General features: G+C 36.7%; 6 protein-coding genes, 1 long non-coding RNA gene, 1 other non-coding gene and 1 pseudogene across 10 annotated transcripts in view; 5 read left to right on the top strand and 4 right to left on the bottom strand.

Annotated features, from left to right (window-relative positions):
- The window catches only part of LOC144558575 (uncharacterized), a 6,231-nt gene extending 1,460 nt beyond the window's left edge, over positions 1-4,771 (bottom strand). Inside the window, exons 1-5 of the mRNA XM_078307416.1 lie at positions 4,410-4,771; positions 2,991-3,136; positions 2,221-2,331; positions 1,730-1,880; positions 674-948 (exon numbers count right to left, since the gene is read on the bottom strand). Coding sequence (XP_078163542.1) covers positions 674-948; positions 1,730-1,880; positions 2,221-2,331; positions 2,991-3,136; positions 4,410-4,679 — 953 coding nt within the window. The 5' untranslated portion in view covers positions 4,680-4,771. The remainder of the gene's footprint in view (positions 1-673; positions 949-1,729; positions 1,881-2,220; positions 2,332-2,990; positions 3,137-4,409) is intronic.
- Positions 4,772-16,097: 11,326 nt separating this feature from the next.
- LOC144558574 (uncharacterized) lies at positions 16,098-17,889 on the top strand. The gene is made up of 3 exons (XM_078307415.1): positions 16,098-16,362; positions 16,476-16,499; positions 17,346-17,889. Exons 1-3 carry the CDS (start codon positions 16,161-16,163, stop codon positions 17,660-17,662), a joined length of 543 nt encoding a protein of 180 aa, XP_078163541.1. The 5' UTR covers positions 16,098-16,160; the 3' UTR covers positions 17,663-17,889.
- Positions 17,890-21,442: 3,553 nt separating this feature from the next.
- On the top strand, positions 21,443-24,485 carry LOC144558268 (uncharacterized). Of its 3 annotated transcripts, none has more exons than XM_078307078.1 (8): positions 21,443-21,752; positions 21,844-21,904; positions 22,020-22,099; positions 22,248-22,305; positions 22,581-22,675; positions 23,265-23,675; positions 24,085-24,158; positions 24,242-24,485. In XM_078307078.1, exons 1-8 carry the CDS (start codon positions 21,660-21,662, stop codon positions 24,309-24,311), a joined length of 942 nt encoding a protein of 313 aa, XP_078163204.1. In that variant the 5' UTR covers positions 21,443-21,659; the 3' UTR covers positions 24,312-24,485. The 3 variants fall into 3 exon arrangements, with proteins under 3 accessions (XP_078163204.1, XP_078163203.1, XP_078163202.1); XM_078307077.1 differs by having other exon boundaries at positions 21,444-21,752; positions 22,023-22,099; positions 24,076-24,158; XM_078307076.1 differs by having other exon boundaries at positions 21,445-21,752; positions 24,076-24,158.
- A 1,883-nt stretch (positions 24,486-26,368) lies between these two features.
- Positions 26,369-26,844, bottom strand: LOC144558410 (uncharacterized). Its single transcript, XR_013512894.1, has 2 exons — positions 26,598-26,844; positions 26,369-26,416 (listed from the first exon to the last, which is right to left on the bottom strand). It is a non-coding gene; the product is annotated as an uncharacterized LOC144558410 (long non-coding RNA).
- A 3,612-nt stretch (positions 26,845-30,456) lies between these two features.
- On the top strand, positions 30,457-31,287 carry LOC144558051 (uncharacterized). Its single transcript, XM_078306757.1, has 3 exons — positions 30,457-30,783; positions 30,982-31,034; positions 31,092-31,287. Exons 1-3 carry the CDS (start codon positions 30,457-30,459, stop codon positions 31,285-31,287), a joined length of 576 nt encoding a protein of 191 aa, XP_078162883.1.
- LOC144558872 (small nucleolar RNA R71) lies at positions 30,945-31,055 on the bottom strand. The gene has a single exon (XR_013513029.1). It is a non-coding gene; the product is annotated as a small nucleolar RNA R71 (small nucleolar RNA).
- Positions 31,288-31,317: 30 nt separating the features above from the next.
- Positions 31,318-36,059, top strand: LOC144558050 (uncharacterized; annotated as a pseudogene).
- An 8,556-nt stretch (positions 36,060-44,615) lies between these two features.
- LOC144558801 (transcription factor JUNGBRUNNEN 1-like) lies at positions 44,616-46,757 on the bottom strand. The gene is made up of 3 exons (XM_078307680.1): positions 46,430-46,757; positions 45,407-45,711; positions 44,616-45,252 (listed from the first exon to the last, which is right to left on the bottom strand). The coding sequence occupies exons 1-3, from the start codon at positions 46,656-46,658 to the stop codon at positions 44,833-44,835; spliced, it is 954 nt and encodes a 317-aa protein (XP_078163806.1). The 5' UTR covers positions 46,659-46,757; the 3' UTR covers positions 44,616-44,832.
- Positions 46,758-51,700: 4,943 nt separating this feature from the next.
- On the top strand, positions 51,701-53,157 carry LOC144558049 (serine/threonine-protein phosphatase 7 long form homolog). The gene is made up of 5 exons (XM_078306756.1): positions 51,701-51,769; positions 51,865-52,262; positions 52,341-52,560; positions 52,644-53,005; positions 53,106-53,157. The coding sequence occupies exons 1-5, from the start codon at positions 51,701-51,703 to the stop codon at positions 53,155-53,157; spliced, it is 1,101 nt and encodes a 366-aa protein (XP_078162882.1).
- Positions 53,158-71,777: the final 18,620 nt, after the last annotated feature.

Below are 71,777 nucleotides of genomic sequence, written 5' to 3'. Positions count from 1 at the left end.
CAAATCTGGACCATAAAAAACAGCGATATTCAATAAATCTAAAAAAATAGTAAAAAATTTCCAAAAAATGTAAAATTTGGTCTCCAAACACATATTAATATGGAGAACAATATGAACGGTTCAGATCGACCGTTAGGATTTTGAAAAGTCTAATATTGAGCCGTAGCACGGGAGGCCTCTTAGCTACCCATAGCATATTAGCCAAATCCTATATATATATATTAAGAAGAATATATAAAGGTAAGTCAAGTCATGTTTTTGTATCTCACATTCCCACGTATGGAAATGGGTGGTATGAGTAAGTGCTAGACAGGTTGGAATCTCTGACAGCAATAGGTTTGGTCAAAATTCAAAATTAAATGTTTAAACTTTAAACTGCCTCTACCAATGAACATTGGCTCGGTACATAACACTACAATACCAGGTCCAGAATTGTACTATTCAGATGCAACAAAGATGGGCATCAGTTTTATATATTTTATAGATTTCCCTCTTCTTTTGGATTTTTAGACATCTACTTGCATTTTGGGGGCTTAAAATCAAGTTGCAGCCAAAGAAACCTGGTTGCAGGTATCCGTGGAAACACTGTAAAGACCTCTCAGGTATTGCATGTACAATATATGTAAGGATGTATGATGCTCCTTTACAGATATAAAATGAAAAAGTTAGCAACCTTGTAGTTTCCAGATCAAGAACTTTAGTCCACCACCAAACAGCTTCAGTGAGAGTATTATCTAATTTCCTTGGATCAACTAATACGACATTAAAATCAGGTGTGCAGGCATCCTTGTCGTACGGTTTTTTGGATACCCAGCTTTTGGCTGCTGTGCGCTGAATTGCATTTACCACCTCAATATTTAGAAATTCACCAAGCCTTATTTTGCAATCTTCAGCTACCCCAATTGAATAAGGTCCAAGATCAATATCATAGAGATCTTCAATTTGCCCCTGTTTATGCCAACTTGTATTTAGAGATTCACTGTACCAATAGGCACTTCAACTACCATCTATCAAAATGACAGCAATTAAGAGAAATAAACCAAGAAACAAGAGTTGGAAAGAAATTTATTGAAACTGAGTCCAATGAGTACCAATCTGTTAATAATGGTACACTCCAACAATGGTACCTGTAAAGATAAACCGAACCTAAATAGCACAGTGTTGAATCTGGTAAGTAGTATGTTATCCTTGCAAGTACTTCGTAAGACAAATGACCCTTATGGTTTTCAGGGACAACAAAAATGTGACCAATGAACATCAACAAAAATGTGCAACTATCAACACAATGAGTAGAACTAGGGTGTTCTTAAGTTTACCAAGCATCTTTGTGACCTCAACTCTAAAATCTATCAGATTGACTCCAAACGACAAATCTGAACCGTTGAAACCCATCTACCTTACGAGTGATGTGTCTACATGCAAAAATTTTAAATTTTCGAATTAATTTTTGTATAGAGTCAAGTGGTAGAAAAACGTTTAAAAAATGAATATATTAAAATTAATTTATGAACCTTCTAATCTTGACCGCTTGACTTTATACTAAATTTATTCAAAAGTTTAAATTTTTTGCATGTAGATGCATCACTCGTAAGGTAGATGAGTTTCAACTGATCGGATTCGTCATTTGAAGTCAATCCGATAGATTTTAGAATTGAGTTCACAAAGAGGCATGGTGAACTTAGGAACACCTTAGTTCTACTCTCAACATAATAATTACTACACGAATTACCTTAATGATGGCATCTGGTGAGATATACACATATTTGCTCAAAGACAAATGGGATTTTGGCACAATAAGAGGAGCAACTTCAATAAGGAAAGTTTGCAGAGAATCTCCTTCAATATTTGGGAGCTCTAATCTTTCTTTGATGTCCTTTTGCCTACAGAGAGGAGAAGGATTAGTACCAAGGATCATGAATGATTGTGCTGGCAGTTTTATAAATAGTCCCAGGAGATATTTTGGTACCAGTTGGTGTGTCAGAGGTGAGATGAGTCTTAATTGAGATACAACAGCAAATTGATGTAAAGGAAGATGATTTGCAGAAATTGGGTATGTAGCGGTAAGTTACTGGTGGATAAAATGGCAATCCTTGAGACAAAAAAATAGATGATATGGCAATCCTTGGCTAAATTTGGGTAACAAAAGTATTTTATTATTTTGGCGACACCAGATCTTACTGTTGTTGAACCAGAGACAGCTTTATTATGATTAATACTCACCCAACTATTTCAAGGTTAGACTTAGGTGATACAACTTTTAGCTTGTAGTAGGACAGCTTATCATCTTCTTCAGGAGGTATAAAGAAATGGAAAAACACATCTTCTGGATACCTGAAATATAAAATTAAATGAACAATACAAATGACATGAATTCTAATTGGGTGTTGTACTATTGATTCCAAGTAACATCAGAATAAGCTGAGTAATTGGAGCTGCAAAAGAAGCACCTAAATTAGGTAGTCCCAAAAAAGAGGAAAGTTCTGCTAGTCATCAGCCCATTGCAACCAAATTATAGGAATACAAAATAATTACTGCAGGACGATTGCCTATTTAGAAAATTATGATTAACAAGATAGACATAAACCCCCACCTAGCTATAAAAAGTTGAAATTAAATCAGGTGGTACTAATCCAATTTTTTTTTGCTGAAATGACATTATCACCAAGATATTTTGATTGTAGACCGCAAAATTGTTTATTGGCTGCTTTGTAGATCATTACCTTTTCTTGGATCACACGAGGAGAAAATGCATGTCTAATTTCCCACAATTTATGTGGTACAATGCCGAGAGTTACTATTTTTTTGCCTTTGCTATAAAAAGCTTGCTGAATTTATATGTCATGAAATAAGGAGTACACAGTGCAAATATAGGCATCATTTTCAATATAACTTTCATGCAAGTTTACCACTTAATTTTGCAACACAAGGAAAATCATCAAAAAACAAAAACAAAACCAAGAAAAAAAGGACACAGAAAAAATAATAATAACCTTGACGTGGACAAGGTAGAATTAGTTAGCACGGCAAGCATGGGTAGGTTCAGGCAGTCAGTCCAAGAGAATATGTGAATACCTGGAACTTCAGCCTCTTGATTTGCTGTGCTGCTTGATTGTTCATGACTTTGAGGATATTTTGACTGTACAAATAGAAGATCAGTCACTCCAAACAAGTGCTAAACAGAACTTGATAATAAGATCAATTCTTCGTCCAATAGAAAAGTTCAATTACGAGAGAGAATCTTTTCATGTATAGTCCAGACAAAAATGTAAGAGTGAGTCTATGGTACTATGCATATCACGGGTTGTTACCGTGCTACGGCTCTATATTCGAGTTTTTAAATTCTAACGGTCGATCCGAACCGTTCATCTTGTTCTCCATATTAATATGTGTTTGGAGACCAAATTTTACATTTTTTGAAAAAATTTTACTATTTTTTTAGATATTTAGAAAATCACTTGATCTGAAAATTCTGGACCATCCAAAAACAGTGATTTTCAATAAATCTAAAAAAATAGTAAAAAAATTTCAAAAAATGTAAAATTTGGTCTCCAAACACATATTAATATGGAGAACAAGATGAATGGTTCGGATCGACCGTTAGGATTTAAAAACTCGAATATAGAGCCGTAGCACGGTAACAAATCGTAATATGAATATTACCATAGACTCACTCAAAATGTAATTGGAGTCATAGCTGCAACTGGCACTTCCAGGAAAAAACTGGCATACTAATTTCCAAAATTCAAACATAAACCATCTCATCGGGGCAAATATATTTAATCAACATTACATGTACAATGTACCCAGCATTGGAGTCGTACCGAATTTTTTTTTGTTTGTTATTAAATGCCCCGGTACACCCTAGCATCTTTTAGATGTTATTATCGAGAATTGAACATGCATCTCTCCGAAGAGAGACGAGGGCTCGTGCCACTACTCTAAGCCCACCATTCTTGGAGTTGTACCATTGTTACCAACTTTCTGTAACAGCAACGGATTATATGCCCAAAGCCTAAAAGTTAGCCTAATTGGTTGTTGAGCTACCAGATCCAGACCAGAAAATCAAAATCAGCCATTTTTAAAGAATAATTTGCTAATTTAACCAACATAGTACTCAAGTGCTAAGCTACTAAAATAACTTCCCAAAGTTCAGGGGTTTAACTTTTAAATCTCAGGGAGTACAATATGATGGAGGATTTGCAACCTTCTCAATCACTAACAACAAAGAATGTTGCTAACTGGCACCAGGGTAGTGTACTAATTACTGAAATCCTGTACTTATATAACTTGACCCTACGCTGAGATAAACGTCATAACTTAACATTTTTTTCCACCTTAATAACTTGCAATAATTTAAAGCATAGGTGTCCTCCGCACGTGCTGCGGTGCCAGGACAGGTGGATGCTTACAATGGGAGTAGAGCTGGTCGGATCAATAGGTATCCAACTCCGATGAGGGTCCTTGGGGTCGCGGAAGTGCGTAGGGGAGAGGAACAACTGGATACAACCCAGGGCCACAATCGCAATTATCGCCAGCTTCTGCATTCCCGGTTTAGGCCGTGGTGGTGGCTCCACGTCGGGCCGGAGCGAGTCAGGCGCCACACGGTTTGCTGAACCGCCTGTTCTACGTGTCAGACCCGAGCCCGACGCGTGGTAACTCGACTCCGATGGTGAAGCCATTCGACCTCACTATCTCCCCTTCTATCGGATCTTCAGCGCCAGCAGAATCTTGTATGAGAGATGAGTTGGGTCAACGGCGGGAAATATATACTGGATGGCCCTGGCGTACTGTAGTTTGTAAGGGTCACGGTTCAGCGTCGCTCCCGTAAACCGTGTTTACTTCATGAGAGTCAACGGGACACGAACACGATAAGCGGGTCTTCGAAATCAGCTCCTCTCAAAATTTTAGGAGATTGTCGGATGGTCCCAGAACATTCTAGTCATTGATTCTATATCGAACCGTCAGAACCATTCTTAAGCTAAACGTTGAGAAATTTGACCAGCTGATCAATCATGAATCATGATCGATATGGCTCGACCAATTCGATTTAAACGTGGTATTCCGATATAGTTTTTCGCCAGTTTGCAAATTTGCAGAGCTGGATAATTCATTTTTAATTACAATGAAACGAGGGTATAACAGGAAATTTAACTAATATTTGTAGAGCATAGATTTTGCATAGATTAATACATGATACAGATCAATACAGAAAGTAAATTACGTAATTGGTCTTTACGCTATGTACGATCTAAAAGTATTGACCCAGTTTAAGTTTTAGTTATTGAACTTTTTTAAAAACAAAAATCAAGTTGGTCTTTAAATTATAAAAAAAAAAAACTAATTTTGTCCTTAAAAAATGATCAAAGTAATTCCCTTGCTTTCCCAAAAAGACTAGTTTAGTCCTTCAAGCATATTTTACTGTTGACCACCTTTCCGGTCTTTCAAGCATATTTTTTTTTGGATCCGGTGACTAAATCACTGAAAAGGTGGTCTTAGTCCGGTTATTTAGTCACTGAAAGAGGCAATTTTCGAATTTCACCGAAAAAGTGGATAGATCCGGTAATTCCATATTATTTTTTAGTGTTGATATTGCTATATCCGACCTATTGTTTTGACCAATTTCAGTACCAAAACACGAATTTTGAGCCATTAAATAACATCTATTATAATGATTATGCGTAGGATTGGTACTGCTGTGCTTTCATTCTTATCTTGCAGGAAAATTGGTGAAATCAAGCGAATTGCTGAAGTTAAGAGACATTGATGCGACCCTCATCAGACTTGACGCGAGGCGCATCAACCACTCAGAGCCGCACCAGCAGGTCGCAGCACCACTGCATGCGAGGCGCATTCATCACACTCCGATGCGGGTCGCTTCAGTGGTGATGCGGGTCGCATCGCGAGCTTCCAGAGCAGACAGCAAAGGCCCAATAAGGGCCCAGAATTGAAGCAACCATTTTGAAAGGTCTATAAATAGACCACCTCTGTCACCAGAGAGGGAGTTCCGAAATTTGAAGATTCAAAGCCTCAAGAATTGGAGTGTTAATCAAGAAAGAGAGGAAGAAGGGAAGATCCTTGCAAGATTGCTTCATTTGGTTCTATCATGATCCTATCTCTTCTCTCTTCTTTTATGATGTTGTTTGAGTAGATCTTTCTTTGTTTCTAGGGTTGATGTAGTCTAAAGCTTTGATTGTGTGTATTTCATTTGGATTTGAGTTGTTCTTGTGATCAATTGATTGTGTATCTTTCTTTTAAAGCTTGATTGAGATTGTGTGATTGCATTTTATTGACTATTGTTGAATGAATCTTTCATCTCTTCTAATATCTTGATCTAGATCTTTCTTGCAATTTAATCAAGCACTTGAGGTAGGTTAGAAATCTGAAAAGATAGATCAATTGAACCGAAAGGTGAGATTTCCATTTATTGAGAGATAGTGGATACCTTTAGCAAACCGATCAATTGACTTAGATTGAACACGAATAAACGAGAGTTGAAAGATGTAGATCTAAGAAGGTGAAATTGCAATTCCCTACTAGGTTACTGATGCTAATAAACGAGAGTTGAGGCTCAGGAATCGTGGGTAGGGTCAGTAGAACCTTGCACAATCGAATAACTCAGAAACAGGTGAAATGCTGCATTCACTCGATGGCCATGCGAGTCGCATGGGAGACCATGCGGGTCGCATCACTAGGGTCGCATCAGAGATGATGCGAGTCGAGTGAGGGTCCAGAGAGGCAAAGCTGAGGATGAAATCTGAAACCCTGGAGACATCCTTTTAAACTTGACTGAAACAAACATTTACTTTCTTTTGCAATCTTTTGTTATTGAATTGAGAAATTGAAACGAATTCAAACCAAACCTTTCACACTTCTAGTACCTAACTCGAATTTGTAGGAATTTAGAATCGAATTAAACCGTCCCTGAGGATCGATACCTTATTATACTATATGGATAGGGTTGTGCACTTGCAACCTTAGACGAGAGTAGATTCAAGGTTTAAACTGGTACAGCTAGCTGTACCTGAGACTTTGTAGCATACCTTTGTAAGTGAACAAGTGTTTATAAAAATTTCGGATTATTATACTGAACACGTCGATCTCTAACATGCCCCTCCTAGATACGCATATTACCATGTTGATATATATTAATTCTAAATTATATTTATACTGAATCTAACCGGCCATTTTTATTAATAACCCAAAAAAAAAAGGTTTTTTACAAAAATAACCTCAAAATCTGAATTTTTCGAAATATGACCAAACCGCCAGGGTTGCTGGCGGTCCACTTCCATAGCAGATCGCCAGGGACCAGACCGCTGGTATCCCTGGCGGTCCACTAGCTGTCCTACAAAACTAGCATTTTCTCTCTCCAGCACACACTGCAGATGAGGAGAAAGAACGAGCTCAGGCGATTGTTTGGGCGATTTCAGACGACTAAAGACGACTAAATCTATATGTAATTTTTTTTTTCATTCCTTTGTAATTATTTTATAATTAGTCTATGTTTACTGTACAATTAGTCTATGTTTGTGGTTCTGTTGAACAGGATGGACAATAGCGAAAGAGATACTCATGCTGCCAAAATGTCACTGTAATGCAATACTTCTTTTGAAAAGAGTTGGTGTCAAATATCCCATTGAAAATCCACCCCTTTCAGACGATGACTTTGTTGAAAATCCATATGGATATGGTTGATAAGCTTAAATTTCATATACATTTTTGGTAGAATTTGGTCTCTAAAACTATCCCCTTTTTATTAGTTTAAAGTCGTTTTGTTTAGATATCGCCCCAAGTTCGAGATACTGCTATATTTTAATATGTTTTCAGGTATTAGAAGCAAAGGGGAACAATTTGGAGCAAGCCCGGACGCGATCGGAACCTAGACGACATGAAGAGGCAAGAATCAGAGGAAAATTGCGACCCGCAATCTCTTAAATTTCGACCTGGAATTCCAGAACTACTTGGAGCAACTCTCTGCCATAATTCTGCACTGAAATTGCGACCCGCAATTTCCAAAATTGCGACCCGCAATTTCTGCACAGTCTCTGATTTTTGAGATGCTATGGGCCCAGAACGATATGTATAGCCCATCTCTCCTTCCCCAAAGGGGGAGGCCACTATTTTTCACACCACACAACAGCTGGGAACGACTCAAGAAGCTAGGTTTTCAGATCTAGGGCGATTTGGAGAGGAAAAGCTTGAGGGAGAAGAGATTTGTGCTTGGATTTGTATTCTCTACTCTATTTTCCTTTCTTTAGGCTTTGGTAACAACTTATTTGTCCCCTTTGTAACTGTTTGTGCCCCTATGAGAGGCTAATCTCCTCTCTAGGGGCGATGGCATGTAAAACTCGAAACTAGGTGCATTCTATTTTACTCGATTTGTGGTTTTTATTGACTATTAGCAATTTACTCTTTTAATGCTTGATTTATACATGGATTGGGTGGTTTAACCTTACTCCTCCGATACATGAATTTAGGGATTTATCCAATGAGTAAAGAATAGGTAATTAGGACGAAGTACTTAACCGAGAAGTCCTAAGTATCCTAAAAGTACGATAATAGCCCGCGAAGTACTTAACCGTGAAGTGTACGCTATTATCAATGACTAAAAATCACTTGTGTTAACTCCCCGATCAAAAAGAGTAAAGAATAGGTTATTAGGACGAAGTACTTAACCGAGAAGTCCGAAGTAACCTAAAGGTAAGATAATAGCCCGCGAAGTACTTAACCGTGAAGTGTACGCTATTATCACCTTAAACAGGATGCCCACGTATGCTTTAGAAACATGAATCGAGTAGATTGAGACCCTAGTGGATAGGAATGCCAAAGCCCCTAGAACTCCTACACTTGAATCAGACCCCAGACATTTATTATTTGCTCCTTTCAATTTAATTAGATTTAAAAACCAACCCAAACTCCGGTAGTCTAGCTTAGTGAATTGGCGAGAACCAGTACTTTACGAGTTGTCCCTGTGGATTCGACACCCGAACTACTACTTGACAAGGTTGTATGCTTGCAACCAAATTAGGTGTATTAGGGTTCATAAATAGCTATAGAAAAACACCATCAATGGTCTGAAAAAAAAAAAAATTCATGAAGACCCTCCAACCCCAGACTTTGTTCCATGTACTTATACTAGTAAGGTGAGCACATCGTCGGGTGTCACCAATCAGAAGCCGGCGGCTAAGAATACTGTTGTTAAGAATCCGGCTGCTAAGAAGTCAGTTGGTAAGAAGCCGACTGCTAAGAAATAGGATTTTAAATTAGTCAATTTAGTTTTTCCGTTGTGAGATGTTTCTTAATGTATTTTATCATCTTGTCAGACAATTTATCATTTATCTCCGAATTAATAAGTTCACCCAAGCAAAATAATAAGTTCATCTTTCACGACGTCGGAATAAACCCAATAGACGAGAAGATTTTATGGTGCCAGCTGCAGGTGTGGCAGTACTTGTAGACCCTTGGCTACTAGATGATTGGGTCGCAAGAGGTGGTTGTGTTCTACCAGTTGCTTCAGCAACAACTCTCGCATTTTCTCTTTCATTGTGTTCGTTTATGGCATCTGAACATAACAACAGAATCTAGTTATTAATATAATAAAATCATAAATTAATTCCGAAAAATGCTACTAAATGCTACTAGTTGCTTAAGTTCAATAAATGTGGTTCTTTCATTAACCTGCAAGCCGAATGATGCATCTTTCGAGTAATACACGCCCTCTACACCCTTAGTTAGCTTACCGTCCACGTACAGTGCAGCCAACATTTTTTCCTTAACAAACTACATTTTAAAAAAAAATTCATAAGAATTACAGTATAATAGATTCATTCTTTTTTGCAATTTAAAAGTTAATTATAATATTAATTAAAGACTAATTTATAGTATTTACAGACTGGTATAATAATTATTAATTAAAAATTAAACTGAAAATAATTAAATAAAAAATAAAATACCTGTAGCAATCGCCTCTAAATCATCTAAAATCGCTTCAAAATCGCCAAAATCGCTCTCTCTTTCTTCTCTGTGGTTTAACAAATGAATACACTGTGTGCTGGAGAGAGAAAGCGTGTGTATAAGACAGCTAGTGAACCGCCAGGGACACCAGCGGTCTGGTCCCTAGTAGACCGCCCAGGTTCCTGGCGGTCTGCTATGGAACAGAACCGCCCGTAATCCTGGCGGTTTGGTTATTTTTCGAAAAATTCTGATTTTGTAGTTATTTTGGTAAATACCTGTTTTTTTGGGTTATTAATAAAAATGGCCGGAATCTAACTCGCTTCAATTTAGATCTTTAATCTAATACGCTAAATTTTTCTTTAAATCGTACTTTATACTTTTTTTATAACTGAATTTACGAAAACAAATTATAATTTGTCCTCTCAAATAGTTCATTTACAATATTAGACATTTTTCTTACACATATTATATTTTTGTTAGTTTTGTCAATAAAGAATAAAATGATAATTTTATAAATTTAAAATAAGTTTTAATAGAAAAACAATAAATTGAATAAATTTATGAGTATTTGAAATTTAGAAGGATAAATATAATATTACAAATTTTAGAAGAAAAAAAACATAATTTCGAAGGTTTTAGAAAAATATACGCAAATATTATATTTATTTTAAAATTAGAATTAAATAAAAAAGTTCAAATGAAAGGAGTACCATCTGAGTGGTTTTTTTACCAAAAAAAAATAGCTTCGCCAAAATATTGGTTTAGTGAATTACTTTTTAGGGGAATTTCATGTACCCCTCAAAAACCTTAAAATTACGTATTTTCCTCTCTAAAATTCATAATATCATATTTATCCTTCTAAAGTTCAAAAACTAACAAATTTACCCAATTTATTAATTTTTCTAATAAAACTCATATCAAATTTATAAATTTCCTATTTTACCCTTTCTCCATCTTTTATTTTTTCTCCTTCTCTTGGTTCCAGGAAAATCTCAAGCTCTCCTTTCTTTTTCTTTTTCTCCTTTCTCTCCATCCACTGTTCCTTGAAATCAAAATCACTATCTCTCATCGTACTAATTATAATCATGGATGAACGCATGACCTCCATGATAGATGTCATTCCAAGCCTAACAGATGTTCTAGAAGCCAAGTGGAAAGAGTGCTACATGGTCGGGGAGAACTACCAACACAAAAGTGAGCATGAGATCCTCATGTCCAATGCCGAAAGTTAACCACTCCTCTTGCCATGTCCCTAGCGCGAAGGAAAGGGTAAACGGGTCTGTCGCAGCCTAGGAGAACTAGAGACGAGGAGCACCGAGCTGACATGGCAACTGAGCTGTCGAGATGAGGTTAGTTAGGAGCCGTTAGTGGGTCATTTTTACCAGTTTCTCTTCTGTTGTAATTGCCTATATAAAGCCAATGTATGCATGAAACCAATTATGGAAACTATTAACAAATTTGAGAGAATTTCTTGAAACCTTTGGGTTACTGTATCGTGTTCTATTTCTTACAATTTACATCAATTTCGCCTCTTTCTTCCATTTCACTGTTTATCTTCGTTTTTTATTCTATTTGAACTCAAGAATGTTGCATATTACATACGATAACCCAATAAGTCCAAAATCAGAGCTTGAGATTTCCCTGGAACCAAGAGAAGGAGAAAAAAGAAAAGATGGAGAAAAGGTAAAATAGGTAATTTATAAATTTGAAATGAGTTTTATTAGAAAAATTAATAAATTAGGTTAATTTGTGAGTTTTTGAACTTTAGAATGGTAAATATGATATTATGAATTTTAGAGGGAGAAATACATAATTTCAAGGTTTTTGAGGGGTATACATGAAATTCCCCCTACTTTTTAAACAAATCACTCCATCCCACAAAGAATCACACCAAGAGGCTTTCATCGTACCAACAGTTTGGTGGACTCTTTATTTCAAAAATTATGAACCGCTGGATTCCATTTTTTTTTCCCTTCCTCACTTTCCTCTTGCTTCCCTTTCTCTCTTCTCCTCTTTTCAAACTAAAAACGACACCTCTTTTAAAAAAAATTTGATCTTCCAAAATACTAAACAATTTTTTTATCCGATTGTGTCGCAATTTGTGAGTCGTTCAAAAGAGTTGGAGATCATTTTGCAGAGAGAATATAATGAAAAAAGTTAGCTGAAAATGAAGTTTGGGAAAAAAAAATTGTAGTTGTGGAAGAAAAGAGAAACAAGAGTATAAAACCCTAAGTCGCTGAAAATATTATTTTACTTTATTGAAGGAAATTAGTCGCGCTGTGATTAGACACGTCACGTCACGTGTGTCGATTACGTGGCATAACTAACGTGTCACGTGACATAATTATTCGGGTGATGTAACCACATTTGAGCAAAAATTACACGTCACGTTATGTCACGTCACGTAGTCATGTTACATAATGTCACATCACGGTATAAAACATATTACGCCACGTCAAGTGGTCTAGTTACAAATTGCTTGCGTGGCTTGCACTGATATAATTTTGGAATTTGAAAATTAGTCACGTTTCTTGCATCTATTTTTTTCTTCTTATTTTATGTGGCTTATATCCTTTCATTTAATATATAAATTAATATGATTTTTCTTGATGAGCGTCATCGCATAAAATCGAAAGATTGGCCGAATGATTGATCAAATAGGAGTGACGAAACGAGACGACGTCTGCACTCTGCACTTTTGCAGTGCATAATGGATTTGACCGTTTGATTTGGATATCTATAGTTCTGCCCTCGCATTTTTAGATCCAGCGATCTACAAGTAACATTATATTTCATCAAACTAATATCTATCTAAAATTATCTCAATCTTCTTATACTCATCAGGTTGAAACGAAATTTTATTTGATTTTGGACAATTTCAAGGTTAGATTATTATGTTTATTTAAGTTTTGTTTGTAAAATACTTTAATGCATTTGTTCTTTATAAATTTCCAATGGAAGTTTATAATGCATTTGTACTTTAATTTAACTTTAGTGCATTTGTTCAAAATAAAACTTGGAATTATATAACTATAGCACATTTGTTACTTGGATTCATTAAAAAAAAAAACATTTGTTTCTTGGAATGATATAACTTTATTGTGTATTTGTTATTTTCAGTGCAGATTCTTTATAAATTTCCATCACTATTTTTTCAACCAATCGTAATTATAGATTCAAATCAGACATGGATAAACATGACAAATACTACATCGCGTGAACTGTGTGATCCCAACCACGTCGGCAACAAAGATATAAATGCAACATACGGTCTTCCACTGCGAGGAGTTTCAAACCTAGGTAATGTTCCATTGGTACTTAGATCAGGATCTTCTTCAACCTTGGTCTCACCAATTGAGATTCAACCTGGGATTGACGAAGAGCCTAATCAGCATGTCAAGAGGCAGAGGGAACACAAAGCAGATTGTTGGTCATTTTTTAAGCAGGTAACAAACCCAAGAATGGGTGTATTAGAAAAGGGCATTTGTTTAATTTGTGGGAAATAATATATGTACAAAGCCCCAAAACTAGTACTGATGGATTTATAAGGCACAATCTCATGAAAAAAGAGGTGAAACGGTGCCTGAAGAACTTAGATCTCAAATGGTGCAAACCTAGTTAGGTGTTGGGGGTGGGTATTTTAAATATGATCCTGACAAGGTTAGAAGTGGTTTAATCAAGTATTGTATTCGATCGGAAAAACTGTTATCAATGGTGATGGACCCTTTTTTTGAAGAATTTGTTAAAGATTCCTTGCACCCACATTACATAAGATTTTATTGTAAAAAAACAACAAATGATTTATTTAGTTTGTTTTGGACTAAACGTTTCGCACAGTACAATGAATTTGAAGGTGCAAAATATAAGGCTATGTTGCATGGATACGGATACGGGTATCGTATCGGATACGATACGGATACGGCGATACGGCAATTTTCAAAAATCTAGGATACGATACGCCTATTATATATTATATTAATTATATTATTGATTCAACATCTGTATTATATAAATTAAGTATCAAATATCTTGAATAAAGTACTTTATATAAGTTATATAAAAAAGTTACTATATTACAACATAAAATGTGAATTGCTGCAGTGGTTGAGGCCTATGTCCGCTTTCCCTCATAACCTTGGTTCGATTCTAGCTAGAGACATAATTTTGCTCCAAATGTGCTGCTGGTTACGCCTGGTTGTTGCTCCAAATTTGCTGGTTGCACTTGGTCTACGCACGGTGTGCACACAAAAGGGGAAATGGCCGGTCCATGCGCGGCTCACAGACTTCTGAAGGCGTATCGGGCGTTCAGTGGGCGTATCCGAGCGTAATGGAGCCGTATCGATCGTTTCAGTGGGGTATCGTTGACCGTATCAAAGTGTTAAGGATACGCCACATCATTCGATACGCCAGCTGGCGTATCGGATACGTATCGTGGCCGTATCTGACGCGTATCGGTATCAGATACGGGTACGGTGCCTAAACAGCCGTATCCGAGTAACATAGATATAAGGTATCCCTAACGTCCGACATATGAACGGCCGGGGCACACGACTTAGCATATTGTTATGTGACAACTCATTGAATTTTCGAAGATACAAATTTTGGAACTTGGATTCTTAACAAAAGAATCCTTGCTCACCGGGTCCTACCATATCCGCATAATGCGCACACAATCTTTGAATACGTCATAGGGTCCTCGAGGAATATAACATACGTGACAAGGTATTCGAAGTGGCATTCGACAATGTAAGCAACAACAACAGAGCAATCCGGTTATTAGCTAATATCATCCACCCCATTTGTGATAGGGCATGTCTAGAGGTGATTAATGAGCGAGCATGAGCGAGTTAGAGTATGCTCATGCTTGCTCATTAAGTAAATGAGCGAGTTATAAATGAGCGAGCTTTTAATGAGCGAGTTATGAGTGGCTCACGAGTTATGACTTATGACTCATAACAAAATTATATAGTGTGCCCACACATAACAAAATTTGTTAAAAGTCATCATAACAAAATCCAACAAATTGTCATAATTCATTTAAATGAGCGAGTTGTTATGACTATTACTTGTTTTTGGCTTTAGGCGGAGGTTTTGGTTCTGCTGATTTACAAAAAAAATGAATATGAAACTATGAATATTAGTATATTACACAGGATTAAATGTTACATTGTGCTCACTATATTACACAGGATTAAATATGAAACTATGCTCACTATCTATCAATCTTAATGAGGCAAGGTTGATGTTACACATAATTACATAGGATTAAATGTAGCAGGAATTATATGTGGTAAATTCTTAATGAGCGAGTTATGAGCGAGTTGGGTCATGCTCATGCTCGCTCATTAAGTAAATGAGCGAGTTTAAATGAGCGGATAAATGAGCGAGTTATGAGCGGCTCACGAGTTATGAGCGATTTACTCACTCCTAGGCATGTCACATCACGTGTGATCACAGCATGACCACACGTGACATGACCGTCTGCTATTATTTTGGTTACGCCACGTCACATCATGTGAAGAAATTGATCACATCACGTCACGTTATCAAATCACAGTATGTTTGTCACACCACACCATGAGGTATCACGTATTTCCTACTCTATTCTACTGCAACAATAGTTCGGTGGGGGTGTGTAGCCAAGTGTGTTGCATTTGTGGCCAAGTAAAAAAAAAAAAAGGTGGTCGATAAAATTATTTTTGGCCCGTAGAGAACACCAAAGCGACGTTCCTTTCATTTGAATTTTTTTTGTGTTGATTCGGTGAATAAAACCATTTTTTTGCCTGTAAAATAATTTCTTTTTTTTTTAAAAACCCTCAAACAGAGCTCCTTTTATTTGAACTTTTTTTTTTGTTTAATTCAAATTTTAAAAAAAAATCAAAATATTCTTCCTGCAAATTATGCAGGATTTATCCCTTATGCCTTACTAAAAGAATTATTAAATAAAGCGTCCTGAACACAAACAAACAAGCTCTTATTATTAGTGCAGAACCCACCCACTCATGACTCATCTATGGTCCTATGGATAATCCGGTCCGATACCAATTACCAAATTACCGACCAGGGTCAACAGAGTCAACCTCCTCACTTGTCTTTCCAGACCCGACTTCCACACTCGCACAGTCCTACTCCTACAGCCCCCACTTAATTGAAACAGCATTTCTTTCTTTCTGCCCTCTTTTCTCCCCAACTAAAGGCGAAGGACAATGGCAGGTGGATCCGGCGGGGTAGCGGGTCTGAATCCGACCCTGATAAGGGCGATGGTGGTAGTGCTAGGGTTGGGATTGGCTGGATACATCGTGGGCCCTCCTCTCTACTGGCACGTGGTAGAGGCTCTCGGTGGCTCCTCCGGTTGCCCCCCTTGCACCTGTGATTGCTCCTCCCAACCCCTTCTTTCTATTCCCCAAGGTACCACCTACCTCCTTTATTGCATTGTATTTTTCTATTTAATGGAGTATTTAGATCGTGGATCTGTTCTTATTTTGTAGAAGTTCTAATTCCTTTCCTATTTTGTTGTGCAGAATTGAGCAATTTTTCCATTGCAGGTTAGTGTCTGATTTCATCTCTTGTTTAGCTCCTTGGGTTCTGATAGAGAATATGCATAAGCTAACAATTTTTGCTGCTCCACCTTTTATGAGATGGTTGTAGCTAAAAGATTAGAGGGTAAAATTGGTAATTACAAGAATGTTCTGTCAGTATTACACCACCCCAACTGAACCATGAGAATAAATGTTCATTCATTGTTCTTGTAAATAACACTTCAAATCACCAGCAAGTTACCTAAACTGCAGTTATCTGTTCTGTATAGATATTTTGTTGAACAGGAGAACTAAGTCAATTTATATCTAAACACAGAATTGAAAAATTAGGTACTCTTAGAAGGTTATAGTAGCGGTACAGAACCAGTGATATTTTCTTTTTTAAATTGTCTTATCTTGTGTTTAATGCACATTTGAGGTTAAATTGGGAATAAATGGGGGTAAATCCATTGATAAATGGCATATTAAATTAATGCTATTCTGGCAATTTTGCTAAACTAAGGATATCAGTTTACTGATAAGTTGGGTTGACATGCTGATAGGTTTTGCTCTTGTCAAGCCAATACCACAATTTGACAAATAAATCTGCTGCTCAGTTTAAATTATTGTTGATTTTAGAGAACTTGTAAAATTAGGGATACCTATACAAAAGATATGGCCAAAAATGGTGAGTTATGGAACAGATACTAGGACTTTGCATGCCTTTCCAGGATTCCAATTTCAAGCAAGACAAAAAAAAATCATGACCCATCAACATGGTATGGAACCAATATGACGACCTTTGGCATCCCTACTGAGCAAAGCTGTTTTAATGATTTTATTTATTCAAACAAAAAACCAAATTAATCTCAGATTGTGCCAAACGGGATTCTGAGGTGAGCGAAGAGATGGACAAAAGCTTCACTGACGTCCTGGCTGAAGAGCTGAAGCTGAGAGAGGAGGAGGCAACGGCAGCTCAACGGAAGGCTGACGTGACCTTACTTGAGGCGAAAAAACTCTCGTCTCAGTACCAGAAAGAGGCTGACAAGTGCAGCTCTGGGATGAACACTTGCGAGGAGGCCAGAGAAAAGGCCGAGGCTGCTCTGACTCAGCAAAGGAGGCTGAGTGCATTGTGGGAGTCACGGGCCCGTCAACAAGGGTGGAAACCCGGGAATGCGAGATCCGCTTAGGTTAAGTTCTGTTTGAGAGTAGGGGATTAATTTGGTTATATAAGCGGTATTTTCTCGTCACCAGAATCATTTTTTATTCCATTCAGATGTGCTTTGAGTATAAAGCTAGGTGTATGTGGGATTATTCTGTTGGTGAGATTTACTTCTCTGAACCAATTATCTGCTTTCTGCATAACAGTTCATTTGTATTGGAATTTAGATTATATATATAGGTTTATTTCCTGATACGATGCTATGTATTCCTGAATCCTGATAAGATGATTTTTCTTTTAAATTTTTTATTCTATATGGTTATAAAAATGTTTCTCATGTGTATGTTATCGTACGTGCTGCTTTTGATGGTGGTAAATTATTTTCTAGCCTGAAATAATTGCAAAAATTTCTTTTTAGTTGGAACATATATATCAACAAAATTATACTGTAACATTACTTGATCGCGATGCTTGTGACCGGTCTAAATCAGAAGGACCAAGGTATACGTACCTTGGGCTTGTGGGGGTTCGATTGAATTTATTTTGTATCAGCACGTGGCATAGGATCTTTGTGATAAAATAATTATCTATCCTGATTAGTGTATTGCTTTGACAGTCTCTGACTCTTGAAGCTCAGAAGGAACGGGGTGTCAATGATACCCTTTTAACCGTTTTAACCGTTTACCCGATCCGTACCGTATTGGATAAATTAGGTTGGATAATTTTTTTCCCCTTAACTTATTGAATATGAATATGAATATGGATAAAGATTATTTTTCGTGAGTTGAACGGGTAAGAATATAGATAAAAGCTATTTTGTATCGTTATCCATTAAATAAAATTATATGATAATTTTGAAGTTTGAACAATAATTAATAATGGTGAAATTTAGTTGTATGATATTTCATATGATAATGTTTAAGCAATAATTAGTGAGTACTTTTGTTATTTAATATATATTTTTTTGGTTATAAAAAAATATTGAACATATTATTTTTATTTGCATGTCTTATTTTTTAGTTAAATTATTGAATTTATCGGAAGATATATTCGTGTTTTTGAATTCTCTCACTTTATAAAAAAACAATTTAGTTGAAATTGACTGCACATTTAATTTTAATTTTATTTTTATTAGTAATGTCATCGCATATGTGCGAAATGAATAAGTTTTAATGTTCTATTTATAAAATATAATAAAGCTAATTACAACATTGGTATCATTCGTTATTCATCCGCTATTATTTCATTACCCGATAATTTTAATATGTAAGAATAGAGTAGGATAAAATCAGCTCTTAATGAGTAAATGTAAAATATAGATAAAATCATTCTCAGTAGATATAGATATGAAAATACTTTCAATCTCTATATGTAGGGCCTGTTCGGCGGGCCTAAGAGAATGGGAATAGAAATGGGCTGCAAAAAACTTTGAACTGATTTTTACTGTTCACGTGGGAAAAAAAAAAAATTCACTCTGAGGGTGTGTTCGGTGAACGGAGGAAAATAAGAATGGGAATGAGATTGCAAAATATTTGAACTAATTTTTAATGTTCATGTGGAAAAAAAAATTCAATCTGAATGATTTTTTTTTTTTTTTACGTAAACGGTAAATTTCAAACACGTCCTAAGTGATTTTTTTTTCCCTCATAAACAGTAACATTTTAACCTCCGCCGAAATACGGGTATTTGTACCCATTGACACCCCTAGGAGATATCAATTGGTCAATGCATTCGCTTAGCATATTACAATAGCGTCAAATAAAATGTGTGAACTGAATTTTATATCCCAGCTGCCAACACAATATGCAATCCACCGGAATGTTAAAGACGAACAATATTTGATTAAATATTGGCCTTATCTTTGGCTTGTTTCGGGAATATTTAATGTGAGCATGCACATGAAAAGCAAAGTGCACTGCTCACTGCTTACACTCAGCAGTCAACAGTCAACACTGCCATTTTGCATTACTGCCCCCCTGATGCTTTATTCTTTCTGAAATTCACAGCTTGACCACCAGTGAAATCATAAATTTCTGCAAGCAGAACATAACAAGAATCTTTAATTTCGGAGTTTGTGTGTGTCTTTGATGTTATTTTGTGGACCATTGGACAGCAACCTATATTAATTACAAGCGACAAAGCAGTTCAAGCAATTATTTAATCGGGATCTTATTGCCAAAAATAGAGGAATATACTCTTCCCCTAATATTTTACACACACAGAAAACTGGACTAATGTTGTCAAATTTAAAATAAGGATAATACGAGGAATTTTGTCTAAGACTTAATAACATCAACCGCTAGCCATGTTTGTGGTTGATCAAAATAAAAACTACCGCTAGCATTGTTACAAGGTGATATTGTGTTGTATTATTTTAGAGTATATTTGGATGCATTAAGAATAGAGATTATTTAAAAATATGATTATTTGGAATAACAATGTACACATAAATAATATTTTTATTGTTTGAAATAATTAGAACAATTGTTATTATTTATTTCTTGTAAATATTAGAACAACTACTATTCGGAAGTGTAAAAAAAAATAAAATTCCTTCTCAGGTTTTCACAAAACAGTTCCGAAATGATAAAATTGATACCACTTTTGTCATCTTCATGTCGTAATAATTCGTTTGAGACCCACTTGCTTATCTTTCATCTGAATTAGCACCCTGTTAATATTATTCTTTCTTAGTTACAACTATTAACTATTACAAATGTACAATTCAAACAATATTTTTCTAATACAAATAACAATATTTTCACACTAATATTAAAATCACTATTTTTTTTTCTCTATTCTAGCTCACATTCAAATAAAAATATTCCCGACAATTGCTAGCATGCTTGTTAAAATAAAATCTAGCAAATGACATTTCCTTTTTTATCAATTTCTTTGGATAAGGAAAACTATTTAATATTTCTATTACAGAAATTGGTGAACGCAAAACTGTTATTCGAAAATCCGACACAGAGAACTTTTGATTTCTGTAAGTTTATGAAAGTACCCTTTTGCTGTGCTGCATATGCTATGGACTATACATATACCTTATCTTTTGAGATTCATTCACTATTCGATCAAAATCGACTATACCAATCACAATCTAGAAGATTTGTAGCAAGTATGCGTCCCATTAGAAGGGACTACTTCCACATTTATTTAATATTAGATTTTAGGTTTATTATCACTATATCTTTGTTTAACTGCGTAAACGTCGTTAGGTATAGGTCCATCGTCCATGTGTATCATTAATGAGAATTTGTCATTTTTATCTTCTTTTTTCAATTTATATTGCTAAGTTTATCTATCACAATGTTTACATTCATTTATTACTTCATAATGCTTCTTATTGTTCTAATGGTTGATGTACATGGCGCTATCAACTATAATCAATCAATATAATGAACCGTGTGCCAATTAAATGCACAATTAACTCCGAAGAAATTATTGGTGAAAATAGTAAATTGGACCACTTAAATGATATAGCATGATTGGAAGGATATTTATGCAAAATCCTCAAATTATATGCCGAGAGTCCGAGACGTACAAGCCCCAGTCATCCGCTGTTCGCTTCTAAAATCTTCTTTCTGACTCCACTGTACAAGTATACTACTTTCTACTTCCCTTCTTAGATGTCACTCTTCTAAAATAGAACCCCCTAATAATATGACATCTCATCTGTAGGAAGCAACTTGCTTTCTGATAGCAGTACGCTTATTTTTAATAATTCGGGGTACATTGACTTGTTCACTCGCTCTGTGGCTCCCAATTTAAATTTCAAATTTCCCCACCTGATATTCTGTAAAAAACGCCTGCTTTTTAATTTTCATTACATTCCAAAAGGAAAGAAAATCAAGAGCTAAATACGCTCCTTACACTTCGCCTTCGTTTTTGCCTCTTTCCGATTATATACTTCTCTTCTACCTCCGAAAATGCGAAGAAATTATGAAAAATGAATAGATAATCGATAGAGGGGGGAAGAGAGAGCTCTACCTCAGTCGATCTTGTTTGTATTTAGTACGAATATGGGGTGGTTCTTTGATTGCTTTCGGGTTCAAAATGAAGGGAAAGGGAGGAGAAGTCATAGCTTCTCCAGCTCAATTTCGTCCAAAAGCAAGGTACAAGTTGAATTTTAGCTGCTAAGTTTTGCTATTGTTTTTGTTCCAAAAAATTTCGAGTTTGACTTACTTTATCATTGGAAAATTGTAGGTTAACGAGAACTTATTATCAAAAAATCAGATCGCGTCTGCTATATTGCAAAAAAAGAAAGGTGCTATTATCAATATTCCCGAATTTCTTCTTTTTGTTGTAATTCTTCAATGCCTTCCTTTCCCTTTTAGTGATAATGGCTTCTTGTTTACCTTTGTTTAAATTTTCTTAAATAGAAGATACAACCCCCTTTGAGCAAGTCACGATTTTGAAATCCACAAGCAATCATGAACGGAATAGAGAAAACAAGGATCAGGTATTCAGTTACATTTCACACAAGTTGTAGCCTAATACTATGTCAGTTGTACTCCACATGACACTGGAAATGAAGAATCCCTCTTTTCTATATACTAATTTATTTTTGAAGATTGTATCAAAGTACTAATTACTATGTGTAATTGCAGAATTATGAGTGCAAGCCAGCTTCAAAAAACCAGCTGTCCACTGTGTTTCTACGAGAAGGTATCCTAGTTTGCAAATGATATATATTTCAGGATCATCACACCAAATTAAAATATTGTTTTTATTGCGAGATCAACATTATGGACTTGCACAGTATGGTGCTATCAATATTCAGTTTGCATCTCTTTTTGGGATGATTTTGCTTTATCGCACTATCTAAAGTAACTAAGAGTTGATGGGAGGAACCTTAACTATAGATTCCAGCATGGTTCAGGCTGAACAAGCTGCAAAATTGCAGTAATCAATATGCTTTTTTATTTATTTTTTATTTCTAGATTTAGAGGAAGAGGCTCCACTAGAGAAAATTGAAGATGTAAAGCCAATGGAAAACGCCAGGACTGGTATGCCCAAAAGAGAGCACAAGCATGAGGTGTGCCTTCTATATCAGATAACTTGTTCTCAAATGTCTTTTTTCAGATATCATCTAAAACATAAGTCACATGATATGTGTCCTCATTTTGGTTTGAGTCCCCGTAAAGTACACACCAACAAAAAGGTGATCAATGCAAAGGAAATATTAGTTTTTTTGACAATTGCTTTTAACCTACATGTAATGTCAAAAGGTGGCATATCAATTTCAGAAATAAAAACTTGAGCCTTTTTATTGAAACTTTTTATTTATTTTATTGGTCATAAGTTTCTGAGCCTTCCTCATTACCATATTGTTATTTTTCGAGTAATAGTTATAGACTGAACGACCATCTAGTTTGTTAAGTTACATATTCAAATATGAGACCTAACAAAAAACAATTAATTAGTTAATCTATATTTTCAAATATAATAGTCTTAATACAAATATAACTACGTACTTTAATTCTGAAAATTGTCAAAAGACGATCACTTGTAATTAGATGCCTGTAGCAGTCTGTTGTTGTCCTGGTGAATGCATATGGATTAAGTCCTTCGTTTCTTGACTATTTTTTAAAAAAATTTTAAGCTCAAAATCCCATTTTAAGCAGGAAAAGGACAGTCCTCACACCAAAGAAGATACCCCAAAATCTTCAAAATCTACCACTTCATCAACCGATTCAAAACTGACCAACTCATTCATAGACAAGCACATACTTGAAGAAGAGAGCCCCAATTCTATCATAAAAACTCCAGTTCCAAACAATGAAGATACACCAGATTTGCGTAATAGTATTGACTCAGAACTTGCGGCAATGAGCCTTTCTCAGTGGTTAAAGCCCCCAAAACCATTTGACATTTTCTCTACCAAATCTCACTCTGGTAACAGTACGAATCTGGATAGGCCCATTATTGGTTCGGTCGCAACACACTGGAGCGAGGAGTCAGAGACTGTTAGCATACCTCCTCCTAAGGTCTGGGATGGGAAAGGTATACCAAATTCGACAAACAAGTACAAAGAGGTACAGTCCATTTTGGTTTCCCTTTTTTTCTTTGGGTGCAATATTTGTGATTTAAGTGTTTAGTATGTGCAAGGATATATGTGTTTGACAAAAGTACTTGATCAATCAGTCTAGGAATTGATATTCCACCTGATTTACAGTTGCTGCAAGAAAAAAGAAAATAAATTTTGTTTGGCTTTCATGTGTTGATACTGGGGTTCAATTGAGGCTCCAAAATGTTTTTCTGATTGGTACCTTTATCTTATCACCACACTACAAGAATTTATGGAAAAAAGAGTAGTGCTGGCATATTAATCTCAATTAGAGCTTTTGTAATTAGCTAGATTGTGTGCTAGTATTGTAAACTATGTACCACTTAAGTCTACGGAATCGTTACTTGGTCAGTACATATTTTAAGCAGGATCAAAAGGTGAGCTGGCATGCAACGCCATTTGAAGAGAGGCTAGAGAAGGCCTTATCAGAGGAAAAGATCAACTCACGAAGGTTTTTATATTCAAAATCTTGTCTTTTAATTTTTATTTATTACTTCTCAAATAATTTTCCCTTTTTTGTATTATCTTTCCTAGGATATGCTCTACAGGCATCCCACTAGAATTTACTGATGAAGGGGAGGAAAGTGACACCGCTGCATCCTAGAAAGGGAAATTTGATTTACTTGAATTCTGACATGAACCATTATTTTGAAAATGGTTTGACATGCAATAGTTTTGTTATATAGGGGTTTCCTTTTGTACCTAAGAAGCACTAATTGAATCTATTAACTTGGTGCTGTATAAATGTGACTGTGTGGTATGCTTTTTGTCTGGATAATATAGATGTTATCTGGCTTGCAAAAATTTACCTTTCTGCTTGTGTTGTTGTTGTTAAAACTTGCATCTAATGGTCTGCAAGTTTGTCATAGCATTTTTTTGTTCTAATATTATATTATGCCACTTTAGTTAATGGAAAGCAATGAGGGAGGAATTGTATACCTACCTTTTGGTACCACATCATAAAGTGGTTGCACTTGAATTCAGTTGACATTTATTTGCTGTAAATTGTAAGTGAAGAATGTCTGTTGGAAACTGTAGCACTTGCAGCACTTCTTGTTTTTGAAATTTAAAACACAAAATATGTGATTAGGTGGAATTTGAACTCAAGTCTTCACACTCACAATATAGACTAACCTTTAGATCTACCCTTGACACAACCTATAATTGACATTGTCTTGGCGAAGGTTTGCATATTCCATTGAGAATTTGGATCTTGAATTGTTGGCACGTGAAGTGTGATTATAGTATGTTGTGAGAGAAATAAAAGGTAGGCATTAGATCTCCAAAGCAGTGATATATGCAACGTATGTAAAATAGATAATGTTTTATTTATTAGGCATAAAATATATGTACATCTAGACTTGCTCTTCAGTTCAGAGCACTGAGAGCTGGTTTAGTTTTTTTTTTAAAGGCAGCAAATGCTAATTGCTATTGGAAATAACCTTTTTTTTTGTTCTAAACAAGAAACTCAATTTTGTTTAACATAAAATTGCAACATGTGTTTCATGTTGGAAGTTCTAATTCTAGAGTAAAGTTTGTTTTGTATGATTTCAGTTGAGGTTTATTAGTTCCTTTATGTTCCATTTTTGTTTCAATGGTACCTTTACATCAGTTCCTTGCTGATGATTAGAGATCTGTCCAACGATGGAACTGTGCACAAAAAGATTTCAATTTATTGTCTGTGAAGATAAACTTCAGCCCAACGAAATTATTTGTATTTTGATCTTTTTTTTCATATTTCAGCTTGCCATTAATCAATTCTGTAAGTCCATTATTGTTCAACAAAACCTAGTCCAATTGCAGTTATTTTTGTTTTCTATTTTTTTTTTTTTCGAAGTTGCAGACAATCATCTGTTTTCTATTTTGTTAGATGATAAGTGAGCTGTATAGCAGCCTTGTTGAGACAATAAGCAAGGTAATTGTCTGATTGATGGGTTGCTTTAAATTATTTTTTAACTTTATTCAATGAACTTAGATTTAAAGAACAACAAGAAGAATTAGCTTGATATTTCAAAATTATTTTTATGCAATGAACTTAGATTTAAAATGAACATAGATTTAAATGTTGTTAATACATTTTAAATCTAGGTTCATTCAAAATTATTTGTATTGACAAAATCCTTTACAAAACATATTTCTGCCATGGACAACATTTTAGAAACATGCTTGTAACTATTGCTCCAAGTATGTATGGCCAAGCTAACACCCAGGTATAATTTTCAACAGTAAACCTGTACATGCACCAGTGGAACAGAGATTATTGTAAGTATATTGAAAGCACTATCCTGATTAATCTACTGGTAATCATGTGCTCTGATTCATATACTCCATCATTCTCCCAAGCTCGTCCCAGCTTCCGTCTTTATGGTACCACTCATTGACAAGTGGATTAAGACCATTTGGATGGAATGCCGGTGCTGGATTTTGTAATGTTGGATTCATCCACCTTCCCTGGTTCGTTTCATTCATTTCATCAGAATAGTTGTAACTCGACACTTGATGATCTACCAAAACTTGTGCATCAACATAGTTATTGGGGTCTCTTTTGTCAATCATATACCGGTCTCCTCCATCATACTCGAGACTGCTAGTGTTAGAGCTGGAATACTGATCTGTTGGGGTTTTCTTACTCGTGGCTTCTCTGCAATTTTGTGGATATCCTTTGTATGTAGCACTTCTCTTGAAAATTCGACAAATTGTCCAAACCTCCTGAATTAGTAAAATATTAGTTTGATATTACTACCAAATAATGAAGCTCAGAGATATCATGAACTAGTTCTCTACCATTCCTCAACAAAAAAATGTCAACCAAAAGTTTTGATAGAACCAGACAAATATAGAAGTCATCCGAATAAAGTATAAAGACAAATGAAAGACAATGAATTCTCACAGCTTCTTGAGTGGTAGGAGGGACACTATCATCCTTCTTTGAATCCAAAGGAAGGCGATACTCATGCATCATCCAATCGGTTTTCGTCCCCTTGCCAGCAGAACCTTAATAATAAACCAAGGATTTCTTCAGTCCGATACACTCACAGGCAATGGTTATGCTGGATGGATACAAGGGCCGGTCAATACCGGTCGCCTTCCAGAAACCTGAACCCGTCACTCTATTTGGTCTTAATGCTATTTCTGTACTTCCTACATATATATATTGTATGGTGATCCATATTGTCACACCCCAAATCAGGAATTCTGGATTAAGGTGTGATCAACCTCACCTCATGCCTAATTAATCATTAAGTACGCAAGGCTAATCATAAATAATAAATCAAACAGCAGCGGAAGCAAAATAATATAAATATCAAGCATCAGTCACATAGCAAATAAATAAACATACACATACATAATATACAATTCAATCTATCTCGAATCCAAATAACACCATCTATAGAAGGGGATACATGATCTATCGAGCCCGTATATATAACACAGGAAATACGAGACTCGTAAACCTAATCAAAAGCCTAACCCTAACTAGGTCAAGTGGTGTGGCCCTCGGGGACAACTCCTGACATCTTTTGCTGCGGACCGCCAGAACCTGTACCTAAAACCCACGAAACAACTTGTGGGTGAGCGACGAATCGCCCAGTATGTGACCCAGAATTATCCCCTCAGGGATCCTCTACGGTCAAAACACTTTTATTTATAAAATGAATACAATTTTAAAATATGCACATGTGTGATCCTATCTCAATATCTAATAATACTTTTAATTAATGTCATGATGCGATTAATCTATTATGCCAACATGCAAAATAAACCCAAAGTCAAAATATCATAACGGATAATAATCAAATCGAAGTCTAGAACCCCTAGCACTGTGTGCCCAAATATAATAATAATACAGATTAAGTAAATCACCCTGTGCCGTGCCAATAGGATCAAAAGATCCAAATAATATAATCCAAGGACTGTGATCAGAGTGCAATGATACATGTTGCCTAGTGACATCGAGCATTGCCCACTAGCCGATGGTTATACCAAAATCCGGTGTGTCATCTCGCCTAAACGATTCATCCACCAAACATATAAAATAGGAGAAATCATACAATGCAAGTCGTAAAATAAGTCAATCTCATCCCTCATGAGCAAGAGAGAACTCCATTCATCTGGCCGGATTCACGGGATCAACAAGTAGTGCCAGTCTAGAACTGGTGCACTAAAGTGCCACGGCCTCGAACCGTGTAGCGTAATGATAAATAAGTAGTGTCAGCCTCGAACTGGTGCACTAAAGTGCCACGGCCTTGAACCGTGCAACACAACGCCACAGCCTCGAATCGTGTAGCGTAATATCAAGGCTGCCAGTCCAGCTACGCAGCCCTGAAACAATGCCATCGGGGCCTCGAACCACTGATGGGGTAACCCGTCCTAGGCATGTAGCTCCTAATGTAGGTGGGGAAACTCCCGAATCGTTCGTACATCCGGACTCGAACCGGTGCACGTAAAAATGTAAAATGAACGAAAAACATATATAGTTCCAACTAGTACATATAATATAAATCCTAAGGCCATCCGAGAATCAAGTGACGCTCAGCTTAGTGGCTATCGGGCCGTCCCATGCCAAGTGACACAAGACGGAACGAAGTCACTCGGCCCTGCTCAGCTCTCACCAATGCATGCATATGCACGTAAAATAATAATATAGTCTTCTACGAGAAGAATACATCTAATAACCTAATATTCTAATAAGATATATATATTGCCCACAAGATTAGCATTATACTGGCACACTAGCCGATAGTTATATCAAAATCCCGTATATCAACTCGCCTAAACGATTCATCAACCAAACATATAAAATAGGAGAAATCATACAATACAAGTCGTAAAAATAGTCAATCTCATCCCTCATGAGTATGAGAGAACTCCATTCATCCGGCCGGATTCACGGGATCAGTAAGTAGTGCCAACCTCGAACTGGTGCACTAAAGTGCCACGGCCTCGAACAGTGCAACACAACGCTACGACCTCGAACCGTGCAACACAACGCTACGGCCTCGAACCGTGTAGCGTAATATCAAGGCTGTCAGTCCAGCTGCGCAGCCCTGAAACAATGCCATAGGGACCTGATAAGCCAAAATTATATATGTTGAAACCTAGGGTTGGGTATGAAAAATAAGCCGAGTTTTGATTAGATTAGGTTTAATTAGGTTAGAAATGTCCAAAAGTTCAAGTTACTGCCCTAGTTATGTTTGTTCTACAGGTAATCAAGTTTTTGGAGCTTAACGAAGCAAAACGGGCGAGTTAGCACGAAGAATGGAGCTTCTACCACAGCCATTACGGCCCGGAAGAGACCCATTGCGGACCGCAACCAAGAAGCCAGAACCAAGAACTCCACCAGACAATTTCAGCACATGCATTGCGGCCCGTAATGGGGTGGTTGCGGCCCGCAATGACCTTCAGAATTCTTCGCTGCAGATTGTTAACTTCCACCATGCATTGCGGCCCGCAATTAGGTCGGTTCAGAGCCTGAATTTGTTATTTTTGGTTGGTTATTTCTGGGTTTTTGAGTGGGGTATAAATAGGAACCTGTAGAACAGATGGAGGACGTTTTTAGAGAGTTAATTTCTGATTTTGAACAAGGAAGAGCAAGGAAAAGCTAGAAGAGAGAAGAAGGAAGAAGAGATCATCATTGATCAACCAGTTTTATTATTTTCTTTCCTTTGGAACTCTTTTATTCTTTTGATTTGATTTGTATCTTAGCCATGATTGGCTAAGGGCTTTTCTAGGGTTGATTAGGGCTGTACTTGAAACTTTTGTTATGATTTAGTTGGTTTTATTTTATATATTCTTGTTCTTTGTTATGATCTATTCTTTATTTTAATTGATTGTGAAGACTTAATCGAAATCACATGAAACCCTAGGATTTGCAATTGAGAAATTGAATATTAGGTCCAGACCATAAGGAATATGGTATTTGATAGGCTAGGTACCGAAAGGTGATGCTTGTCTTATACGGGCTTTACCTAATAGTTTAGAAAATTGTGCCAAGTACCGAGAGGTGAAAGATAGTTTTCTAGATTAATTGGGACAGTAAGAACTTAATGACTTTAGATTAGAGTAGCCAAGTACTGAGAGGTGACGTTTATTCTAATTTAAAGATGGTATTAATATAGAAATATCACTTTGTACCTACAACACCAAACTGTGCCTTCATAAACATAAGAACATAAATTTATAAACCAATTAGTCGTGACATTAGTGGATAGAAACCCTAAAAAACCCTAATTTCTCATACTTGATAAAAATCAGATTTTGCTTTAAAGACTTAGTTTAATTCAACTTAATCACAATCAAACCAACCTTTGAACAAACAAATTCCTTTTTACTTTCTTTTACTAAATTAAATTGTTAGGTTAGATTTTGATATTCCAACTTGTCCCTGTGGAGACGATCCCTAAGTACTACTTGACAAGGCTGTACACTTGCAGCCGAATTGAGTATCAACTAGGATTTATTACTTGTATTGTAATAATTCACATCAAGTTTTTGGCGTCGTTGCCGGGGACAACGGTGAATATTATTTCAAACCTAAGTAATTTAGTTAGTAATTGTTTTTAATTTTCTTTTGTTTTCTTTCTCTCTCATTTTTAGGTTGAAATCTAGCAGAGGAACCTCCAACCCCGAATGTCACAGATTTGGTTGAGTGGTTTTCCAGGCGAGGATCAACCCATCTCTTCTACCAGAGAAGGAACAAACACCCAACAAGGGGACCTTTCTTGCATTTAAATCCACGCCAGTTAGACATGTCGATCGGAAATGAAGATATTCGATTTGAAAATCTTCAGAGGGAAAGGGATAGGATGGCCAATGAGCTTCAATGTCTGCGGGCAGTCGCTCTCGAAAGAGAAAACAATGAAGTAGCCGATGCCAACCGCCCTTTGAGAGACTTTACGGCACCTAGGGCTGAGGAAATCCACCTTGGCTATATGGCACCTACTATCAATGCTGAAGAATACCAAATTTCGCCTGCATGGGTTAGCATGGTGCAGCGTAACTTGTTCCACGGTCTGCCTCACGAAGATGCCACGCAACACTTAGCCAATTTTGAAGAAATCTGCAGCACAATTAAGGTACAAACTGTTTCTCCTGAAGATCTGAAAGTTATGGCTTTCACTTTTTCTCTTGCAGATAAGGCTAAAGGTTGGATAAGGGGACAACGGCCCGAGAACATGAATACTTGGCCTAAGGTGGCGAATGCTTTCCTCAACAAGTTCTTTCCACCATCCAAAACAAACTCCTTGCGCCATCAAATCCACAATTTCCGACAGAAAGGAGATGAAACCATGAGCGAGGCGTGGGAGAGGTTTCAAGAACTGCAGAGGTGTTGTCCCCATCATGGTATAGAAGGGTGAAATTTATTGCAAATCTTCTACAACAGCCTCATGCCACACGACAAAGGTATGTTGGATGCAGCCGCTGGAGGTAGTCTCATGAACAAAAGGGCTGTGGACGGATACAAGTTGGTGGATGACATGGCTCTCAACCAAAGCCAATGGCATAACCCTAGGGAGACACCGGTGATCCTGCAGCGGGGAATGAAGGAGGTGAGTTCGAACCCAAACTTGGCTGCATAAATTGCCGCATTGAATCGCAAAATTGAGTAAATGAGCGTAAATTCGGTAAACAATTCTTCTCCTCTCCCTTGTTCAATTTGTGGTGGTACCGACCATTTAGCAATTAATTGTGGTGTAAGTAATGAGATTAGTTATGAGGAAGTTAATGCAATTAACCAAGGCAATTTCAAACCAAATAATAATCCTTACTCCAACACTTACAACCCCGGTTGGAGAAATCACCCAAACTTTGCGTGGAGACAAAATGACCAAAATACCCAAGGTAACTCAAACTTTAATAGACCAAATCAAGGTTATGGTAACCAAGGGTATAGTTCTAATGCACAATCAAAATCCAATCTTGAATTGATGATGGAAGCATTCATGACAAGTCAAAACCAAAAGTTTGATGAATTGACCAAAAAGGTAGACATGTTGGCAACCCAAAATAAAATGCTTGAAAACCAAGTTGCACAACAAGCTACGCAATTCTCTCGCCAACCGGGCACCCTTCCACCAAAACCTGAGAACAATCCCAGGGATGTCAAGGCGGTTAGGCACATGCTTCGCAGCGGTACGCAATATGAAGATCCACCTATGCCGACGGATGACTATGTGCAGCCACAGGGTGAAGAGACACGAAGCAGTGATGAGCATATCTCCACACATGAGGATTCCGCCCCAAAGAAAGCTACACCAATTGTACCAAGCGACCCTACCATACAAGCAAATCCATCTCAAGATGAGCCGCCAAAGGTAAGTGCACAGGTACCTCTTTACATCCATCCTCATAAATTCGCACCTTTTCCTGGTAGGCTTAAGAATGAGAGAACTAACAGACAATTTGCTAAATTCCTTGAACTGTTGAAACAATTGCATGTAAACCTACCATTAACTGAGGTAATGACCCAAATGCCGGTTTACACCAAATTTTTCAAGGACATTCTTTCAAATAGGCGTAAGCTTGAGGAAGTACAAATGGTATCCTTAGACTCAAACGGTAGTGCCATGGTAATGAATGAATTGCCCAAAAAGTTGGATGATCCGGGTAAATTTTCCATACCATGTTCTATAGGGAATGTCCAATTTAAATGTGCACTCTGTGATCTAGGGGCAAGTGTAAGTCTCATGCCAAAGTCGGTCTATGATAGGTTAGGTGTTGGGGAACTTAAGCCAACCAGAATATCCCTCAAATTGGCAGACCAATCGGTTAAGTTACCTCTAGGAGTGGTAGAGGACTTGCCAATTCAAATTGGTAAATTCTTTGTCCCAATAGATTTTGTTGTTGTTGACATGGATGAGGACACTCATACACCACTCTTGTTAGGTAGACCATTTCTCAATACGGCTAAAGCTGTGATTTATGTTCATGATGAAATTATAACAATGAACATTGGTGAAGAAAAATTGACATTCGATATCAAAAGATCCATGAGATACCCATATAATGATCAAAGTGTCTTTAGTGTTGAGATTCTTGACAGGTTGATAGATGAAGAGCTCATAAACAACTTGGAGAAGGGCTCCTTTGAGTATTGGATGGATCAGGAGTGCGAAAAAGCCAACAAAACGAATTCTGCAGACCCCATTGCGGCCCGCAATGAATATTATTGCGGTCCGCAGTACCTACAGACAAAACCACAGAAGAACCTGCAGAAACCAGAACCCATTGCGGCCCGCAATGAACCCTTCCCAGATGACTTAATCCCCGTTCTGAGTCCAATTTTTCAGGTTTCAACAGCTGAGATACTTCCAAACTTTGCCGAAACCTCAGAGGATGCACCCAAAGTAGAACTAAAGCCATTACCCTCGACCTTACGCTACGAATACCTTGGCCCGAACCAAACCTACCCTGTTATTGTTAATGCATCCCTGAACCAAGACCAAACCGACCAACTCTTGACAATTTTGAGGAAGCACAAGAAGGCCATTGGTTACACCATCGATGACCTCAAAGGAATAAACCCTTCCATCTGCATGCACCGCATTCTCATGGAGGAAGGACACAAGCCAACCATTGAAGGGCAGCGAAGATTGAATCCGAACTTTAGTGAGGTGGTACGAAAGGAGATCCAAAAGCTTCTTGACGCAGGTATCATCTATTCAATCTCTGATAGCAAATGGGTGAGCCCAATCCATGTGGTGCCAAAGAAGGGAGGAACAACAGTGATAAAAGGGGAGAATGGCGAGCCAATTTCAACACGACTCGTGACGGGATGGGGCATGTGCATAGACTATCGAAAGCTCAATACCGGCACGCGCAATGATCACTTTCCTCTCCCGTTCATTGATCAAATGCTTGAACGGCTAGCTAAGCACTCTTTCTTTTGTTATCTAGATGGTTACAGTGGTTTCTTTCAAATACCAATACATCCTGATGACCAAGAAAAGACCACTTTTACTTGTTCATATGGTACCTTTGCATATCGCAGGATGCCCTTCGGGTTGTGTAATGCCCCTGCCACTTTTCAAAGGGCAATGATGGGAATATTTTCAGACCTGATTGAAAAATCCATGGAAGTCTTTATGGATGACTTTTCAGTTTATGGTACAACCTTTAATGATTGTTTGACCAACCTGACCAAAGTCTTGCAACGATGTGAAGAGGTTAGTCTTGTTTTGAATTGGGAAAAATGTCATTTTATGGTACAAGAGGGTGTTGTATTAGGCCATGTTGTTTCTGAAAAAGGTTTAGAAGTTGACCGTGCCAAAGTAGAGGTAATTGAAAAGTTACCTCCACCTATTAATGTGAAGGGTGTTAGAAGCATTTTGGGGCATGCAGATTTTTATCGAAGGTTCATTAAAGATTTTTTCAAAAATTGCCAAACCTTTAACTAATCTATTGGTTAAGGATGCCCCTTTTGATTTTAATGCGGATTGTCTAGATGCTTTTAATAGGTTGAAAGAAGCTTTGATTTCAGCACCTATCTTGCAACCCCCGAATTGGAGTGAGCCATTTGAAATTATGTGTGACGCGAGCGATTATGCTGTTGGAGCAGTTTTGGGGCAGCGAGTCGACAAGAAGCCGTATGCAATCTACTACTCAAGCAAGGTGCTAGATGAGGCCCAAGTCAATTACACCACAACCGAAAAGGAGTTGCTTGCGGTGGTCTTTGCCATCAACAAGTTCCGCCCTTACTTGGTGGGTTCTAAGGTCATTATCTACACTGATCACGCGGCAGTCCGTTACCTCCTTACCAAAAAAGATGCAAAACCGTGCCTCATCCGATGGATCCTCCTCCTTCAAGAGTTTGACCTTGAGATAAGGGACAAGAAGGGCACCGAAAACCTAGTAGCTGATCACCTTTCACGCATTGTGGCTGAACCTTCAAGCCAAGAAGTGCCGATAGATGACTCTTTTGTTGATGAACAACTCTATCAAGTCAACAGAGTCGAATACCCTTGGTTTGCTGATATCGCCAACTTTCTTGCATGCGGAGTTCTACCACCCTACCTCACATACCAACAACGGAAGAAATTCTATGCGGATACCAAGCATTATTTCTGGGATGACCCATATCTTTTCAAGCTTGGTGTTGATGGGATTCACAGGCGTTGCATTCCACAAGATGAGGTTCAATCAATTCTCTACCATTGTCATTCATCACCATACGGAGGACATGCTTCAACCAACAAGACCGCTGCTAAAGTCCTGCAAGCCGGTTTCTTTTGGCCAACCCTTTTTAAAGATACAAGGCAATTTGTTGTCTCTTGTGACAAGTGCCAAAGGTTGGGAAGCATCACTAGGAGAAATGAGATGCCTCAGCAAGGTATTCTAGAAGTCGAATTATTTGATGTATGGGGCATTTGACTTTATGGGACCCTTCCCGAGCTCATGCAACAACAAGTACATCCTGGTAGCAGTGGATTATGTCTCCAAATGGGTAGAAGCGATACCAAGCCCAGAAGCTGACTCCAAAGCCGTCAAACGCCTTTTTCAAAAGGTAATTTTTCCAAGATTTGGTGTTCCGAGGGTGGTGATTAGCGATGGAGGCTCTCACTTCATAAACCGCTCTTTTAAAAGCTTAATGGAGAAGTATGGTGTCAAACACAAGGTGGCCACTCCATACCATCCACAAACAAGTGGCCAAGTGGAAGTGTCAAACCGTGAGATCAAGCACATCCTCCAAACCGCTGTAGGCTTGACCCGAAAAGACTGGAGGTTGAGACTAGATGACGCACTTTGGGCATACTGCACGGCCTACAAAACACCAATTGGCATGACCCCTTTCAAGCTTGTCTATGGCAAGCCATGCCATTTGCCGGTTGAATTGGAGCATAGGGCATTTTAGGCTATCAAGTCTCTTAACTTCGACATGCAAAAAGCCGGACGAAAGCGCATCCTCGACTTGCATGAACTTGAGGAGATCCGTCTCAGCGCGTATGAGAATGCCAAAATTTATAAGGAGAGGACGAAACAATGGCATGACAAGCACATCATACGAAGGGAGTTTAACATTGGTGATTATGTTTTATTGTTCAATTCACGTTTTAAACTCATTGCAGGAAAACTCAAGTCCAAGTGGAGTGGCCCGTTTCAGGTGAAACGCGTGTTTGAACATGGGGCGGTAGAGATTTGGAGCGAGCGAACTGGTGCATTTAAAGTAAATGGGTAGCGACTCAAGGTGTACAATTATGGAGAACCGGTTGAAGGGAAGATTAACATCTCCCTTACTGATGCACAAACGAACTAGAAGAGGAGAATGGTCAAGCTCGAGACGATAAACAAGCGCTTCTTGGGAGGCAACCCAAGCAATTTACTTTTCTGCACATTTAAATTTCGTACTTTAATTTTAATTGCATTTAGATAGGTTAGTTTAGGCAGTTTAGAGAAAAATCCAGGCATATTACGGGCCGCAACTAAACCAATTATGGTCCGCAATAAGTCAGAAAAAAAGGTTGCGGTCCGCAATGAGATCATTTCGGGCCGCAATGGACCCAGATCATTTACTTAATCGAATTTTTTTTAATTTTTACAGGATCATTGCGGCCCGTAATCAACCTTATTGCGGTCCGCAATAGGGTTCCAACAGGTGACAAATACAATAAAAGGGAGGGCCTCTTTGCAAAATCTCTCTCTCCCTCTCCGCTTTCTCTCTCTCTTTCCCTGCCGACTCTCCCTCACTTCCTCTTTCTCTATCTCTCAATCTCTCTCTCTACTTCTCTATCTCTCTTTTTCCATCTCAATCCCTCATCTCTCTCTCAATTTCTTTTTACTTTTTCTTTTTCTTTTCCTTTTCCTTTTCTTTCTCAATCTCTCTCAATTTCTCTTTTTCTTTTTCTTTCTTTTTCTTTTCTTTTTCCTCTTTTCTTTTCCTTTTCTCAAACCAGATCCAAACAGACGGTTCCACCGCACTCCTTGCGGCCCGCAGCAAACCTTCTTGCGGCCCGCAACACTCCACCTGAGACGCATCCGCAGCCACCCTTCCACTGCACCTCTTGCGGACCGTGACCAAACCTCCTGCGGCCCGCAACCAAGCACCCAGAACTGATTTTCCTACTCCATTGCGGCCCGTAATAGCTCCTCTTCCGGCCCGCAACCAAGTACACAGAAAGGCATTCTGCACTGATTTTGCTGGAATTTAAGCATTCGACTCGGAGTTGGACTTCTCGGCTACATCTCCACTTCAAATTGGTTTGATTGCACGCATTCGGTTGTATTTCTAACTCTTTTTAATTACAATTAAATCAATTAAGGTAATCGAATTGTGAATTGTGCATGAATTGAGTAGTATGGTTGCTTGAGTTGCAAATTGTTGATTGTGCTTGAATTAAACCAATCTTTGGGTGGTACTTGCCTTTACCAAACTGAACCATACCAATCATGCCACCAAAGACTAGGGGAAAGGGTAAGGAATTTGCAACTGAGGATTTCTTACCCACAAAGCGTTCCAAATAGTATAGGGGAGGAGCTGGTACAACTAGTGGTCCTCAGGACACTGAAATGTCTGACCAGCCCGACTGGACCACTCTACCTGAAAAACAGTGGCCTGAGAACAACCTCACTGATTTTGGTCTTAAGTTTAGGAATGAGAGGGAACGAGAGACCTTTCAGTCTCTTAAGTCCAAGAGAGTTGTGCAGCCCAAATACATCCATATACCTACACTGCAGTCCTTAGGTATTTTGGATGAGGTCCAGTCTCTGATGTCTTCCCTGGGTATTTGGGGATATTGCACTATATCCATGCCAACTTATCGTACTTTGACCTATGAGTTTTTGTCTACTCTAGAGATGGAGGATGAGCATCTGGCGACATACTACATGGACGGTGAGAAGTACTCCATCACCATGGATGAGGTCAACCGTATCATGGGGTTCCCCAACAGACCCGAGGCAGTGGAGGCCCCTGCATGGAATGAGACCACTAATTTCTACGACTTCTCTTGCCAATTGATTGGTGGCCCTAGGAGGACCTACAAGGTTAGTCAGATCAGCCATCCCGTCTTCCGCTACATCCAGCGTGCTCTCGCCTTCACTATCTTTGCACGCGGTGAGACGGTGGGTACTATGGGCGAGAGTGAGATCTTCTTCATGTATGCCATGCTCAATGCCCAAACCAGACCTGAAATTCTTCCAAATGTCGGTGTCTTCATGTTTGAACATATCTTGGGCGTGCGAGACAATGTCAGTCAGGGTGGTATGATATCTATTGGTGAATTTGTGACCCGGCTTGCCATCTACCACCGTGTGCTTCCTGTAGAGGGTCCTATCTATCGAGTTCTTGCCACGCGTCTCCAGAAGCAAACTGAGTTCATTGATATGACATACCTGCAGACGGCCGGTATGTTTTCTAGGGTTGGCGATTCGTATTTCTTCCTCTCTCGTGGTGGCCAGCAGATTCCTCTACCCCTGCCACTTCCGATCAATCGGGCAGATCCTACCACTTGGATTCTGCCCCTCAATGTGGGTCCACCATTGCAGCCTCAGCATCAGCCAGGAGCCGAGCCAGCCGCACATCCACCTATTGATCCATTTGGGGGGCCTCTTCCAGATCAGCACCATGCTCCGCCTCCACCTTATTGGGCTCCCGGTCCCGGTCAGCCGACCCCGCAGCAGATGTTCGAGCTGATGCAAACAATGAACACCAACATCACCAATCTGGCGACTCAGAGTGCTACACAGTATACGGAGCTGCGTGATTATGTCAATGAGCGGTTCATTGCTTTCGATCGACAAATTGCAGACCTCCGCACATACATTGGTGAACAGGGTGGCCAGAGTCAGACCTACATGGCAGACCAGTTCGGCACATTTCACTCTGACATGACTCAGCTCAGCACACAGATGGGGCGCATGCAGGTTCAGTACTCAGATCTTGCAGGTGATATTGATGAGATGGCAGATCAGCAGCATGGCACTTACCACCAGACTGACCGCATCTATACACACATGTCAAGCTCTGGATTTGTCTCAGCTGACCCAATACCGAGGCGCCGGCGACAGAGGCGCACACCACCTCAGCAGAGTGGCACACCACCTCAGTAGAGCGATGCACCTCCTCAGTAGCTTACTCTGTGAGTTTTCTTATTCCTATTTTTTCCTTTCTTGAGTTTGTTTGTGGCACTGGGACGATGCCAATGGATAGGCTTGGGGGGGAATTCTTAGGAATTGTATCCAATTTGTATCTTTGTTTACTTGTTTTTGTTTTTAGTGAGTTTTGTGCACTTTAGGGGAAAACAATACAAATTGAGGGCATATTTCAAAAATTTTTGTTTGGTGATTTCAATGATATAACCTCATGACATAGGAAAGGGTAATAATTGGTGAATTATGATACCTTGGTACCGGTGGTCTTTTATTAAGAACTCATTCTACATGTTGGAAATCAAGTCTCAGATGCGCAAGGCCAAGAGTTTCCGAAAGGCTTGGTGCCCGTAGGAGACTTTGCGCGAGGCTCAGAAATCCTTTTCTAAACCGGACTTAATTGAACAAAGGTGTAGGCTGAAAAAGTGAGATATGTAGGATTGAAGTCCTTAGGACAAATACATCTGCATATATAAAAAAGAAAAGAAAAGGAAAAGAGTGAAGAATAGAAAAAGAAACAAAAACGAAATTAAAAAAAAATAGGAAAATGAGCGAGCCAAAAACAGACAGATGCACAAGTAAAAAAAGTCAAAGCATCAGGCACAGTCTACACCCTTAACTAAAATTTCTTTTTCAAAGAATTTTCTGGAATTGGTTGTCACTTGTAGAATTGGGGGAAAAAATACAAGGTTCACTAACTATGAGGTGTTATTTGGGTATAAATTTGCTTAATTAAAACCAAAACTTGTGTTTGTGAGGTGAAGAAGATCATTTGAAATAAATCCGAATAAATGTTTTACCTATGCTTTAAATTGAATTGTTTACACCCTAATTTGCCTTGACTGACAAATTTTTAGTTTTAGTTCTTGTTAGGATAGTTTAGATAACTTGGTTTAAAAGACATGACCAGCCCTGGGGATATCTGTGAATGTTTAGACTTGCTTGGGACAAGCAAGAACTAGGCTTGGGGGAATTTGATAAGCCAAAATTATATATGTTGAAACCTAGGGTTGGGTATGAAAAATAAGCTGAGTTTTGATTAGATTAGGTTTAATTAGGTTAGAAATGTCCAAAAGTTCAAGTTACTGCCCTAGTTATGTTTGTTCTACAGGTAATCAAGTTTTTGGAGCTTAACGAAGCAAAACGGGCGAGTTAGCACGAAGAATGGAGCTTCTACCACAGCCATTGCGGCCCGGAAGAGACCCATTGTGGACCGCAACCAAGAAGCCAGAACCAAGAACTCCACCAGACAATTTCAGCACATGCATTGCGGCCCGTAATGGGGTGGTTGCGGCCCGCAATGACCTTCAGAATTCTTCGCTGCAGATTGTTAACTTCCACCATGCATTGCGGCCCGCAATTAGGTCGGTTCAGAGCCCGAATTTGTTATTTTTGGTTGGCTATTTTAATAATATATTGTCTTCTACGAGAAGACGACAACTAATAACCTAATATTCTAATAATATATATATATATATATATATATATATATATAGAGGTAGGCTAATATACAATCGATTGTTCCTGAGGTCCCGTACAACTAAGTCATTTTTCAATTTTTAAAGTCCAAATGATCGATCCAAACCGTTCATCTTGTTCTCCATATTAATATGTGTTTGGAGACCAAATTTTACATTTTTCTGATTTTTTTTACTATTTATTAAGCCAACTTGAAGACCGCTGATCCAACGGTGGCTTAACAAAACAGTAAAACCAGAAGCTACCGTTGGATCAACGATTTTCAAAGTGGCTTAATAAATAGTAAAAAATTTCAAAAAAATGTAAAATTTGGTCTCCAAGCACATATTAATATGGAGAACAAGATGAACGGTTTGGATCGATCATTTGGACTTTAAAAATTGAAAAATGACTTGGTTGTACGGGACCCCAGGAACAATCGATTGTATATTAGCCTACCTCTATATATATATATATATATATATATATATATATATATAGAGAGAGAGAGAGAGAGAGAGAGATGGGCTATGGTGCATTGCAATGCATGGAGGGGTTTGTGCATTGGACCATAAATCTAAAATTCAAAATCCAAATGACCGATCCAAACCGTTCATCTTGTTTTCCATATTAATACGTGCGTGGAGACCAAATTTTACATTTTTCTGAATTTTTTTACTATTTATTAAATATTTTACAAAATTGTTGATCCAACGGTGGCTTAACAAAACAGTAAAATCAGCAGCCACCGTTGGATCAACAATTTTGTAAAATACTTAATAAATAGTAAAAAAATTCAGAAAAATGTAAAATTTGGTCTCCAGGCACATATTAATATGGAGAACAAGATGAACGGTTTGGATTGGTCATTTGGATTTTGAATTTTAGATTTATGGTCCAATGCACAAACCCCTCCATGCATTGCAATGCACCATAGCCCATCTCTCTCTATATATGTCCTCTACTGTTTTGTTAAGGCACCGTTGGATCAACAATTTTGTAAAATACTTAATAACAGAAAAATGTAAATTTTGGTCTCCAAGCACGTATTAATATGGAGAGCAAGATGAATGGTTTGGATCGCTCATTTGGATTTTGAATTTTAGATTTATGGTCCAATGCACAAACCCCTCCATGCATTGTAATGCACCATAACCCATCTCTCTCTCTCTCTCTCTCTCTCTCTCTATATATATATATATATATATATATAGAGGTTGGCTTAACAAAATAGTAAAATCAAAAGTCACTATTAGATCAGCGAAGTGGCTTAATAAATGGTAAAAAAATTCAGAAAAATATAAAATTTGATCTCCAAGCACATTTTAATATAGAGATCAACTTGAACGGTTCAGATCGATGTTTTGAAAATTTAAAAACGAATTGGTAGCACCAAAGCTTAGGAACTACCACTTTGATCTTAGCCAACCTCTATAATATTATTTAATTACTCTACTCTTAAAATACAGTAAATTTGAGTTTTTCAGGGTTTATGCAATTCTACCTACAGTGCAGAAAGGATAAACATGCTCTACAGTTTTAATTCAACTACTTAAAAATAAAGTGCAGATGTCAGGTCAGATGGATCGACTAGTAAGAGTACGCCCCCGAAAAGAATAATTCAGATATCCCACATCTGTATGGCTGGAGACTCTGTGGCTAACCCTTAGTGAAATCAGCGGGCTCCGTGTATGCTCCGAACTGCGGATCAGTCGGATCAGTCCAATGATCGGACTCGTACGGGATCTGCTGATTTGAAATTATGTAATTTAAACTAATCAAAATCTATGCTAAATTATTCTAACCCTCGCCCCAGTTAACGTGTAATTAAAATTCTCAATTATTTTGATTTTATAAATATTACCGATTCAGTCAGTCTGACTGAACCAGTTAGTCAAATATTAATTATTTACTTTCATGCCATCGAGCTTTGCATTAATCTCAATTTATAATTTCATGAGATATTGATCATTCAGTTTGATCGAAATTAATCTAATTTAATCCTAACATAATTTATATTTTTAATAATTTAATTTGAAGATATATTGCTTGTAAAAATTATAATATCGAAATATTTGCAATAATAATTATTCGTTAGTTACGGTAATTTTAAACGTGCCTTACCTATTAATAGATCATAATTACTTATCTATTTGATTTATTTTAACTTAACTCTAATTATTTTAAATCGGTCGAAATGCGGTATCGAAGGTTAACTTATTATTAAAAATTCCTAATGTTATTATTTTAATAAAATATGTAAATTGTGCAATTATTACTGAACTATATTGTTAGTTTAATATATTTTAGTTACTTTATAATTTAGATACGTAATTTGGTTATAAAATTTTAAAAACGAATTGTTTATCTATTTTACTTGTTTTTAATTATTTCTAACTAAGCCGCACAATTCGATATTTTATAACTACTCTAATTTTACATTTATCTCGATGTTTCGAATCTAAGTATAAAACAATACTTTTCGTTGCTAATTTATTATCCTTTATTAATTAGCAATGAAGTTTTTAATAAATTTTTTGAAAAGTTTAAAAGTTTTAATTAAAAACTTATTTATTAGACTTTTATTTTATTTAATGTGTTGGGTGATTTAATTTAATTTGTTTCATGATCATACAGGTGTCCAATCGAGTTATTTTAGTATCTGATCAAATTATGTTATGAGCTATCATCGAGGCATCAAGACCTTAGACAGTATAATCATTTTCCGATTTAATTTAAGTTTACATAAGCATCCGGTTTTATTCGGTTACATTATCAAAACTTAAATTTTTAAATGCCGTCATTTAAATCCGTTAATTCCTTTATAACTTTCGGCCATTTGACTTATCAATTTCCAATTCAAGTCCATTCACATAAATATATACATATGGCCGACCTTACATATAAATTTTACCAATTTTACACTTTGGCCCCTTCACTTAAATTATTTACACCATTTAGGGGTAATTTGCATAACAAAATGATTATACCGTCAGTTCAAAGGCTGGTATACACACAAAATTAGTACAGTACCAATAGTATACTGGGCTGGTACCACTGGTACTAGCACTTCGCAAGTCAGCACAACAACACAACAACCAAGCCAAACAACCACAACAACAAACCAGCAAAATAGAACAGACCAGGCCACAGAATCAGACCAGCAAAATAGAACAACAAAGCAACAACCAACAACAACAGAATAGCACACAAAGCCCAGCAAAACACACAAGCATACAAGCACCACAGCACACACATCAGATAAGGATAGAGGAAGGCAATGAGCATCACAAAATAGGCAAGGCACAAACGAGCGCGGCACAAGCCTCAAGTCAGCACCAATTGCCGGGAAAATCAACAACCCGAGCAAAAGGTGTAATTAACTACAAATCCCTCAAAGCAGAAATCTGACCAATTGAACAAGGGACTCGAAAAATTACCCGATTAGAGCTAGCACGGGAGGGAGAAGGCAAAAGGGTATCACACACCAGAACAGCACCAGCCAAGCACCAGATGAACAAGCCAGCCGGAACAATAAGCAAACCAGAACAATATAAAAGAGGAGAAAGAGAGGGATTTCTCAGCACATGAGCGAAATTTCAGAGCCAAGCTCAAGAGAGAGAGAGAGAGAGAGAGAGAGGTGTTTATATACCCTAAAAGGAAGGAAAACTACACGCTACAGCACCGTACCAAGTAGGTGGCGAGGCCATCTTGCCTCACCTACTCTCTGACAACCGAAGGGACAGGGCGACCAAGGGCAGAATCTCTCTCCCTCTCGTCTCCATTAGCGAACAAAGGAAAAGAGGAAGTAGGGTCGGTGCGCAGGGACCAATGAGAGAGACAGGGAGAGAGATGAAAGGGAGAGGAAAGGGGGACGGGGTTTTAAAACCCTAACTTTAAGATTCGTGCTGAGGCATTAGATCAAAGGGTTCAACCATTTTAAAAATGCATATAACTTGATCGTGTGATCTACAATTACAGTTTCTTTATAAATTCGGATCAAAGTTTTGTAATATTTTCATAATGTTGTTCGAATATTTTCACGTGTTTATAATTCGATTTTAGAATCCATAAAATTCGATTTAAATTTAATATCTACTTATATTTGTGTATAATTATTTATTCAAATCTCCATACTTAATTAATTAACGAAATTTGTAACTTATTTATTTCTTTACACGAATCCTTTTATTTTTAAATCTCTAATTTTTAATTTACATAATGTTATAATTCATTTATATTTCGAAATTTTAGATTTGTTTTAATCAGTCAGATAAAATCTGAACGCTCATCAATTTAATTAAAAGTTTTATTTAAACGTAATGATCGATTTAGCAATATAATCCAGTTTTAAAATTTCGGAATATAACATATCAATTTAACATGAAATATTTAAATTGTTGAAAATCCTTTACAAAACATATTTATGCCATGGACAACACTTTAGAAACATGCTTGTAACTATTGCTCCAAGAATGTATTGTCAAGCTAACACTCAGGAATAATTTTCAACACTAAACCTGTACATGCACCAGTGGAACAGAGATTATTGGAAGTATATTGAAAGCAATATCCTGATTAATCTACCGGTAATCATGAATTATGCTCTGATTCATATACTCCATCATTCTCCCAAGCTCGTCCCAGCTTCCGTCTTTATGGTTCCACTCATTGACAAGTGGATTAAGACCATTTGGATGGAATGCCGGTGCTGGATTTTGTAGTGTTGGATTCATCCACCTTCCATTGTTCGCTTCTTTCATTTCATCAGAATAGTTGTAACTTGACACTGGATGATCCACCAAAAATTGTGAATCAACATAGTTATTGGGGTCTCTATTGTCAATTCTATACCGGTCTCCTCCATCATACTCGAGACTGCTAGTGTTAGAGCTGGAATAATGATCTATTGGTGTTTTCTTACTCGTGGCTTCTCTGCAATTTTGTGGATCTCTTTTGTAAGTAGCACTTCTCTTGAAAATTCGACAAATTGTCCAAACCTCCTGAATTAGTAAAATTTTAGTTTGATATTACTACCAAATAATGAAGCTTAGAGATATCATGAACTAGTTCTCTATCATTCCTTTAACAAAAAATGTCAACCAAAAGTTTTGATAGAACCAGACAAATATAGAATGGAAGAAAATGAATTCTCACAGCTTCTTGAGTGGTAGGAGGGGCACTATCATCCTTCTTTGAATCCAAAGGAAGGCGATACTCATGCATCATCCAATCGGTTTTCGTCCCCTTGCCAGCAGAGCCTCGATAATAAACCAAGGATTTCTTCAGTCCGATACACTCACAGGCGATGGTTATATTGGATGGATATATGGGTCGGTCAATACCAGTCGCCTTCCAGAAACCTGAACCCGTCACTCTATTTGGTCTGATGCTATTTCTGTACTTCCTACCTCTTAGGCAAAAGAAGTACCATTCTTTCTCTCCTCCTCCATTGCTGGTTTCTAATTTGCCATGAAGACGCAAGAAACGAACAAAAAAGATTATCAGTATCCTTGTGATGGTATGATCATAAATTACATCATGAAGACCATATATACCAATTACCAAAGAATAAATGCTTTATAATACTTCTGAGGCAAAGACAGTACAGCAGGAGGAGAATTTTGGAAATAAAAAAGTTGAATTACAAGTTGTCCCAATTTCAGTGGACAAAGAGGAATTCACATCCTCTCCAATACCTGATAAGGGAATCTTTTACAATTACTAGATCTGGACCGTTATTTTTAACTTGGCACGAATCTCAAAGCCCAATAATCCCTATGACAGTCCAAATCCCAAACCGGTTGAGATTTAATCTCAAACCGTAAAGTAAGGGTAATCCTGTGCAATACCTGAGATGATATGAATCCGACAAAGAGGTGGTGTGCCATTGGTAAAAGAGAACCCAGAGGATAGCCTAGCTAATAAAGGTATACATCTAGGTATAATAAATTTAGTGTTGAATATGATTTTTAAGAAATTTTGTATAAGAAAATTCATCTCATGTGTGATTATTATTTCTAAAACATCTATTCATGCTTAGCTAGCTAGCTAGACTTACCGTTGAATTTAATATATAAATGGAAGTTAAAAATGAATCACTCGAGCAATCACAACAATTCGCTTACTCATAATTGCTCGAGTTCATAGTTAATTTTTCAATTAACTCTGTACACTTACTTGGAAGGTCCCATGGATCAAACTTGTAGATATCAACCTCTTTAATAATCTCTATGCTCAGCTTTTTCTTGTCGACCTTTCGCTGAAGATAAAATCCGACAAGTTCTTCATCTGTTGGGTGAAATCGAAACCCCGGGAGCATTGTTTCTTCATCTTTCTCTTCTTGTGCAAGTGCTCTTAACATGACCTCTTTTCCATATTTTCTCTTCTTTAGATTTTCCTTTTCCATCACTATATCTTGTTAGAGCTTTTCTTTTTTTGCCTGTGCAAATTGCTATACTAAACTGTTTACCTGTCTCTTTTTTATAGAAGCACACCTTGGCAATGAGAAAAGGATGCGGGGGCATTGGTCAAATTCTTTGCATTGACTATCTCTCTGCTTTCAATTGCTGACTGCTTGTTTGGAAAGCAATATATAATAATGTATCTCTTTCAGTTATAATTTGTTGGGTAAAAAATAGAGGTAAATAAATAAATGGAGAGTCACAAGAGAAATCAAGATAATAAACAAGCAAGTACAAGAAATGATACAAAATTTTATTCGGAAAAATCACTGAAACACACGATACAAACCAACTAAATCAAAGAGTTTTACAAGTACATGAGATTAGAATTCTCAGTAGCACTTTCTTATACACTCTCTTACAAATTTTAAGAAGAAGAGAGCAAAATCCTAAATGATTTGGTGAAGAGACAACAGAGAGATAGAAGCAGCTCAATCTTCTAACTCACCAAAATGGGCTCACATTAGGGGTGCAAACAGATCGGATAGTGGTAAAACCATATCCATATCCGTTTTTATTTTCCGGATACATATACTGATAGGATATTAGACGGATACGGATACATCAGATACAGATACAGATATCCGCTTTTATAATAGTAAATAACATAATTTATTTCATAATATATATTAAACTATATAATATATATATCTACTATTCGGATAAAAATAATTGAAATTTAAAACCATATCTGTATATTCGGATATCAGATATCCATATGAAAATTTTGAATACGAATTCGGATAGATATCCGATCCGTTTGCATCCCTAGCTCACATCTTAGAAGTTGCGGCTGTCTACTTGAATTAAAATCAAGGTGAACAAATCACCATCGGCTAGCTTTCTTTGTCATAAGAAATATCAAAAACCAGTAGCTTCAATTGCCATTGGTTCCAATAAGAGAGTCAAAAGCGGACGGTTGACTTTTTCTACCGATGGCAAAAGGCATCAATGCCAACGGTTTGATTTTTTTGCCGATGGTAAATGCAAAAGGGGCTAAACCCATTAATTGTCTTCAACTCCAACATAATTTGTGGACCCCTAATTTGCATTAAAAAGATGGTTCTTGATTTACCAAATTAGAAGAAACTATATATGATTTCCTATATATGAACAACAAATTTGCAAATAAAAAAACCCCCACACACAATTACATGTCATCATCCACTTCTTTTATTCGTTATTTGTTTTATGTTTGGATGAGCTCATTTTTCCTTGACATCACTAAACATTGTTAACATTCTATGTCTAATAAAACATTATTAGTGTTAGCGTGCTAGCTGTTTATCTTTCAAAGTCCTATTTGATGTTCCTTGACTAAGATAATAAATTCAATTAATATTTTTCTCATCTTGGTAATAAAAATGTGATCATTGACTATAAAATATCGTAGATAGTTTATATTGATTTTATCGAACAATTATAATTTAATTAGAAATTTATGTTCACAGGCGTTAGTATTATTTTATTTTGGATCAACAATTTTTAGCATCCAATCTATTAAATTTGTTACTACAGATATTAGAACTGAATATTTCATTTTTATATTTCCATAGTTAGGAATGATGTAGATCAACAACAATCATAATATTTTTTTTTCTAATAAAATTGATGTACTGATCAAAATTACAATAAAAAATTAGTTTACAATATTGCATGCATGAATTACGTGGCAGTGGTATACTGGTATTCCACTAAAGTGGCTGCTCACATATAGAAAACATAGAGAAGTCCAACAGTACTGTCTTGCTGTTTTGACTCTTGACTAGTATATACTTATCTGTTCATTTTCCAACTGCATTTGGCATTTGTTACATCCTCTCCAATTGAAACAAACAGAGTTCTCTGTGCTGCTATTATTAATAAAAGAACCAACATAGCATATTTTCAACACCAATAACTGTTTGAGACAGAAAATTAAATAGAAGTACAGGGTTAATTAAATTCAGCTTAATTACTTTTGTTTTGCTAGAAGACCTTTCTAAACTAATGTGAAATATCGACATTGGTAAATTAGTGTTCAAAGATCGATGTGCACAGCAAGCGAAGAGGAAACCTAATAAAGGTTTCAGATGACAAAGATTTGTGAGATAGCGGTTGGGTGTAACAATGGTTGTTAGGTTTGACAAAAAAATGTATTCATATTTCTCAGTCAAGAAAATTAGAAGGCAAAGAAAAATGTCCAAAGCTGCACTGCTGCTTGATGTTGTATTAATATTAATTATATTAACCTACTAAATCATCAAAATGAAACAGAAAACAAATTATACACCATTTTATTCATTGACCACCTTTTGTGAATTTTATGCCGCATTTTGGGTTTAACCCTATATATTTAGCCCAACATAGTACTTTAACTTTTTAACAAGAGCATCTGATAACTTTTCAGTTTATAACTACTTTAAAAAATACCATACAAAAGTTATATTTAGTATTGAGAAAAGTGTTAGAATTTGAATTTCTGAATATTCCAGAAAAAATAGAATAACGGAAGAGAAAAAAAGAGGATAGTCTTTAATGTGAAATTATTATTTTCAATAGTACCCTTTCATCACCTTTTCAATTACGTACCACTCCTTTATCAACCCTTTTTTTTATTTCTTTTTATAAAAATGACATCATGGCCAACCATCAACAGCATGACTGGGACAACCTGAAACATGGTCCCATTATGTATTGACTGGGACTTACCTGACCCCATCAGGTACTGTAAAGAATGATTACTCCATCCTAGGGCTACTATAAAGGTTACAAATAGGTCCTTATGTCCTTATGAATTATAGAGCTGATAGGAAGAGCAAGAGAATGAAAATTGTTAAATAGATTGTTGGATAATTAGCTCTTCAAATATTATGTATTATTTATAGACAAATAACATTAACATAATAAGTTTGTGCATTCATGAAAATTAAGATAATATTCATTCTAATATTACCGTTTTTTATATTAAAAGAAAATAAACGGTTAATATGAATGAATGATCAGCATATGCAAATCAACTCAAACGAAAATTGATTTTAATGCTTGCGCATGCTATTCTCAATTGTTTCAATTGCTTAGAATAAATACAGAGAGCATTGATGCCATGCACAACTCATATTCAATATGTATTGGATTTGATTTTCTGAGGCAGTGGATAATGATCATTTATGTAGAAATTGGATTAAAAGAATTAATTCACAATTAGCTCTATATTTCATAAAGTTAAAAACATTAATATTAAAATAAATATTATATAAATTTGGAGTTTTAAAATAAATTTCTAACAAAAACAAGGTTGCTTAGTGGCTGCTAATGCTTGAAAGATTATTGAACTCCTTTCTTTTTCGCTTGTTTTCTTACCGGGTTTGAATCGGAACTTGATACCGTCTTCAAATAGCACTGTACTAGTATATTATTCACTTGATTACTAGTTATAATACTCTTGTGATATCGTGGTTGATGTTCTGCTTCTCGTACTTATCGGTATCGGTCTCCTTTGGTATACTAGTGTAGTAACTTTGAGTTACAGGGATCAAATTGTAAGAAAATTTAACAATCAGAGGTTAATTATGTGAATATGACATTATGCCTTATCAAAGGACAAATATGCAAAATGAGAGTCTATGGGTTCGGCTTAAAGCTGAATTTAAGGAATTGAATTGTATGCCTTATCTGAGACCGAGCATAAAGATATGACAATTGAGCATCTAAATAGGAAAATAAATAGATAGTTGAACTAACAAGCCTGGTCTTCGGGCTTAGTCCGGAATATGGTATATTATCTTGCAAACATATAAAATGAATATGGAATCTGATTTGGTCTTGGACCTTACTTATTGGACTGTTTGGATTGAAATAAATATAAGTTGGGGAGGGGTGATGATATTCCGTTTTTTTTTTTAATACCACCCAAATAAATCGGAATAAAATAAATACCACCGGATTTAATAAATTTAAGATTCCGCCACGTTCGCAAAATGAATTTGCGCACCGACCCGTTCCCGACTGACCCGTTTTCAGACCCGTTCACAAAATCATTCTGCGAACCGACCCGTTTCCGACTGACCCGTTCGGACTGATCCGTTCACAAAACCATTTTGCGGACCGACCCGCGAACCCGTTTCCGACATGACCTGCCCGCCTGACCCGCTACCGCCCGACCCGCTCCCGATGACCCGTTCGCAAAATGGTTTGGCGAACGTGGTGCATCCGGATAAAAGGAATGACAGTGGCATTTTTTTTACCAAGCCGCTCCTCTGTCTGCGCACCTGACGGAAAAAAAAGGTAAATGTCATTTTTTATTTTAAGTAGTTTAATTTATTTAAGTAGTTTAATTTATTTAAGTAGTTTAATTTATTTAAGTAGTTTAATTTAATTAAGTAGTTTAGTTTAAGTATAATTAATTAGTTTAGTTTAGTTTAATTTAATTAACTAGTTTAGTTTAGTTTAAGTAGTATAATTTAGGTAGGTACCAAAATAGTATTATATTGTAAATTAGACCATTTTTAAAAAAAAATTGTAGATACTTGTGTAAATTAGACCAAAATCGTATGTTGTAGTATATTGTAAATTAAATCAAAATAGTATTTTAGTTTAGTTAAGTTGGATATCAAAATATTTGTGTATTTAGACCAATTTAGAATTGTGAATTGTATTTAGAATTTATAAATTATATTTAGAATTTAGAAATGTACCAATTTAGAAATCGACAAATTTAGAAATGTCCAAAAATTGTAATATATTAGAGTGGAAATGGACCAATTTGGAATTTTTTTTTTCTGAATCAGCGTAGATTGTATGATTTTTTACCGATTCATCCAAGAATGGTGATATATTATTGAATTACCATAGATATTTGTACTGTTTGAAATTAAATAAAGAGGCCAAAATTGACAAAATTGATAAATTTGATATTAGTATGGCGTCAACCAGCGGTACCAATGAAAACCGTACGCAAGATGATTTACAGTTGGATTTATCACTGGCCCGAAACATATTTCCAAATATGACGAAAGAGAGTATCAGCCCTCTTTGCTGGTATAAATTCGAGGAGCACAAGATCAGAAACGCATATGTAAGTTTACGTTTTGAGAAATGCAAATTATTTTAATTTTCATTTAGATAAAAATAGGTAAGTTATATGTTTGTATGTTTTGAAATTAAATGCAGGCTCATACCTTGACGGGGACGCGGAACAATAAGATGAGTATCCTCTACGACGAGCGTTATGCTCCCGCGTTGAAGAGTTTAGGTCTGTGGCATGTCTCACAGCTGACCCCCATTGTCGCAGATGTCGCTCTTCTATCTGCGTTAGTCGAGAGGTGGCGGCCAGAGACACACACATTCCACCTGCCCGTTGGAGAGATTACAGTGTCTCTGCAGGATGTCAGTTGTCTCTGGGGACTACCTATTACTGGACGGGCTGTGACGGGTGTGGAGTACGGGGACTTCACAAAGGACGTTGAAGAACTGTTGGGACCCAACCTGATGAAGGAAAGGTCCCTCAAGAGGTCGAAGGTTGCATCGAAGAATGACATTAGTATCCTTTCTTTGCGGGCGGCATTCAAGTAAGTTGCATTTTTTCTAATAGTAAGTTTTTGATTGTGATGTTTCATACCCTGTACTAAATTAGTTCGTATTTGTAGTGGTAAATTGGAAGAAGAGGCGTCTGAGGAGATGATAGATCGGTGGACACGGGCTTACATAATGGAGCTGTTCTCTTGTTGGTTGTTTCCAGATTCCTCTGGAAACACCGTCCCTGCTTGTATGCTCCAGTGGCTAAGGGACTTGGCAGACCCTCCACAGATGAATTGGGGGGCAGCGGTCTTGGCATGTCTATACCGAGCCTTATGCATTGCGTGCCGGGTATAAAATACTTTCTCTTCTTTTTGTAAATAAATTGTTTTCTCTTATTGAATTAAAAATAACCGCAACTTGTATAAAAATAGATCGACAAAGCTGGTCTGTACGGACCGATTGGTCTCCTTCAGCATTGGTCGTGGACGAGATTTTCATTTGGTCGTCCGCAACCACTAGAGGCCGGTTGGGCTCCAAACTGGGGTCATCCGGACGGGGAGACATGTCCTGCGTATGCTCAGAGATTCTGCGCTAGAAAGAACTTTGTCGCGACCCCTCACGGCAAGCCTTCAGGAGTTTTCTTTTTCAAAACTCAATTCGAGCAGATGACTCCAGATCTACATGTCGAGTGGAGGCCGTATGATTTTCGCGTCACAGTTTATGGAGAAGATGAAGAACCTTACTCTTTCCTTACAAAACTTCCTTTGATCTGCAATCGCGAGCGAAAATACTGGTTTGCTCAGGTGCGAGTGAATTTATTTATTTATTTTCTAGTCTACATTTAATAAACATATTGTAGTTTACAATTGGAACTTAGACTTTTATATTTGCAGGTGCCGCTTATCTACTACCAGGTTGTTGAGCATTATTACCCTGGACGGGTAATGAGACAGTTTGGTATGGCCCAGTTTTTTCCAGTCCCAGATCCTATCACAAAGGACGCCAGTTTTGTTGAATGTGCCAGTGGTTAATTGTATCTTTCATCTTATCCTTGCTGTCATATGTCATCCCCTCAGACAATTGATGTTTCTCTCCCTTTTAATTTACAAAAGAAACAACAAAAATTAAACAACATCAATTTAATAACAACAATTTAATAATTAAATTAAAATTAAATATAAATTAACAAACATACCTCACAAGTCACAAAAAAAGAGATATCAGCCTCTTCAAATCCTGATGTGTCATGAAATTGCTCAAACGGATGTCTTTCCCCATGATCCACTATAGGCCACTTCCGTCTACCAAGCACAGGAATACCACTATCCTCATCACTGTGATCTGATACTCCACCGTTCCCATTATCATCCCAATTAGCCTCTGCCTCCCTTTCTTCAAGATCCTCGTCCGTATTATCACCATAATAAAGTCGTTCTGGAGTTTCAGATTGGTCCCTCTCAGGTTGGACTCGGCTAGAGGACGAGGATGGAATTGGGGATCGACCCCTGTCAGATTGGACCCTACTAGGGCCAGCTACAGATGGCGCTCGACTAGGACCCGCTACAGATGGGGCCTGACTAGGACCCGCTACAGATTGCTCGAGCCCCAAACCCTGAGTCAACTGCAACAATTGTCTGTTGTTCTGTCTGGAGTTCTGTCTAGGGTTTTGTCTGGGGTTGGCTACCACATATAACTCTAAGAACTTGAAAGGGGTGGTCATATTCATTGTCATATTGACATATAACCCCCAGCTGCTATCGTCTTGTACCGGAAGCTGTTGAAACCATGTTTGGTTGCCTTGGCCAATATTGATTCTCGCGGAAATTACCAGTTCATAATTACAGTGGTCAATACCGAGTTGTTGGTACACTTCCCTATTTATACCCCTAAAATCCAAACCTAAGCCGATATTGAACATTCTCGGTATTTGGTGGCTATAATAAGCGCCATTTGGTCCTTGTAATACTTCACCACCAAAATAACAAGCAATTCCAATCATAATCGATTTAATGAACCTAATATTACAAAATAATGTACTAAATTAAATAATACTAAAAAAAATAATTTTTTTAAAAAAGGGATGGAAACAAACGCACCTTTGCTGCTACCTTTGGTGAAGAATGAATGGAAACATAATCGATCTGATGTGTATATATATGCTAAAGTTATGAGTGCGCACAACCATTTTGTGAACGGATCCGTCCACAAAACCATTTTGCGAACGGATCATCGGGAGCGGGTCGGGCGGGCAGGTCATGTCGGAAACGGGTTCGCGGGTCGGTCCGCAAAATGGTTTTGTGAACGGATCGGTCCGAACGGGTCAGTCGGAAACGGGTCGATTCGCAGAATTATTTTGTGAACGGGTCTGAAAACGGGTCGGTACGCAAATTCATTTTGCGAACGTGGCGGAATCTTAAATTTATTAAATCAGGTGGTATTTATTTTATTCCGATTTATTTGGGTGGTATTAAAAAAAACGGTGATATTAAAACAACTTAATTTTATATTAACACAATATCATCAAAATATTTTACTATATAGACAATTTTACTCTTCATTAAGTGTTTCCTTTAGAAACCAATTCTCTCTCATATATTAGCACATAATTGTTTTTTCTTAAAAAGTTATGTTTTATAAAGTATGTTACTTTATAAAAAATATGTATTTTATCATATATTATTTTAAAATATGTTCCTTAAAAGTTACAATAAAATATGTTTATAAACTTTATGTTATCGTATAATAAGTATTCATTATTTATTTTAATCAAACGTTTAAGATATTTTGAGAAAATTACAACAGTGAATTGATTTTATTACATTATTAAAAAATTTCAACATTGTATATATCGATTTATTTTATACGACTTCACAAAAAAAATATTTAAAATCTACTATAAAAAAATTGTCTATTAACATTTTATCTTCTTTTTTTACGCAATAACACTAAGAAAACAACATTATTATTTATATAAAAAACATATTGAATGCAAATTATCATGAATAATTTGACATTCAACTTATAATTAAAATAATAAATTAAAAGTACAGCAAAAGACTACAAACTAACAAATTTATTTGGTCGCAATCCGCAAATTGTTAGCATACATAGCCTTTAGCACCATATAAATTACGAACAACAAGAAGTATATCATCACGATTTTCAAACTTCAAATTAAGAAGTCGATTGCTTTCATTTACATAATTCAAAACTTAATTTTCAAGGTTTTCTTTTGATAAGTTAGGGGATTGATAGATCTATTCAATTAACTAATATAAATTAATTACAAAACATCAATAAAAAAAATTGCTAACAATTTTAATTAAAATATACTAATAGATTATGAGTATCAAAATAAAGAAGAATAAAATATAAAAAATTAAAAAAAATATTTGAGTTGGAATATATCATATATTAAAGCAAGTGTATCTTAATATATAAAAAATAAATTTACAAAAAAAGTTAAATACGTACCATGAGTTATGAGAAAAAGGAAAGATCAATAAATTTATGTAGCTTTTGATTTTATATGAATGCAAAATATAAAAAAAAAGAGAAAAAAATCTAGTAATTATGGAAACCAAATAATTTAATGATCACTATATTAATTACATTATGAAAAAAATGGTAGTTAGAGAAACATTTAATGAGGGTTAAAATTGTCCATACATTAAATTTTTATAAAATTGTTGTGTTAATATAAACGTGTGTAGTGTTGATATGCCTACCCGTTGGGGAGTGCTATATTGAGGACATCAATTGTAATTTTGAGAGCTGAGAAAAATTTTGAGAACTGAGAGAAATTTTTCTCTCTAAATATCTATTTTATCGTCATGTTCCCTCTTCCTTATTTGTTTTAATTAATTCTGTCATAATTATTCACAAGTTAATAAAGGAAACAAATATGTAAACAAGCTGCAACTTTAATTGGAATGATGAAACAAATAAGATGAAAATTCACGTCACAAATAGGTCCTTCCAAATCCAATACATTATTGATAAAAAAAATTAAATATACCCCTCTAAATTCAACATCACAAATTTTCTTGCATAACAATTAATGAGAACAATTGGGTTTGTATTCCCATTTGTTTATTTCTTCCAAGACATAGCCAAAGTAAATGAGTATTGGACAGAAAATATGGTATTAAGACCAAATAATTTCTGAGTAGAAGATATTGCATCCCAGTTGACCCTGTTATTTAAGAAAATAAATCTGCTGCGATCCTACAGGATCGCAGGGTCCCTGCAATTTTAATCTCAACCGTTCATATATTTTGAGATCCGTGTATAAAAACTCTCTTTTTAAGATTCATACAATGTAATAAATGAAGGGTTGAAATTGGAATTGCAGGACCCTGCGATTCTATAGGATCGCAGCAGATTTGCTTCCGTTATGCAAAACATAAACAAATCTGGTGCTACAAATTTAAGGACCGTTGAGATAAGTAATTAGAGTTTCCTGATCAGATTATACATGAGCACCGAAATTACCAAAAATATATTGAAATATACTATGGTTGCTAATTTTCATGTACAATATTTTATGGGGAGCACCTAGCTATCCCCCATAACTATCTCCCATTTCATCCCCCAGTCATTAACTACTTCAATAACTACTAACTACTTAGGGGGACCACTTACTATTTGGAGACCACATAATATTTGAAAGATTTTACAACTGGCGTGCGCAAGTATTCATTTATAATGCATCAAGTATTCATCTATAACACATCAATTATTCATCCCTAATATATCAAGTATTTAAAAAAAAAACTGGACACGTTTTTAGATGTGGAATTTTTTTTTTTCAATCTAATCAATATTTCTGACGATCGGTGAGAAATTTTGCAAATCTAAAACTATGAATGTTTTTGACATAATTTTATCTTTAAAATGAGATCCATGATGACATACTTTCGAATTGTCCGTTGTACAAGTATTCATCATTATCGAGAAAATATTCATTCTCGTCGTGCAAGTGCAAATATAAAAACTGGACACATCACTCATCCATCTTTTACACGTTTTTAGAGGTGATTTTTTTTCTCCGTTCAATTTAACCAATATTTCTGACAATCTATGAGGAATTTTGCAAATCTAAAACCACGAACATTTTCTACACAATTTTATCTTTCAAATGAGATCCATGATGACATATTTTCGAGTTGTTCGTTGCACAAGTATTCATCTCTTATCGAGAAAATATTAATTCTCGTCGTGTAAGTGCAAATATAAAAACTGGACACATCACTCATCCATCTTTTACACATTTTTAGAGGTGAGTTTTTTTTTCTCCGTTCAATCTAACCAATATTTCTGACGATCTGTGAAGAATTTTGCAAATCTAAAACCACGAACGTTTTCTACACAATTTTATCTTTCAAATGAGATCTATGATGACATACTTTCGAGTTGTCCGTTGCACAAGTATTAATATCTTGTCACGTAAGTATTCATACCTAAGATATTAAGTATTCATTTATATACATTGAAGTATTCATTCATATATCTCTATTTTTTTTCAAAATTTATTTTTATGTCATTTATTTAATACGCAGTGGCCTAATTCACCATTAATAAAGCTTTGTTCTTTGCAAAACTCGCTACTTCATGAGGAAGGGGAACATAAACATGAAAGGGATTAATTGCATATACATATACAAAATTATTTTGATACGATCGACAGTGACGGATCTGACCCGGTAGAGATGTGCTCTAGTATTCATTCATACACATTGAAGTATTCATTCATACACGTTGAAGTATTCATTCCTAGCAGAGGCGTGCTTGATTGGGATGGAGTGACGGATGATCTCCAACAGAACGTTCGCTGGAGCGGGAGCAGCAGACATAGAGGGAAAAAACCGATATGAAAGTGTAAGAGGGAAGGAGCTTATTATATTTACCATTTCGAGGTGAGAGAGGGTGGGAGGTGGGAGAGGGAGGGAATCGAGCTTATCAATGGAAAAACGGAGGCGGATAAGGAGGTGGGATGCTAAGGTGGGAGAGGGAGGTAGAGGCGGAGGTGAGGTGTGGGAGGCGAAGGTGAGAGAGGGAGGTGGGAGGCGGAGGCGGAGGTGGGAGAAGAAGATGGAGGTGAAAGAGAAAAATGAAGGTGGAAGAGAAAGGGAGAAAGAGGAAATAAATAAATGTTGTTAGAAATAGTAGTTATAGTTAAAATAGAAAGTTAGTTAGGGGATGAAATGGAGAATAGATAGGTGGGGAAAATTATAATTATCCTATTTTATGATACCTTACATTTTTTTTTCTCTCATTAGTACTTGAGAACTACAAATAATATATAATTCTAAAGCAATCTCAAAAACTATTTACAAAGAAAAAACAAAAATTCACAAAGATAATCTAGCAGGTCGTTAAGTGACACATAAATTTGTGTTTTATTTTGTAAGTAATAATGAAGTAAATGTTATCATGCTATAGGCATCAGTATTGATGGAGCAAAATTTGATGGGACTACGAGGAACAATTCATATGCATGACTGATTGCTCTATTTGTCTACATTATAAGGTGCAAGGTTATTGGATTGGTCTGAGATTCATAACTAAAAATTAAATCGTAACTCACTGTGCATTGTGAATATTTGATTGACTGCATTGATTGAACTGTTGCATCATATGCATAGCCCAATACAATTGAAATTGACTTACAGGTGTTGACTGTCATATTGATATTGTTTATCGATTAGTTGATTATTATTACAAATAATTGATTGAGACCACGGTGATTGAATTGATTGAATATTTGAATACTGAAATTCTTGAACATCCATATAGTGGAGAAAAGGGATTAATATATCGTAAAGTCTAGCTAGCTACTAAACTTTACTCCAAGACCCTTATGTGCATATGGTGAATAGCCCCAACTGAACCTAATACCGGTTGGGTAGGGGTTACTGAATAAATGTAAATTTGTGACTGCAAGACTAATGAACTGTGGCAACTGTCTTATCGATTATTTTCTTTTCGATAATGACAGTATTGTGATATTAATTTCGTATTGTTTCCGTTGATCAATTGTAAGGATAGTTATAACAGTATAAGCTTGACACGACATATACATGTTATGGTATCTGTCAGTGTTACCAGACTAGGAATTATAAAGTTAAGAAACCAAATGTTACCAGACATAGTGGTTGTAAATATTAGGTCCCAAACGTTACCAGACTATATGGTTTAAAATATTTTAAGCCAAACCATTTATTCTGATAAGATTCTTAGAGTTCTGATTTATTTATATAATTTTTGTTGTTCAATTAGATATTGTTATTGAGCATTTGCATTCGTCATTATGGAAAGACCTATTTGTTTCTCGTGCGGTGATGTCATTCTGAATATGGATTTTCTTCGAATCCAATAATATGAGTAGCAATTAGCACTGAGAAATAATTTATTATTTCTCATTCGTTTCCCCTTATAGGTTTTAGGTTCATTATGCGAAGTCAAAGAAATAATTCCGGGTTATAATTGACGGTAGGGCCACCTAAATATATGAAATTTGGGGTTACTTTATCTGACATGATGCATATAATATTTCTCTAGCATCATCCACTATTAGTGCCATGTAATTCTTGTTAATTATTTGGGATATGGCAAAAATATAATGGATGATATTGGCAATGCATAAAAAGATTCATACCTTATGTTACATATATTGTTATGAAAAATAGACGCTGTAGATTCGTCGCACCTCTGAATCAAAGGTGTGACACAAACAGTCAATATAACACTACAGCAGAACAAAATTTCTGCGACCGGTATCAGCGACCGGGAATGTCGCGGGTCGCTGATACTAAATTTCTTCAAAAAAATAAGAAATTAACCCAAAATTCGGCGACCAAACTTTCAGCGACCGAGAATGTCGCCGGTCGTTGAAAGTGTTTTTTTTTTGGGTTAATCGGTGAAATTTTGGAATAAAATGCGCTGGCGCCGGAACCTTTCTTTTCTGCGCGCCAGAACCCCAATTAATTGGAACCCTTCTTCAAATTTTGATCGGAACCTCAAATCCGTTTCCAAAATCGATCGCCTCTCTCTCTCTCTCTCTCTGCTTCTCTCCTCCGCTCACCTCCATCTCGCGTCGCACAACACCAGGTGCCGTTAGGGTTCCCTCTCCCTCGCACGGCACCAGGCGTCGAACCTCCATCCCGCGTCGCACAGCACCTGGCGCATCATGACTCTCGCCTTATTATTTTAAAAAGTGGTTCGTTTCTTTCATTTCTTTTGTCTCTAGTAGATATTCAAATTTTGATCCTGGATTATAATTCTTACAGCTACGATTGGAGTTGAGGTGCATCCCTTGGATTTTCACACAAATTGTGGGAAGATTCGGTTCTATTGATGGGATACTGCTGGCGAAGAGAAATTTGGGGGCCTCTTTTATTTTTTATGCAATCTTTGGTCGAATTTCTTACCATTGGAAATGATTGATTATACTAAATGGAAGGGTAAAAGGGTAGAATGCATGAATATGTATCTTTGCTGATTTGTAGATTGCTAATGAGATAACTTCACTTTGTTTTTGTAGGCAATTAATTAATGATATAAGGACGAACTATGAGTCCGAGAAGGTAGAGATTGTTAACTTGGAAAAGGCAAAGGTACAAACCAATTTATTTTTTCTTTATTAAAATTGGAATAAGGTACGGTTAACTTGTGATTCTCAATACTTGAAGACTAGAATTTAATTATGTTTGAACTTAAATTTTAATAGCCTTGGGTCAAAAATACCCTTCTGTTGAAAACTGGCAAATCAGAGAACATAAACTCTGATTCTGGTAAAATAAATAGGACAGATAGATAGAGGATTTAATTTCATGCAGTTTAGGCTTCAATTTTGATCAATTTGGATTTTTTTTGCTATTTTTAATGAATTTTTGAAGTTCAGCCTTTGAAATGGGAAAAAACAGCAAAAATGACAGCACTGTTCCCAGTTTACCCCTGTGTTTAGGCTACTGTTTGGTATAGTTAGGAAGCCCCAAAATTTATGAAACTTTACCAGCATATAGAACACCATGTCCTGAGGATTTTCATATAAATAACATTAAATTTGGCTTAGTAAAACTCTTGGAATGAATTTCTAAAGTTGGCTACGATCCTTTCTTGACCTCCTGTGACAGATCAGCCAGTGCAGGCTGATCAAAAGTCTAAATCCAAAATCCACTTACACATTTAGATAGAGGACAGAAAAACAAGTGGTTTAGAGCCAAAGTTTTCTCCATTTGGATTTTTCTGCTATTTTCTAACTATTTTCAAAGTTAAGACTTTTCAAAAATATAAAAACAGCATATTATACAGAATTTATTATGATGTAACAGATGTAATTGCATCTTTTTTCAGACAGACCACCTACAGCTTGTCAACAAGAACCTTCATGACCAGGTTATCAATTAATTCTATGTCACAAGAAGATTTTAGTGTTTGTGGAATTAGCTCATGTAATTAGTATTGTCAAAATGTGATATTTAGATAATGTTGTATTATTATTGTGTTATTTAGTAAATGTGATATGAATTAATGTGGAATTAATATGTTAGCTGTTGTCTTATTTGTGTTATTTGATGTAATGTTGTATGTTGAAATGTCATGGAGAAATGTAAATAACAAAATATACAAAAAAAATGTTGATAGGAGCATCTGCGACCGGTTTTTGGGTATCAGAGATCGGTTCCACTGGTCTCTGATAGCTTTTCATGACGTCAACAAAAAACAACAGCGACCAAAAAATTTGGTCGCAGATAAAATATCAGTAACCGGATGACATCATTCAGTGACCGGTGATGTCATCGGGAGAATATCTGCGACAATGTCTTCTGCGACCGGCGCCATAAATTTCTGCAACCAGAAAACCGGTCGCAGAAAGTATGTTTTGCTGTAGTGTAAACTACTCAACATGATCTTCTTACTAAATCGTGTTTTGAGACAAATTTTACATTTTTGGGAAACTCTTTTCCTGACTTTTTTTAAATAGATACAAAATCACATATTTTGAATGGTATTGAACTTTCTGAAAAATAATGATTTTGTACTTATATAAATAAATAGTAAAAAAGCTTAAAAAAATATAAAATTACATCTCGAAGCACATTTTAATATAAAAATAATATTGAGCTGTTCTGATCAAATTTTTTTAATTTCAAAAATAAAAATAAAAATATGAAACATGATTGGAACATAAAAATAACCCTGGATTATATATTCACAGTATCAAATAATTTGTGCCAAGTTAATTGACGGGATTAGTGTAACAAAATGCGGCTTATGCGGCCGCATATGCGTATGCGGTTCCGAACCGCATAGAAAATTAATATGCGGTCCACGCATATTCGGACGCATAATTTTGATCACATACCGCATATGAACCACATATGAACTGCATATACCACATATGATCTTGCTGTTGTGTATTCTTATATATGTATGTTGGTTTTATATTAGAGAATAATGGATATAAAATAGTTCTACAAACATGCGTATTCTTATTCTTGTTGTGAGATTATGTTTCCAAATATATATGAATTCTTATTTGGAATATACTAGCATGCTATGCATAGCATAGAGCCCCTCCATACAACGCCTTGGATTTTGACTTTTCAAAATCCTAACAGTCGATCCGAACCGTTCATCTTGTTCTCCATATTAATATGTGTTTGGGAACCAAATTTTACATTTTTTTAAATTTTTTTACTATTTCTTTAGATTTATTGAAAATCGCTGTTTTCAGCAAATCTGGACCATAAAAAAACAGCGATTTTCAATAAATCTAAAGAAATAGTAAAAAAATTCAAAAAAATGTAAAATTTGGTCTGCAAATACATATTAATATGGAGAACAAGATGAACGGTTCGGATCGACCGTTAGGATTTTGAAAAGTCAAAATCCAAGGCGTTGCATGGAGGGGCTCTATGCTATGCATAGCATGCTAGCATATTCCTTCTTATTTTGTAAAATCCGTATATATAAATCCACATAAAAATTCGCATATGCAGTTGTATACCATATATGTGGTATACGGTGGCCTTCCGCATACTACACAGAAACTGTATTTTATAACACTGGACGGTGTTGATGGGGCATTGATGAGACAGATAAATGGATTGTATCCGGGTGACAGCATCGAAAATTCGAAAGTATTTCAATGGGTCCTGTAAATTTAATTAATTAATTATAATCAGGTATAAAAGAATCTGGCGTGATAAAGATAAATATGAATGGAAGGACATAAATTTATCCATTTAAAACGATAGTTTGAAAATCTCTCCAGTATGATGTCTCTAAAATGATAGTTTGACTTGTATCCTGACTTGCAAGGCATAAATTTGAATTTTTGGGATAACCCCTGGTGAAAAATGCTTGTTTTGGAAGCTAGCCAGTGACCATCTCATTAGTCAAAGCTTATAGGTGAATAACTTCGGCCATTTTTATTAATACTAAAAAAATAAAACTTAATTTTAAAAATAACCATCAGTTCTATTTTTTTTCAAAAATAATCCAACCGCCAGGCCCACGGGCGGCCCACGGGCGGCCCACTAAATAAGCAAACCGCCTGACCCATAGGCGGTCTGCTAGGGAGGAAACCCCCCCCCCCCCCTCCCCAGCCAGTTTGGTACACAGTAAATTCCCACCCGGATGACATCAATACAAATTATTTTGAAGTATATCAATATTTGTTTAAAAATTGCATATTTTTTTTTTGCATGTATATCAATATATTTTTTTTAAATATGTATATATATATATATATATATATAGTACGGCTAACGCGCTTCCTCTAGCATATGGGCCGAAATGCTTCCGGTGGAAAGTTGAAATTTCAAAATCCAAAAAGTCGATCTAAACCGTTCATCTTCTTCTCCATATTAATATCTGCTTGGAGACCAAATTTTACATTTTTCTGAAATTTTTTACTATTTATTAAGCCACTTTGAAAATTGCTGATCCAACGGTGGCTTACCAAACAATAAAAATCAGAAGTTACCGTTGGATCAGCGATTTTCAAAATGGCTTAATAAATAGTAAAAAATTTCAGAAAAATGTAAAATTTGGTCTCCAAGCAGATATTAATATGGAGAAGAAGATGAACGGTTCAGATCGAATTTTTGGATTTTGAAATTTCAACTTTCCACCGGAAGCATTTCGGCCCATATGCTAGAGGAAGCGCGTTAGCCGTACTATATATATATATATATATATATATATATTTGCAAGTAAATTGCATGTATATCAATATTTTTGAAAAAAAAAATATGCCTATATTTTTTTTTCAAGTAAATTGCATGCATATCAATATATTTCAAGTAAATTGCATGTATATCAAACCCCCCCCCCCCCCCCCCCCCCACCCACACACACACACACACAAGCGGTCTCCTAGGGGTTCATACCGTGCCTATTTAACCCGATTTTTTCTCTCTCCTCACTCCAAACTCATTCTACCACCCCCACCTCAAAGGCAGAGAGAAGAGAGAAAGAGTTGAAGGCGATTTCCGGTGATTTTCAGGGCGACTACAGCTACAGGTAATTTAATATTTTTATTATTTTTAATTTTTTTTTAATAATTTTAATATTTTTTAATTATTTTCTAAATAGCCGTTGATTCCTGTTCAATTAGTCTAATCCATTACTGTTCAATCAGTCTAATCCATTCCTTATTTAGAATCAATACAAGTCTAATCCATTACTATCATTTGAAACCCTAGTTACAATGGCACCCAAAGTTGAAAAAAATAGAGGAAGAACTCAAACCGAACGTGAAGAAAAAAGAACACTTATTAATAATTTTTGGACGGCTGAAGTCTACACGATGAGGAATTTGGAAAAAATGTTTTCACCCAAAAATAATGAAGAATTTCTGAGCACTATTGATCCATCAATTAGAAAAATGCTGATGGAAGGCTGGGTAGACAGGGTCCCTCCCCCTGGATGGGGACAGTGCTGCTTATGTGACGTAAAGGGAGATATGGTGGATATGCTCTTTTGTTATAAATGTGGCAAAGTTGTTGACCCCAATTGCATGGACCCGTATCCAGATCCGGTGAATGACGCTCGTCTCACTAAGTGTGAGTGTCCTGCGTGTGTCCATCAGACTGAGGAAAAGAAGGAAGCAAGTTCCTCAGCTCGTAAGGCTTAGTCTGAATTGTATGTTGTTGTAATGTTTTATGTTTGAATTGTAACAGTTTGTATAATTGCTATGTTTGAACTGGTTGTTGTTGTATGAATTTTATGTTGTTTTATTTTATGGACTCGACAGTATTGTATTATTTTGTACTGTATCTGGATTTTATGAATTTTATGTATTATTAAAGTTCAGCAATACAATAAAAAAACGATATTAAAGTTTATAACTTAGTTCAAACCAAATCAATCAGTTCACATAAGCAAAACAACATAATTTTTGTAACTAATAAGTTGTTTTTGTTCGAATAGAAATGATGAAATGTAAAGTGCAAACAACATAATGCCAAAAACATAATGCCAACATGAATGCCAAAGTCGAAATATTACAGTCAGAGTCAGAACTATATCACAATAATAAAAACTCTGCAATCATCCTCGTCGTTTCCTTCCGGATAGAGACAACCTAGGATCCTCTACGCCTTTGCCCTCCCGGTGCGGCTGCACACACCTCTGTATCTGCCCTTGCGGACTCACATCTCTTAAGTCCTCCTCTCCACTCTCCTCTCCCATATCCTCATATCCTCCACCCGGTCTCTCTGCATACATGTGCTTCGTATCTGTACCGGTTGCCCATGGATCAAAGAAATCGGCTGACTGCGCATCGGCCAGGCCTGTACGCTGCTCCCATGTATCTTGCTCCCATGTTGGAGGATATGTAGAAGGAGGTGGTGCGCCAAATAATGCAAAGACAAAGCCATATGTAGTCTGAGATGTACTCCCACCAGCCTCAAAGTCGTGCTCCATCTCCACTCCATATCGCCGTCTGTGGGAGCCAGTCACCTCTGCATCTGTATCGAACGGGGGCAGATCATTCATGCTAAAACTGGGATTGGCATTCCAACAAGGTGCTCCATCCTAAATTAAAAAAATGTTAGATTTGCTACATACAAGGAACTCCGTAATAAATAATATAAAGCGGTAACTGACCGGCCCAAGCTCTACCGGAACTCCATATTTATTTCTATAAGCGTTCCATCCTTTAGTTGATAACACCCAGTGGTGGAACGCCCAACCGGAGTCATCATCTGCATAATTGAAAGTTAACTGAGTTAGAACAAACAATTCGAGAAAAATAAAACCATTGTGTGTATCCTATTTTTAATATTAACTTCTAATTACCTGCAGGAGGTGGCGGCATATCATAGGCGTAGATAGCCTCTGGTTGATAATCTGGATTTCGCGGCGTCTTCTGTATCTCCCGCCAATTGATGTTCTCTCCAGAATCGCGCAGCATGCCAACGAAGCGGCCTTCAAAACCGTCTGTCTCCACGATTGGTGCAGTGTGCTCGAGCATTTGACATCCTATGTATCGCCAAGCATCCCTCGCCATACACACCAGGCTGTGTCCAAATCCTCTCATAGCTGTCAACAGCTGCGCACAACATGATTACGATAGCAGTAAGTAATTAAAATTTGTAATTTTTAATTAAAATATGTTTCAGTTGTACTTACCGCACGAGCATTGATCGGACCCCAAGGCATGTAATTGCCAGATGAATCCATCAGTCTACGTCTAAGGGTGTCGCCATAATGGCCCGTCAGGTAGACTGACGGCATGCCCCATCTCTGGTACCAGACAGCGTATCTCAGATTCCCGGGACCAGCACCCAATGATGCAGTAGATGGCAGGCTCCATAAGTGCTGCTCCGGATGTCGAGCCCAGCAGTATTGGAAGCTGAAATGTTGGCTCCAGATGACTTTGGCCTTACTGTGCGACATCCTGCAATTACAATTAATTAGAAATGAGACAAACGGTGACATTATTAAAGTGATAATGAAATGAAGTAGGTAGTACTTACTTATGAAACTTGTCGGTATCATCCTTACCCATCAGCGGGTGCTCCGAGATGAAAGCATCCAAGCCAAACTGTCGAGACACCCGGTCGGGGTAGTGATACTCCACTATCCAGAAACAAATGACCGGTCCCCGATAAAACCATAGTCGTGTCTACTCTAATGTCAATCGGCTCAGCCATCTACGCTGGTACCATGCGCGATACGGAAACCAGTCGATATTCTCATCTCGGAGAATCTGGAGCTGACCTCGTACGTAAGAAACCCCCTTGCCCTTCTCTTCATGATCGTGATCACGGCCCCATTTGGCACCATACGCGGGGAATGTGTCGGAGTCAGATTCTCCCCACCGGGGATGTGGCAATGGTATAACTGGCCGATTTACGGGCATATGTGACCACGACCAATGCTGGAGCAGAAGAAGCGGTCCATAAATCTGTTTGTTCCTCACCTGAAAATGTAACTTAAAATAAGATCTCGGTGCTTCTTATCCAACCGTAAATAACAACGTATATTAGTATAGACTTATCAGACAAGCATGACACATGCCTCTATATAAGTGGGCGAGGACAGCTCCACCCCAGTTATATCTCGATTCTCTCTCCAAGTCCCTCAGCAGGGAGAGAAACATAATCGGAACCGCGTGACCACTGGAATCCTCGAACATGACAGCTCCACATAGATCCAGCACATACGCCCTAGTATACCTGCAATATAAAATAATTAATATAAATAATTGAGTTTGTTGATGAATTACTAAGTTACTTTAAAGAGTGCAATGGTACCTCCTGTCCGCCTCAATGTCATCAGTCTCAGGAAATATCTTATTCTGGAAGAAGTGAGACCGGAGTGCCTTTAGAGAAATATAGTACCCAGAATACCGGAACTCCTCCTCATCGTCCCCCTTCTTCGTCTTCTTCAATTTCTTCTGCAGTGTCTTCGGATCACACCCTAACAACTCCGGTATCATCCTCTGCAGGTCTGGATGGTCTGAAATGCCACCTATGGGGTCGCCATCGATACGTAAACCCCATAAGGCGCTCACATCACCAAGGGTGACTGTCATCTCCCCGACCGGGAGATGAAATGTATGGGTCTCAGGTCGTCATCTCTCCGCTAGACCGTACATTAGAAACTGATCGATCTTACTCTGCGGCATCACTGCAAGCTGATACAACCCAAGGTTCAAGATGTATCGATGCATTTCTTTATGGAGAACGAACGGAATCTCAGACCTGCGGTGCCTCACTGTAAGCATGACATCATCCTGTATTTATTACCAATTTGTCAGACTCAAATTGTGTCTTTTTTTAGTAGTTTTTACATTAAGTATAAAAATCACGTACCTCAAGAGATGCCACTGAGACGCGGTGCTTAACATGATGGGTCCACAGAAGAGGTCTAAATGTGTCAGGATCATGCACGCCATCTGTAAAACCGGCCTGAGACGACGAACCCGCTCCAATCGAATTCTCAAATCCCCTACCAATCGTATCCTCATATGACGACGGGCCCTCTCCAGTCGGATCCACCGAGGACGTGCCCGCTACAGTCGGATCGACAGCATCTGGACCAGCTGCAGGCGCAGCTCGTGCTCCCCACCGTCTAGATCTGGGCATACTACATTTAAAAAATATATATATTTAAAGAAATCAAAACAAATTTTCTTTAAATATTTCTAAATATTTCTTTAAAAAATATATATATTTAAAAAATTATCTTTAAATATTTCTTGAAAGTAATCAAAACAAATTTTTATATTAAATCTATTTAAAGAAAATGATTATAATAATTTTTTATAAAACCCTAAGACATGAATTTTAATTATAACCAATTACTAAATAACATTTAACTAACACATGAATTTTAATTATAACCAATTAATAAATAACATTTTTTTTTGTTCAAAAACCCTAAAACAATCACAATCCTAACATTAATACTGAAATAATCACAAATCCTAATTTTTTTTTTCCAAAACCCCTAAAACAATCACAATCCTAACATATCCTAAATCAATCACAATTTTTTTTTGGTTCAAAAACCCTAAAACTAAACCAATCTTTAATCCTAACGTTATTTTTTTGTTCAAAAATCCTAAAACAATCACAACCCGAACATTAATCATAAAACAATCACATATCCTCTTTTTTTTGGTTCAAAAACCCTAAAACTAAACCAATCATTGATCATAACATTTTTTTTCCAAAAATCCTAAAACAATCACAATCCTAACATATCCTAAATCAATCACAAATTCTATTTTTTTGTGTTCAAAAACCCTAAAACTAAACCAATCTTTAATCCTAACATTCTTTTTTGTTCAAAAATCCTAAAACAATCACAACCCTAACATTAATCATAAAACAATCACGTATCCTAATTTTTTTTTTTTTGGTTCAAAAACCCTATCATTTTTTTTATTACAACTACTAATTTCATCACAATCATAATCACAATCGCAATCGCAATCACAAACACATTTAATCGCAATCACAAACACATTTAATCGCATTCACAAACACATTTAATCGCATTCAATTACAATCATATTTAATCGAATTCAATCACATTCAATCGAATCGAATCAAATCGATTCGAATTCAACAATTACAACTAATATTCAATTTATTCAAATCAAAAACTTACCCGAGAGAGAGGAGCGGCAGTGCAGCGAGGTAGACGGCGGGTGGTGAAGGTGAGTGGAGCATCGGCAAGGTAGAGAGAGATCGAGGGAGTGGAGAGAGGGCAGAGCAGTGGTGGAGGCAGGTGGAGCACCGGTGGCGGCGAGAATTTTTTTTTTTGGGTCTGGGTTCGTCTGGTGCGGAGAGGAGGAGGACAAGACAGAGAGGAAGGGAGAGACCGCCCGGGGATTAAAGACCCCTAGCAAACCGTCCATGGGTGGCGGTTTGGTCCCCAGGGAGACCGCCCGTAGTACTGGCGGTTTGCTAATATTTTGGGCCGCCCGTGGGCCTGGTGGTTGGATTATTTTTGAAAAAAAACAGAACTGATGGTTATTTTTAAAATTAAATTTTATTTTTTGAGTATTAATAAAAATGGCTGGAATAATTCCATATTAGATTATACACACCTTTCTTTAGTTGAACTCATGGAAACGCTTATGTCACCCTTGATGTCAGATATTTCATCATGTGGTGTAGGTTAGGGCTGGCAAAAAAATTCGAGGTTCGTGATTCGATTCGGATTTGATTCGGGTTTGATTCGAGTTTAATTTGATTCGAAATGGGTTCGAATTGAAACGAACCAAACCAGGTTCGGTTCGGAATTAATTCAAACCAAACTCAAACCTAGCCTGGTTCGATCGAAATAGGTTCGTGATTTTTTTGTGGTTCGAATCTCATAAAATCACCGGTCATCCATTTACCTGATGAAATTAAAATCCAAGATAGAGAGTCATAATTTAACTTAACCGACACTCCCTCGCTATCAAATCTCAATAACCTAGTTCTCTCTCCACCTCTCCCTAACTCACTCTCCCTCTAGCTCTAAAATCTAGCCGACGCTCTCGGCGACTGGCTGTCTCTCCGGCTGTCACTCCTCTCTCCGGCCTAGATGACTGTCTCTCCTCTCTCTCTTCGGTCGTCTCTCATAGTTCATACCAGGAAAGCCGTCTCTGATGTATTTTTTTATGAACAATTTTTCAACTTAAAAATATTTATTTCATAGTTCATACCAATAAAAGGAAGTCATCTGAATTTTGTCCCGCGAGAAAAAAATAATGTATATACTATAACTAGGGCTGCTAAAAAAATAATTTAGTTCGTGATTCGATTCGGGTTCGATTCGAAAAATGTGTAGTTCGCAATTAATTCGATTCGAAACGAATCAAACCAGGTTTGGTTCGAAATTAATTCAAACCAAACTCAAACCTAAGGTAAGTTCGGTTCGGTTCGGTTCGGTTCGTTGCCACCCCTAGTGTAGGTCCGTTAAAAATAACAATTTGAAAATTATGAATTATAGATGGTCGGATCAATTAGTTTACACACCACCAGTTAAATGATTGAGAACTATTTAAATTTCTAAATACACTTTTGGGACAAATATGCCTTTTATTATGTGATTTTTTACGAGTGAGGTTATGGTAATATGGATATTACATATCAATATGTACTGTGAATATGTATTTCTATTTTTAAAGTTTAAATAATCAATCTGAATCAGTAAGCATGCATCTTTAAATGAAAATATACACGGAGACCGAATTTTACATAGTTTAGATTTTTTTTGTTTAAATAAGTATAAAATAACTTGATCAAACTGGACCGTTCGAAGGCAGTGATTTTTCTATCTACTTAAAAAAGGTAGAAGTATTCAAGAAATGTAAAATTCAGATTTCAAGTACAAATTCATAAGAAGATCACATTTAACTGTTTTAATCGATTATTTGAAATTATAAATAGAGATATAATCCATAGTACGAGTTGATCGTAATATATATATATAGAACAAGGCTTGGGTGCTATGGATAGCATAGAGGGCTACGGTGCTACGGCTCAATATTCGAGTTTTCAAAATTCTAACGGTCGATCCGAACCGTTCATCTTGTTCTCCACATT

Source organism: Carex rostrata, chromosome 8 (assembly GCF_964058835.1).
Source record: "Carex rostrata chromosome 8, lpCarRost1.2, whole genome shotgun sequence".
In the NCBI taxonomy this organism is placed as follows: Eukaryota; Viridiplantae; Streptophyta; class Magnoliopsida; order Poales; family Cyperaceae; genus Carex; species Carex rostrata.
Note: the sequence above shows the minus strand (reverse complement) of the source record. Positions and strands in the feature narration are given on the sequence as shown.

Bases quoted from the DNA above. Each gene is read 5' to 3' on its own strand.
- LOC144558574 (XM_078307415.1), top strand. From the start codon at position 16,161: ATGGCAGGTGGATCCGGCGGGGTAGCGGGTCTGAATCCGACCCTGATA. The intron at 16,363-16,475 runs GTACCACCTACC...TTTGTTGTGCAG, and splicing joins CCTTCTTTCTATTCCCCAAG to AATTGAGCAATTTTTCCATT. The intron at 16,500-17,345 runs GTTAGTGTCTGA...AATTAATCTCAG, and splicing joins GAGCAATTTTTCCATTGCAG to ATTGTGCCAAACGGGATTCT.
- LOC144558801 (XM_078307680.1), bottom strand. From the start codon at position 46,658: ATGGAAAAGGAAAATCTAAAGAAGAGAAAATATGGAAAAGAGGTCATG. The intron at 45,712-46,429 runs GTAAGTGTACAG...ATGGCAAATTAG, and splicing joins TGATCCATGGGACCTTCCAA to AAACCAGCAATGGAGGAGGA. The intron at 45,253-45,406 runs GTGAGAATTCAT...TTACTAATTCAG, and splicing joins CTCCTACCACTCAAGAAGCT to GAGGTTTGGACAATTTGTCG.
- LOC144558051 (XM_078306757.1), top strand. From the start codon at position 30,457: ATGTCGATCGGAAATGAAGATATTCGATTTGAAAATCTTCAGAGGGAA. The intron at 30,784-30,981 runs GTACAAACTGTT...AATTTCCGACAG, and splicing joins AAATCTGCAGCACAATTAAG to AAAGGAGATGAAACCATGAG. The intron at 31,035-31,091 runs GTGTTGTCCCCA...CTTCTACAACAG, and splicing joins AGGTTTCAAGAACTGCAGAG to CCTCATGCCACACGACAAAG.
- LOC144558049 (XM_078306756.1), top strand. From the start codon at position 51,701: ATGACGAAAGAGAGTATCAGCCCTCTTTGCTGGTATAAATTCGAGGAG. The intron at 51,770-51,864 runs GTAAGTTTACGT...AATTAAATGCAG, and splicing joins ACAAGATCAGAAACGCATAT to GCTCATACCTTGACGGGGAC. The intron at 52,263-52,340 runs GTAAGTTGCATT...TCGTATTTGTAG, and splicing joins TCTTTGCGGGCGGCATTCAA to TGGTAAATTGGAAGAAGAGG.
- LOC144558268 (XM_078307076.1), top strand. From the start codon at position 21,660: ATGGGGTGGTTCTTTGATTGCTTTCGGGTTCAAAATGAAGGGAAAGGG. The intron at 21,753-21,843 runs GTACAAGTTGAA...GGAAAATTGTAG, and splicing joins CAATTTCGTCCAAAAGCAAG to GTTAACGAGAACTTATTATC. The intron at 22,100-22,247 runs GTATTCAGTTAC...GTGTAATTGCAG, and splicing joins ATAGAGAAAACAAGGATCAG to AATTATGAGTGCAAGCCAGC.